The following is a 72,089-nucleotide window of genomic DNA, read 5'->3' as shown; positions in this document are numbered from 1 at the left end:
CCCCATCATTTTATCAAATTTTGTGCAGAAGCTTCCAGAGCCATAAAAGGTTTTGTTCAACTTTTTCCAAATGCAGTAGTACTCCCCAAGAACTGTAAATAGTCTTTGATGTGAAAAACCAGTAGTGTAGTGTAGTTCTTTTCCTGAATAACATGTATCATTTCTTCAAGTTCAATCAGCGACATCTGAGATATTTTGCATCATAAATGGACAGGTTTGACCCACATCCTCCAAGAAAAGTACTAGTACTAGTAAGTCCCATGTTAGGACCCAGCTGTCATGTAGGTTAGTTTCTGATGATTCAGTTCTTATAGAATAATCTATGCATTCTCTCCATCAGAGCTTTGAGGATTTTGATCCCGATCACCACTAGACGGGCCCTGCGGCTGTCTGGCCACAGCCCGGTCCACTCCGCTGCTGACGGAGGCCATGTCCACTGCCTGGAGCTCTTGCTGCAGAAAGGTTTCGATGTCAACGCGCTGTTAGCTCCTTACATCTCAGAAAATTATGGAGACATGAGGAGAAGCCCTCTGTACTTTGCTGTCTCCAACGGGGACGCAACCTCCACTGAGATTCTGCTGAAGTGGGGAGCCAAACCAGACCTGGACTCACTGCGCTGCCTCCTAGTGGCGGTCAGGTCTGGCCGCTACGAGATCGTGAAGCAGCTGCTGGCGGCCAAGGCAGACGTGAACTGTTACTTTACGGTGGTGAACGACACAGTGTTTCCCACGGCGCTGCAGTACTGTCTGAAGGACGAGGTGATGATGAGGCTGCTGCTCAACAATGGCTATAATGCTGAGAAGTGTTTCTGTTGTAACCATGACGACGACTGGGAGGAACTGAGTGAGTCTGATTACTCGCAGCATCAGGAGGAAAAAGTTGCAGTGAGTTTTTCTCTTCTCTGTACAAGTAATTATTAAAATAATGTTTCAAAGTACAAAACTTTACCTTACAGAATGCAGTTTCTATTATTACCATGAATCTATTCAAGTTGCAAACAAAGACTACACAGTGAAAATGCATTTAATCATATAAATTAATAATCAGAGTTGAAATAATACCGATCAGCAGACAATCTGCAAGTATTTTGATAATCTATTAATTTCTGAGTCATCTATCAAGCAAAACTGCCAAACATTTGTTGGTTCCAGCTTCTTAGATACAAGGATTTGTTACATTTCTTTATCTTATATCAAACTAAATTTAAGTTTAAGTTAAGCTCAGTTGGTCAGACAAAACAAAGCATCTAAATATGTCACAAAATTATGAACTTTACTTTAGCAGCCACTAAAACTGTGGTGTTTCTGCCTTCTCAGCGAACAAAAGGTGATCATACATCTTTGAGTTATAACTATTGAAAATGTTGAAATATTTGTTATTGGGTAATAAGGGGATTTGATTCTGGATTTGAAGTTCTATAAAACTCCAGTCCTAACCTGATCTTACAAGGAATTCTTACATCAGCAAATGTGCATGAAAGCTCATTTTTGTTTTTGGGAACAGTCGTTGTACAAAATACTCTTAACTCAAGGTCCTCTTAGCTTTTTTTTTTAGATTTCCACTGCATTGTACATTGAAATTGAATCATCAAAATAATGTCTGATATGTACAAAACAGAGCAAACCACATGTCTCCACCTGTTTTTAAGGGCTATCTATCTATGGGGTTTGGGGATGTATTTGTCAAATACGTGTAAATTTTGACATGTTTTTACAAAACTTGTTAAATTGCTCTAATTTTAAATCTTTTCATTATTACTTTATTGCAGATATCTCCTATACAGTTGTGTCTAAACAGTATAACTACCTCTGTGTCTGTGTTCAATGTCATTACTTTGTCCAGTTTTGTGATTTCGTCAGCGTCTCTTGGCTGGCCAACCTGGTGGGCAGGGTCGTGTCGATCCTCCTCGACTATGTCGGCCCGGTTTCTCTCTGTGGCAAACTAACAAAGATCCTGAAAAAACACAAGGAATGGCCTCACATTCACGGGACCACAAGTGAGTTAACTGTGTGGTGAAAAGAATGAGATTAAAGAGGTGCACATTAGAACCAGGAGGCGTACCTGCTCTTCCTGCTTTATTGGTACAACATGTCCTCAAAACCTCTCTGTGATCCAGGTAACCCTCGCTCCCTGTGTCACCTGAGCAGAGTGGTCATCAGAAAACACCTAAGCTGCAGTGGTCTGATGTCCGTCCAGCTGCCCAACAGACTAAAGGACTACCTGTTGTTCAAAGAGAACGACCTGTACGCCAAAATCATCTGCAGGGAGGACTGAGAGGACGATGATTTCTATCTTATCTACTGAGTCTTAAATGACAGTAATGACTTTGTGTTTGTTTCTTTTTTTCCTTTTGTGGGTAATGTAACTGGGCCTGTATTTGTCAAACATCTAAGAATTACACTTAAGAATGCCCTAAAGAGCCAACATTGGAGTAAAGGAGACTGAGCAATAATTTTACATTTGGGTGTAAAAATAACCTTTAAGAGCAACTTTAAAGCTATCACATGGTGCATCACATGTGTGCTTTGAGCAGTAACAGCCAAACAGAGACAAGTGGCGTGTCCTATGTGACAGACTCAGTCTAAGCTGGTTTTTAGTGTGTTCACACTGGAAAAGTAACACATTTAATTAAGCATTCTCAAACCAAACATAGTGCAAACTAAATATAGTGGATTTTTGAGTATGCTGTTAATGGACACCATTCTCCTACAATGCATTGCCGGGCGGCTGTGGCTCAGAGGCAGAGCGGGTCTAACCTAACACTAAAACTAACCCACTAATCGAAAGGTTGTTAGTTCGATCCTCGGCTCCTCCTGCCACATGTCGAGGTATCCTTGAGCAAGATACTGAACCCCAGATTGCTCCCTATGCTGTGGATTGGTGTGTGAATGTGTATGAATGAGTTAGTTTCTGTTCGATGGGCTTTGTGTGTGAAAGGGTGAATGTGGCACGTAGTGTAGAGGTGTTTTACAAGAAAGATGCTATACAAGTACAGGTCCATTTACCATTTACCATTACCACAAAGCAAATGGAGGATCTGCTGACAGCAGAAAAAAAAAAAAAATGGTGGTTGAGGATAAAACAGCTTCTGGAGAGTCAGTGTTAGCATAACTGTTCTTAGCACACCTGATAAATGCAAAAACAAAACAAAACAAGTTGTTTAACATCCCAAAAAATCTTTGAATCAAATCAATTAAATAATGGACTACCCTATTCTGAAATATTCATATTGCCTCAGGTCATGTATTATTCTCTGTGACCAATGATATTTTATACATTTAAGCTTCTCAGACTGCAGCCGACCAACTTCAGACACATCTGGTGCTCTCTCAAATTTAAGATTTTATTTCTTAAATAGGTGAGGATTTAGTTGCATCTTTCATCTTTTCAGAAGTTTGAGATTGCAACTAACTGAACACTGCTCATGTTTGTATTTGACAACCTGGGAATGAGAACGGGCAGTGAAGTGTGTAGGAGAAACTATGGTGGCTGTGAAACTCGCAAAAAATGTGAAAGTCCCTATTTACAGTCAGTGTTTGGTTTGTCCCTTCTGGGCTGCTGTAGAAAGATGGCGGTTCAACATGGGGGACTCCATGGAAGGCAACCCATGGCTCATTCTAAGGTAATGAAAACACAATGATATATTCAGGTAATTATACACTAATGGAAACATACCTATGAATATAAGATTCCATTTCTGCCAACAGATCCTCCTAAATGTTACACACTGGACTTTTAGGTTTGCGAGCAATAGTAAAAGATTTGTAGTTAAAGCTTCTTTTAAATTTATGAGTTTGATGAATACAGGCCCAGATCTGTAACTGTGACTGTAAATGTTTTTTTTAACCCTGTTTCAAAGGGGCATTAACTAAGATTCTTTTTGTCCTGGCTGTTGTACAAAATAACCATAAAATATCTGCAGTTAGTTACTGATCAATCATTCATCACTGAGTGATGCACTCTAGTATCCTGGTTATGAACAGGTTTTTAGAGTATTCTAGTAAAGTTTTGTGCATTTAAACAGCTTATTCTGGTTTCAGAAACCTGGATACTGTGGCATGCAAACACCAGGTTTCTGAAAATTCTCTGTTGGTACAGATAGTGAGACATCAAAACACAGCTGCAGGCAGACAATCAAAAACCTGGATACTTTTATGACCATGTTTACAGGGATATAAATAACCAACACCATATCCCCAATACGATCAAAAACAGCATGAGACTCAAAACCAGGACGCTTGCATGCATGTGAACACAATGACTGTGTCAGATCACTCAGATTTCTGGGACTCAAGTGTTGGAGGAAGGAGCCTCTTTGCTGTAACTTTGTGAAAATATAACAGACCAGGTGATGTTTAGACTGTAAGCAGATTGGGCTCTTACATACTGTAAATGATCAAATAAAAACCAGAATGTAAATAATGTTCAGGATAAAAGTAAAACTTACTCTGTGCACAGAGGTTTCACATTAAAAGCCTTCCAGTGGCTCAAAGGGCATACTTCCTACTGTCCCTGGTAGACCTTTAAAAGAGTGCACCACTGATTCAGCATTACACATAAAATTGTCGTACTCACAATGGACAGTAAAAAAAACTAAAAATGTAGCCTTGGTCGCCAGCCTGAAGCAGAGAAGGGGCGGCCACAGAGATGTGGTTAGCTAACTTCTTTCTGGCTTCACACACTCAAATTTGTTCAATTTTAAACTTTAAACTGATGCTGACACAAATAACATCACTTGAATTTTTCACATATGCAGTAATACTCCCCAAGAGATGTAGGCCTACTTAGACTCTAATGTGTAGAATTGTTGAGTTTCATTAACAGTGACTGAAAAATCAGCAAAGGAGAAGGGATGAATCAGAGAATGAAAATAGAAAAGTGTTAAACAGAGAAAGTGTTTTTAGCAGAGTGGGGAGAATGAAATGACTTTGTTGTAATGATGGAATTAGTGCTCAGTAAATGTACAATATACCAAATTTATCGAGATACACACAGGGAACTGTTATGTTTGTATCAAATTAGAAATAAAGACCTGTTTCTAATAAGCCTGTTTCAAATAAAGGCCTGGTTCTCCTGCAGTGGAGGTAAATAAAGTCCTGGCTACTATTTGAGAATTATCAGTATTGAGCAATAGGTTTCTACTGCCACATATCCTACAGTTGGAAATACATTTGTACTGTAATTTATTAAACTTTTGTGTTATTATGATTATGACATTGCCTGGGAATCATGAATGTCTGTACACAATTTTGGGCCAGTTCATTTGTTCAGTGTGGAAAGACCTGGCTGCGCAGCTTCGACTCGTCTGTCGCAGGAAACAATGACGGCTTGTCAGGTCACACACAATCTTGCATTCGTCTAAACAGTACACTAAAATATGTTTCTGAAACGATTTTAGATGAGAAATAAGCAAAACAGTAACAGAATCTTGCTTCATATCTGATCAGAACTGCCTAGTTTGACATTGAGAATGACCTGTCAATCACAAGGTAGCCACGCCCAAAAGCATACGCTGCTTTACTCTAAATTGGACCAAAATTTACTAAATGAACAGAAAAAATGTTTACTGAGCTAATAAATCAAGTGAGAAGCGTGGTATCAGTGTTTTATTGCAGCTGATGGTGCTCCACCTGCTGGCCATTACATAGAATGAAGGTTTAAGACACTTCCACGTTGGCTTCACTTCACAGACTCGGAAGCTCTCTCCATTATATAAACTGACAACCTAGCGGCCATTAGAAGAGCTGCAACTGAACAAACTTCAGCCGTTTCCGACTGCATTGAACTAAAAGCATACACCGACTGTGAACACAGTGAAGAGGTGTGCTTCCTCTGGTAGACAGACAGTGAAAACAGATCGACTCTAAATTTAACCTTCTGACCTGCAGAACAAATAACAACAACAACATGGCTCCACATTCTGGCAGGTCACCCGAGAACCTGATAACAGGAGGAGGTCACGTTGTTTTGAACGACCTCCAAACTGTTGACACCAGCTGGAAATGTGAGGTGTCTGTGACCAACAGGTGTGTTAATGTGCTAAAACAAAGCAAACCACATACAGATTGAAGTGAGACAATTAAACAAGCTGTATTTATCATATCACAGGATATGGTGACATAACACCCCATCCAGCAGCCATATTGGAGGACTTCTGCTCTGTGAACTGCTGATTGTGTTTATGTGTTTAAATAAACTGAACAAAAGTTAAAGCAGCAATAATTTCAAATTTTCACTCTCCTTTCAGCTCTAGTTTGGTCTCCTGAGAAATATACCTTTCTCTTTAGCAGCTAGATGTTCCACTTTCTTCACCAGCTGGTCTCTTAGTCTGTCTGCTGTTTGGTGCTGAGCAGGTAGTGTGCAATGGGTTTATAAGAGCTTGAAAATAGCTGCCTGCTGCTGGAGACTGAACCATATTGTAAATGTAAGACTAGGAGATAAAAGAGGCTAAAAAGGAGCTGAAAAGTTGATGGCAATTCTCTGTGCAATCATCATGAGCGATACCTTTTACATAACACATCGTCCTTTGATCCATTGTTAAAATACAAATATTGTTTAATGCAGATTTAAATCTTTTCAGTGATTATTTCATCTCTCATCCATCAAACTGGTATTGTCTTGTTTCCATTAGGTACAAAAAAATACCCAAACCATACAAGATCTCTGTTCACACATCTGGGACTATGAAGCTCTAGAAATTATGAAGCTCAAGAGTGTCAAGTGTCTCATTGGAGAGTAGAAATAAACTGAAAACAACGGCTTCCTGGAAATTAATCTTAAAGCTGATATATGATTAGGAAAAAGTCAGAAAATGATATCCCGTGTTATATTTTGGATTAAACACGCAGCAATCACCAGTTTGTGCATTTGTTTTGTAACTGAACCTGTTTCTATTCTCAGTCTGGAGTGCACAGCTGGATGACAGCAACAATCCAGTCAAAGGTCACATTTACAGCAGATTTAGGAGAGTGGTGTTATGTCACGGAGTCTTTTCACTTCATGTAATGTGATCTGATTGCCAAGCAGCTTGTTAAACGTGCTCAGTGATGGAGCTCTGATAGTTGTCTTGGCAACCAAACAACAAACCTTAAGACTGAGCGTTATTCCTACACATCCGTACAAATGTTACGTATGTGACAAGTACAGGGTATACACAATACTGAAAACATCTATGCAATATGATCGGATTCAACAGCCCAGTTAAATACAAATTGGGTGTAAATTTATATCAGCCATAATAACATTGTTCTCACCAAGTTAATATTTGAAATTAACAAACAAGTAGTCAGATGGAGCGGGTCAAGAAACACGAGCAGTCAAACAATCACACAGTTTAGAGACAAACTTCAGACATTCAAAACGTGGTGTGAACCTGGAACTTGTCTTTACCCAAATTGGCTCACATTTGCGTCCCCAAAATCTGGCTGGAGTCCTGTGCTGCCTCTGTCCAATCTCATTGTGGTGAGTTCATTCTTGACCTTGGACACAGCAGTTGATAAATCTCAACTAAAGGTCCATTTAGTAGCTGTTTTGGAGCTCTCAATCATATCACACAATCTTCAATAGGACTTCTTTGGAGTAGTTGAAGGACTTATCATTCATGTTGGCTTGAAAGCTTACTGTCAAAGTTTTTTTTTACTAAATAGATTTTAAGGTGCTTTCTGTCTTGTTCTTTAGTTTTTTTTATATTATATATAATTATATAATTATTTTATCTCTTTAGTTATATTAATAAGTTTTGGACTTGATATAACTTGATATGATTGTGGAGATAAAAACCAGTCACAGTTTTGTTTTCATTCCACCAAATGTCCATACGAAAGTCTTACAAATCAATCTGTCCTGTCTTGGCGTTGTTGTGTTCTGGTGTAAACACCATCAGTCCTCCTCAGTGCCAGCCTGAGCTGTACTGTACATAATCCTACCATCCTCAGGGAGAGCAAGTGTTTCCCTGACAACACCACAACCATGGCGTGTTTCTGTGTCCTGGCTCGTTGCAAGGCTGTAGAGCTTTATCTCTGATGTCTCCCCACATCGTTTTGTTCCCCTCGTTTCTTTTGAGGCACGAATCGCTGATGAGCTCTCAGCACAGGCCACTCAGAGGGCTCACATTCCTGCAGTAAGCCTATCTCATTGACCCCCCCACCCAACACCCTAAAAAAAGACAGGACGATCAGCGGTATGGAGGCCCACCCCCTTTCTCTCTGTCAGGCTCCTCTGGCAGCTGGGACCAGTAGGTGAATGAGGACTCTGATTTGCCACCAGTCATCCACGGCATCCCTGATCTGAAGGAATCTGATGGAGAACAAGTCAACAGGCAAAAGGAGATTCAAGCAGGGAAGTTAGGGAAGATTTCTTCAAGTACACAAGGAGATAAAAGTGCAAGAAGAAGAGTTAAAGATAGAGATTTAAGTGTGCATAGAGTCCTAAAACGAGCAGAGAATCATGAGTACCTTTGGGTACAGCAGGGAGCTAAAGAAGTACGAGGAAGTGGACGAAGACGAGCTGCTGGCAACTCTGTCCTCTGAGGAACTCCAGGAGCTGGAGAGGGAGCTGGCCGACCTTGATGACAACATCCCCATCGGCCTGAGACAGAAAGACCAGACTGCCAAAACTCCAACGGGGACCTTCGACAGGGACTCTTTGCTGAAATACTGGGAGGACGAGAACAAGAAGCTGGTGCAGGACGAGAGGATGGAGTCCAATGGCAGACAGGTGAGAGTGGACATCAATACTCGGCCTGCAAGTTTTCTATAACACACCTAAAAGACCATAACACCATGTTTTAACTACAGAGCAAGTATACCTTTTGGTTCCATAAAGGACCTTAGATTTTAGAAACTACCAAATTGAAATGATCCTTTTCACAACATCCATGTTTGTCTATTATCCTTGATTTTCCAAAAATAATATCTAAAAAAATAAACCTCTTCTACAGCTGACTTTCAGTTCATTGGTTTTACAGCCCCAAGAAGAGTTGCACCTGTGTCCCCATGATTTGCAACTTTGACAGAAAAAAAAAGTTGACTAAACATTGAATGTGATGGATTATCTGCTTGCAGGGAAGTCACTGCTGATTTTAATAGAAATTAACTAAAACTTAAAAGGAAGGATTTCACTCAAGATCTCTGAAAAGGTTACTGACAATAATGCAAAGAGATAGAAGTACCTTTGATAATTAACACCAGCACCAGAGTACACTTGAGCAATTTTAACCATTGGCACTGTTTAAATCAATTATTGTATTAAGAGGAACACTGTATGAAACTACAGTACAGTACACGGTAGTTCCTCGTACACACTTCCCAGCCCGCTCTCATTCCCAAGTCGTCTAATACGGATGTGAGCGGTGTTCAGTGTGTTGCAATCTGCAACTTCACCGCTAGATGTCACTAAATCCTACACACTGTTCCTTTAAGAAATGAACCAATGTGAGTGACAAGACTAAGCGGTCTCACTCTGACAAAATAAGACTAATCTGGATCAACGCCCTGACAGCACTTTTGGAAATATCCGAAAACAGATTCAGTTTCAGTTTGGGATTAAAGGAACATTACAACAATTTTTCACATGAAGATCAGTTTACTCGTAATGATTAGTCCTATTCAGCCTTTAAAAACAGTTGTTTGTCTTCTGTGGCTCTGAAGGAGAAAATAACCCTAATGATGAGCCAAGCCTATTACTTAAGCTACTGCGATGTCTAACCCAGGAGTGATATGATTGATGCACTTCGCTTTTACTTGATGTTACCTGTGTGTTGTGTTCTGTACAGAATTCACAGGCTGTTCTTTGGTTGCAGAATAACAATCACTTCCGCCGTGCATAAATGGGAACAAAGTAAATTTTCCAGTTTCCATAGAAAACCAAACTATCAGCTTATAGCATAACAAACAAACTTTAGCGCCACAGCGGTCAAAAACCCTTTGCCCTTCCGGGATCAAAACAGTTGAGAACAGTGACTTCCTACCTTTGTTCCTGAGCCCTTGACTGTAGCACGGCGAGACCCAGAGTACACACAGTAAATAACAGTTGTGCTTTGGTTATTTCAACAACAGATTTGGCTCTTACAGTGATGTCACTGGGGTCATCTCAGTTTTGGCTTACAAATTCATAACAGAAAGTTTTAAACTGGAGGTATGGAGTCTGAAAGACCTTCTAATAGGAGAGGCTATCCAGTTACACTGAGCTCAATACATACTAGGGAATAAAAGTCAAGAGTCCCTAGATGTTTATGTTCTATAATCTATAATCTATCATTTTAGATGCTTGTTTATTATGTGTTTAAACATAAACCCATTGATATAATATATAAACAAAAATGTAAAAAGCATCACATGTATATACTTTACCTAAATGTGTTGCTGGAAAACAGTCTAAAAATAAAGACTGTCAGAGAAATGCCAGCTTTAATGACTGTCAGTGTTGGAGAGGGTTCTTAATTAAAAGTCAGAGGCTGGAGAATGTCAGGGTTCGACCTAATTTTCTCTCCTGTTATCGTGCGCAGGAGGGACGCTCAGATAAGAGCAGAGGGGAGCGAGTGACTGTGACCGCCAGTGACGCCAGCAAGACTCCGGACCATGACAGGAAGAGGATTTCACAAAAGGGGAAGAAAGTGCAGAGTGTCTTTAGCAAAAAGGATGCAAAGGAAGATGAGGTGGAAAAGAAAGATCAGTGTAAAAAAGAGGCTCAGAACAGATGTAAATTTCCTCAGAAGAACGGTCTGTCGAAATGTTCGAGGAGTGAATCGGGGAGGACTGAAACCATAAACCAAAATCTGAATGCAACCACTGACAGAGCAAGTGGAAACCCGACAGTCATCGACAAAACTCTGGAGCAGATTCTGTGTGATGATCCCACAATGAGTGAAGTCAACCTCAACAACATCGAAGACATTTCCCAGGAAACCTTACTTCGTTTCGCTGAGGCCCTGTGCACAAACACTCACGTCCACATTTTTAGCCTTGCCAACACCCATGCTGATGACCGGGTTGCTTTTGCCATCTCCAAGATGCTCCGTGAAAACCAGTTTATCAGAAACTTGAACATAGAGTCCAACTTCGTGTCTGGCCAGGGTATCCTGGCTCTTCTGGCGGCGCTGCAGCACAACAGAACCCTGGTGGAGCTTCGCTTTCACAACCAGAGGCACATCTGCGGGGGGAAGGTGGAGATGGAGATGGTCCAGCTGCTGAGGGAAAACACCACTCTCCTCAAGCTCGGTTACCAGTTCGACCTACCGGGCCCGAGGATGACAGCGACCAGCATCCTGACGCGCAACCAAGACCAACAACGACAGAGGAGGCTCCAAGAGAAGACAGAACAGAGTCCTCCAGAGGTGTCAGCACAAGGTTCTGGTTCATCTGCAGAAAAAAGACCACCAAAGAAGCCGTCTCAAACTTCTAAAACTGTTGAAAATCAGAACAGAAATCATCCTCCTCCGTCTCTAGACCCGCCGACAAGGAAGATTGCTGACATGGTCAAACAGCACGAAGGCTCGAACAGTGTAAAGACTCAGTCAAACCAAAGGAAACCCAAGTCAAAGAAGCTCAAGAACGGTGCCAATGAAAAGGAGAGCGCAGATATTCTCAAAGATCTGAAAAACTCCTTGAAGCCGTCTCTGCAGAAGAGACGAGATGAATCATCACATCTGCCACCGCCGCAAAGGTCAAGCCGCGATGACCTGATGGCGGCAATTCGTGGGAGCAGCATCACATCCTTAAAAAGGGTAAGACTCCCTGTGAGTCCTCTCTGTCACTGACGGATCTATGTTTGATTTGATGGAATTTTGTTTTGCTTGAGTGAAAGCATCACAGACATAATTTAGCCTCCAAAAGCCATTAGACCCCCTCAGTGAGGACGCCTGCTGTGATCAGACGACAGCCTCTGTCACTCTGTGAATTCCTTGAATCTCTGTCAGGTTATAAATAGTTTGACTTCTTCACTGCTGTTTGATAAGACTGATGGCTCAGAGAGCTGCTGGGAAGAGAGAAAGCGTGCTGAAAACAACACAGCGTGTTAAGAGACACCAGAGAGCTTTAAACACAACGTAGTTGGTCCAAAGTGCTTTACGGGAAAATGAGGGACATTTATCGATATAATAATATTGCAAACAAAATGAGTTTCATGAAATTAATTTTGACCAAAAACTGCTTTTTAAATTTAAATATCATACCATTACAATATGATTGAACAGAAACTTCATAAAAATGATGCCCTGGGTACAAAAAGGAAACACTGCATCCCCGAAAAACAAATGCAAATTATGAAGTCAGGCAGCTCAAACCAGATCAAATGTTTCTTAACTCATGAAAACCTTCAATAGAGACAGATAATCAAACAGAGTGAAAGTGACAATTCCATTAAGAAAAGAAACAATCTGATCTTTGATCTTGTCTTTGATGGAAGGACAGATAAAAGATAAAACATACATCTAACTGTGTTCTGAAGCATGATGTCTGAATAAAGTTATTTCATAAACATCCACCCAGTCTTACATCAGCTGTAACTTAACATGTGTGATGTTTGTCGTTTCAGGTGGATCTGTCACAGGCCTGAACTCACCTGCTGATCACACTTGAACTCTTCTCACTTTGTATTGAAATATTTTATTTTTATTTCACACCAAATGTCACTTTTTAACAGCATCTTATTTAACTTGTCACACAGCTTAGCAGCAGACGGCATTTCTGTGTATTTCAGATTGTATTGTTGTATTTTGTCTACTGTGAATACTGATGTGTAGAGGAATAAAGTTTAAGATTGACTTAGTCTACATGTTCGTTGAAACTAAATGCATAAATACTTTTCTGAGAGATGTTTCCTGACACAATAATGGACAATTGTTTACAAAAGTGTTTTTCAAAACTACTGGCTAAATTTTGGTAATACATTTAGTAATATTGTTGCGAAAAATGCTGCTTTCTTAGAATTCATTATTTTTTGGGATTATTCATTTATGTAAAACCTCCAGTTTGCAAAGCTGGACGTTGATTGATAAAGCAGCAGCTTCTTTAATTAAAATGAAGAAGACCTGCAGGTTAGAGGCGTTGTTTTTGCAACTTTTGTTTGAGTGGCATTTTTCCTTTATTCGACAATGAGAGCAGAGGCACAGACAGGAAATGATGTTCAGAGGCTTATGACATGCATTGTGTTGTACCCATTAAGCCATCTGGATCTGGATTAAGGTTTTTATGAAATTGTAAATCCCACATCAGTTGGTGGTTTAAACAGATTCTCTTGTTACACACATCACCTCTTAAAGACATAATTACAGTTCATAGAGCAGCTTCCCGTGTTGGTGACCTGAGAGGAGGATCAGCTCACATAAAGACCGCTCACAGAGGGATTAAACTCGACTACAAACGTACACAGAGAGCTGTTATGTGAGCTGACTGCAGCTGCCGGTTACTGTCCATCAACACATACAATTGAATAGGGGAGGCCAGGGGCAATGGTAACAAGTTTTGATGTCTTTACTCCAAACCTCTTTAATGTAAGTAACTGTATCCTCCTTGTTAACAGCCATCAAATGCTTTTCAGCAATGTTTGAGTCACAATATTGAATCCCAATAGATATAGATAAAACAATATCCACTGAACAATTGATACCAGTTTAACCGTATGAATAATCACAATCAATATTAATAACCGTAATCAATCATTTACATATTTTTTCTTGTCACGGCTAATTGTAACTTGTCCCCAAATATACCACCCATGCCACAAGCTACCCTGCTATCTACAAACAACGAAGCTAGTAAACAGTGGACAACGATTTCAAATTTTAGCCAACAACAACATTTTAAGAGCATTAGAACTTTGCTCTTGGTGAAAACTGAATCGGGGTCCCCAGATAGATAGTGGGTGCAGTGCAGGGAGAAGACAGATGTTTCATAGATATAGAATATAGATTGGACCAATACGTAAACATCAGCATTACTATTCCTAATCAAGTTTTCTGGGAGAAACAACCCAGAGATGACATTGGAATAGGGGAGAAACCCAGGAGTGTTCGGCAGGTACTGACAACCATTTGGAAGCCTTAAAGGTTGGTCATTCTGGCTGTCGCCATCTTGTTTTGAGCCAGAAGTGACCACATTTGGACGAGAGTGTGGAGCTGGTGGATGATACACTGCAAGTTATATGTTTAACGTGAGAAATGGGCAGTGCAGTAAGAGTCAGGATTCTGTTGCTGCATTGATCAACAATGATCTAGTTAGGCAGTGTGATCTGACATTTTTCAGCTCAGACAGATTAAAGTCCAACAAGCCTGAGATATCCTTAAATGGTACAGAGGATAAACCCTTCCGATTGAGGTGATATCAATCCGGACACAGGAGTATCAGTAAATAAATATTATCATTCACATTTATAACATACATCTTTATTCAGTTAGGTTTGATGTGCTCTAATATAAGCTGGCAGAGAAACAACAGCGCTTCAGATCCATCAAACTGTACATGAATCAGTTTCTAATCCAGTCTGCTTACACAATGTTACTGAAGTTCATTAAACAGCTGCTAAAAGTAAATATGGACTGCCCCTCAGGGAGAAAATGAAGGGGAGTTAAGTCTCTGTGTGTGACCCCTCATTACACCACTTAACATCTTTAATAAAATGCCACGTAAATGTCAGAAGAAGTTTAATTGGAGGAAAATGAAGTACTTCACTTACAGAGTGCTGAGAGACACTGCAGGATGTCTGTGTGAGGAGAACTTCCTGCTGCCCTTTCCCTAAAATGACTCATTATAGCCCTATTTACATACACACATTTATTCTGCTGTGTACTGTGTCAGCAGCGGGGGAACTCTTCTTTTAATACAGTGAGTGTTGGAATGTGAGTGGTCAGGATACTAGGTTGTTCTCTCAATCCTTGAAAAAGACTAAAGATCAAAGACTAAGGGCGGATTCACACCAAGCGTTAACCTCAATAGGAAACCAACACGGCAGTAACGAAAACTGTAGTTCCTCAAACAGCCACTTGAGGCCTGACTACAGAACCGAGTGATCTCCATAAGGCCACATATTAAAATGTTCAACTTTACAGCCTTGTACAAAAGAAGTTTTTTGTGTCTATAGCTCCCCGTTTAAATTATACATAATTAAGGATTGTCTTAAGGCGTACAAATTGGACGTATTGATGCGGACATCCAATGGTCAATCTGCGCTGCATAGCTGGCTCTGATGAGTAAACTAGTTCACCAGTCACCACAACAAGAGAAAACATTTTTAACCAATGAAATGACAGACAATGGTACACTTCCTGTGCTTGGTTCCAATGGCGTTCACACCAGTAATTATCTGCCCCAGAGTTTACTTGACAGCAGTCCAAGACCACCCCTTGAAGGTGGACCAGAGAGCAGTTGTTTGGGCTGCACTAGAGTTTGTGTTTTGAGTTCACCCCGACCCAAACAGACGCACCGAAGAGATAAATTATGTTTTTTAAAATCACAATATATTGCCCTAGTTGTGCTTTGAGCTAAATTACAACATGCTGATGTGTTAGGAGGTGTAAAGTTTACCATGTTTACCATCTTAGTTCAGCATGTTAGCACTGATACAAGTGCAGCTGAGGCTGATGAGAATGTCACTATAGTTTAACAGGTTTTTGGTCATACAGCAATAGTAGTAGGCTATTGAACAAACACAAATTTTGACCTGCTGGTGGCACAAAACTGACATACAAAACCTCACCAACGTCATTAGGATTCATCCTACGAGGATCATTTGTGTACTGACCATCCAGTCGACTGATTTTGTGTGCCTCCACAAATGGAACTGGAATCTTATACCAAACTTGTGTTCATAGAATAAAGGAAACCAAACGTGTACAGTGAAGCAGAAGCACGTTGACAAAAAACAAGAGAAAGATTTCTCTGTAAATATTAACATTTATTTAAGTATACAATTTAGTTTTCTCATTGCTCCCAACCCTGCCACCCCCCAACCCCTTTTCACAGGTTCTCTGTCAGTATCTCGGCTTCTCGATGCAGCATTAAGCCTCGCTGGAGGACGGTAAAAACTATAAGACGAACAGTTAAAACGAGCGTTGGTTATTTCTTTACACCGTTTACAGACGGAGGATTACAGGCATCGCAAAACCCACAAGCTGCTTGCAAATGCCACATTTGGTTCATTATTTGCTTTTTTTTTATAATTCTCCGTAAGGAGGCATTTACAGTCGCATTGCATAAAATTATAGTTCGTTAACTGAAGGACGGAAGTGGATGAATTAATTTTTAATCTTTTAGTTTCTTTGCGTGATGTGTTATATGTGTGAAATACTGACCAGAGCGCTGCTGATGTTTCCTCCAGCAGGAAATAACAGAATGATGCCACAACAAAAACAACCAACCAGACATTAAGAACAAAACTTCCATAATTTCACAAATGCCACAGTGTTGTGTGAGTAGACGTGTTTTTGCATTAAGCCAAATGAAGTCACAAACTGAAACATCGTCAGTCATGTTTGTAGTCCCATTTAAAGGTCAAGATATTGCAAAACCTTTAGCTTCTAAAACTGTCCATCGTCACTGTAACCTGCTTGAAATAAAATACAAAATTATTTGACAAAACTCACATCTGAAAAACACAAAACTGAACTATCATATAAACTGTGTGCAAATAAACGGCTTTAATGTCATAAAAAATTAAAGTTGGAAATCCATGAGACGACCGAGCCGCCGCAATTTGGTCAAAGGATTTCTGAAAAAAATAACACGACTAAACTATTGTTTATTAGGAAACTCGGAGGTACGAAAAGAAGCACGGTAAGAAAATAGTGTTATCTCGCATTTAAACCGACCACTGTCTAACACAAAGAGGATCCTGCCTGTTTGGTCGCACGTCAGCTCCCTTTTCAGTTTCTTCAACAAGGAATGAAAACGCGAACAAACGAACACAGAAAAATATTTCCAAAGGAGCACACGAAAACTCCAATTCCGATTCTTCTCAGTGGAGCAGCTAGTGTTTTATATTATTGATTACTGATACTGACATGAAGCCGGCTGTGTCTCCACATTGTGCTGATGGCGGTGTTAAGTGCTTTCTAATGACAGGATGTCCCGGCGAAAGTGTATTCTTTTAACGATGAGGGTGTGTGACGCTACAGATTTAACGGATGAGGTATTGCACAGATTAATGATAATAGTCATAAAAAACAAAAAGCAGAAAGGCAAAAATAAATATACAGCCAATTCATACAACATTTACATTATAATTTTAGTCAGATGCTGGAAGATATTTTAGTGTCAGCGGTAGGTGCGGCGTGACCACGGTTGAAGAAAGACATATTCACTAGTCGTCCCACTCGTCATCGTCTTCGAAGTCCTCGTCTTCTTCGTCATCCTCGTCTTCGTCTGGGTAAAAAAAACAAACAAAACTCTTTCACATTAACACAGCGGGTCAGAAACCACAACAAAGTGAACTGGAAATGTAAGACTGAAGAACACGGAGCTCTGCCTTAAAGTAAAAGTTCGACATTTTGGGAGAGACGCTTGTTTGCTGTCCTGGCAAGAGTTATATAGTCCAGTAAATATGAAGCTACAGCAAACAGCCGGCTAACTTAGCTTAGCACAAACTCTCTAAACCTCACTAATCAACACGTTATATATTGTTTGTTTAATCCACACAAAAACCAAAGTGTAAAAACAACAAATTTCAATTCACAGGGGGGTTATATACAGTTACAAAACCCTCGGCAACCAGCGTAAGACTCCAGGACGTCACTGGTCCTAAACAATAAAACAATAGTAATGGAAATGTTGTTTATGCTTCAGTGTTTGTATGGATGTAATGACTTAACAGGAGAACTAATGTCTTCATTAGTGAGCTTTAGAGGTGCTGGTAGATGGATTTTGTTACTGTCGTAAAGAGCCAGGCTAGCCGTTTCCTCATTTCCAGTCTTTGTGCTAAGCTATGTTAGTCAGCTGCTGGTTGTGGTTTCATATTTATTGTACAGAATCAAGACTGGTATCCATCTTCACATTCAAGTCTCAGCAAGAAAGCAAATGAGAGCATTTCCCAAATTGTCAAACTATTCTTCAGTGTATCTTTGGAAAAGGACTCAGGCCACATGAGAACTCCAGATGTCGTGGTCACATGATAGAGTAGAATAGAATAAACTTTATTGTCCCAGAGGGAAATTTATCTTGGGCACAGTTCTACAGTGTGTTGCTTCACGGAAACAAGCATACCTCACCAACAGAGAGATGTGTGTCCCTCCACGTAATAGATTACAGATACATTTACCTGAGGAATGGATGGCTTTGCTCCTCTTCTGCATCACCTCCATAAGGGCGCCGACGATGCCTGCAGTGGGAGCTGGCGTTGAAGGGTTGGACTCTGGGTTATCTGACACCTGTTTGTATTTTGGCCAAATTAAACAAATAAAACCACTGGATTACTTTTAATACCAAAGAAAACCTCCAAATAGGATGATTGTGAGGCAAGGAGCATCTTTATTCTGTGATTTATAAGAGAGATATTATAGTATAGTAACTATATCAGAAATATTTATATCACAGAGTCATACTGACTCTAAAACCATGTGCATATTGTTGTTGTTATATTGTTATATAAGAAAGGAGTTTGATTCTTGACACAAACTGCATCAGTGAACAGTCACACATGTATAATGTGGGAATCAGACATCTTCTTACGGTCTTGAGCTGGATTCCCTGTCGGATCTGGTCCAGCAGGGCGTCTCTTCCCACGCCGGAGGCCGGCACTCGGTTGTTCTGCTCCACCTTCTTCAGCTGGGTTCCTCCTCTGATCTGGTCCAGCAGTGCCGACTTCCCACCAGGGGTTGGCGAATGAGGAGAGTCTCCGCCTCCTCCAACACCATCCAGCTCTGGAGGGGGAGGGGGGCCGGGAGGGGGAGGTGGAGGCGGAGGAGGAGGAGGAGGAGCGGAGCCGCCGCCACTGCTTACTGGCGACTGCTGGGCCATCGGCGGAGGTGGAGGGGGCGGGGCTTGGGGGGCCATAGAGGAGTGTGACGGAGGAGGAGGAGGTGGGGGAGGCTGGTGATGGTGATGGTGATGATGGGGAGGAGGAGGGGGCTGGTGACCTCCCCTGGTGGGAGGAGGTGGCGGAGGTGGGGCACCCAGAGTTCCTGGTCTGGAGGGAGGCGGAGGAGGAGGTGCTGAGGCGGGGGCTCTGGAAGGAGGCGGGGGAGGAGGGGCTCCCCTGCCACCTCTGGAGGGCGGAGGAGGAGGAGGGGGTGGAGCCGAGCTGTGGGGAGGCGGAGGGGGAGGAGGGGGACCGCCACGAGAAGGAGGTGGAGGGGGTGCTGCAGGAGGAAATGATAAACAGACATTTTATCAATACATCATCAGATGACGTCACACAAACTGTCACCTGTTAGTTCCAATAAAGTTTCCCACAGAGATCATAAACCTGGTTCTGGCCTTCTTCCTCAGACTTAGTGTAACTTTACTTTAGCCACATAAAATCTCTTTTTAAAAAGACCGTTCAGATCCATTCAGAGCTTTGTTTCATCTCTACGTCTGTTTGAAGCCTCTCTGATGAGGCAGCATCGGACATTTTCATTTTTTCCGAGTTTTATCAAAGGGCATTTTCATTTTTTCCGGGTTTTATCAAAGGGCATTTTCATTTTCTCATTAGTTCGCCTATTTTGATGATTGTTTAACTCATTTTTGAACACAAATGCCAGCTGACTTCTACTTCCAGCTTCTTAAAACGTGGTGCTTTTTCTCGTCTGAGTATCTTTGGCTTTTGAAATGTTGGTCAGACAAAACAAGCGTTTTAAATATGCTAACCTTGGCTTCATGAGATTGTGTTGGACATTTTTCACTGCTTTATGACGTATTATTGACAAATTAGTAAATTGAAATTATCTAGAAAATAATCAGCAAAGTAACAGATAATGAAATGAATTGTAAGTTGCAGACCCAGACTCCAGGTATGAAAATAAAGGCCTTCTGTATAATCACCTTTGTACTAGAAAAACATCCCAGAGTGCACTGACAACCATTGATGACCACCATTAATGTTCCAATACTGCTTATTGATTCATTTTTTTAAATCGCTGGCACAGCCTGAAAAGGTCCTTTATCTTTCTACACCTTGTCTAAATGCTAAAAGACGAGTGATGTCTGAGATTCACACTGACACACACACACACACACACACACACACACACACACACACACACACACACACACACACACACACACACACACGCACACACATCACACCCCCCCCCCCCCCCCCCCCCCCCCCCCCCCCCCCCCCCCCCCCCACACCCCTACATCACCCTAAATTGAGATTCAGATCACTCTACACTCTTCTCAGAGCAGTTTAACATGAATAAAACATGGTGAAAAGGACAGAAGAAGCAGTCTGTCACAAAGAATAAAAAAATCAGACACAGAATACCGTTTCATCTGCACACCGAAAATCTACCGTCTGATAGAAAAATACAGGAGAACCGAAGGAAATGATATTTCAAGATAAAACAGCATTTTAAATGAGTCCATAAGTTATTTTGTTTCTATTTAAAATGGTGAATACTCATTAAAGTACACAATTTATTGCATAAAACTGAGATAGACACCGGCAGTTATAATACCACTGTTATATTGCTGTATTTGTAATTTATTTTTCCAGGAGGTCAAACATTTTAGATTAGCAGTCGGGGCTTAAAAATTCCCAGACTTCTGACTCGATGACTTCACTGTCCAATAAATAGTCAAGAAAAATGGGTTCTAAATTGGTGGATTTAGTTACTGTTCAAACATACATCAAAACTGCAGAGCAGCAGTATATTTTTGTTTAAGGACCGGAGATGAGGCGGCTGACAGGTGTTTTTCGCTGATGCCAATTTCTCTTTGTACTTCACAATTTGGTCGTAATAACTGGGATGTTAGATCTTAAGATGGGTAATTAAATGGAAGGAGGAGACAGACGCTGACTAATCAATGCCAATAGCAACTATCCGTTTCGAAAACTTTAAAAAGACCTCCACACCGCAGACATACAGGTCACTTGTTTATGCTCACAGACGTTATAATGTCACCTTTGCCTCTGGGTGCCACAGCATCAAACATTTAACTTAGTTAACGGTAATTCAAAAATCATCTTATCTGCCTGTCAAATCAAGAGAAATTGCAGATGCACGTTTTATTTTAAAACCTTTATCGACCAAACCGATTATATCATCATACATACTCTTTTTTTTTTTTGTGCAGTAAAACCATTGAAAGTGAGGAGCTTCATTCTTCAACAAATGCTGCACTGCTTCATTATTTTTTAAGATCAGTTTGACACTTCAAAGCTTTGTGTGTGTGTGTGTGTATGGGTGCGCGTGCGGGCCCTCACCCTGCCTCCTCAGCTCGTTCTTGACGGCCTCCACGCCTCCCTTCTTCTCGATGAAGTCGTAGATGACCTTGGATGTCTCTCTGTCCTTCAGTTGAGCCTCAGAGATGCCACACATGTCGAACAGGTTCTTTAGTTCAGGGTCCAGGTTGTTCAGCTGCAACATCAACCACAGAGAACATTTTAAAAACACACACAGCCCACTGTTGAGGACTGATGACATCTATAGCTGTAAGACCTAAAGTTTGCATCAAGTTCACACTTACACCATTTACTGAAGACTACTTGTGATTAAACTTAATTTGATTATAAAATAGCCTCAACAAATTGTGTGCATGTAGGAAAGGCTGGGTGAGAAAAGGTGCATTATCAGGCCAAGAGTAAGGAACCCCATCACTTGTTGATTTTTGTTTGTAACAGAGGTCAGAGTCTACAGCAATCCTATTGACTATGTGAGGCTGTAGCATCACCATTTAAATAAATAAATAAATGAAAACACAAAAGTCAACTTCATGGTGGTGCTGCAAAAAAGTCAAATTCATCAGCAAAGTCATTAAGACACAGCACCTGGAAACCATGAATATAAAAAACTAATATTATTGAAATCGCAATATGGCATATAAGTGCATTATGGAAATCCCAAGAGCTGTAATGTTTTTATAAAGGGAAAATTTGTTTTTTTAATGAAAATTCAATTTGTAATGCAAAAATGATCATTTCCAGGTAATCGTGAATCGCAATCACAAAATCTGTCAAAATCATCGCAATACGTTGTTTTTACCATATCGAGCAGCCCTTATAAAATCACCCTAAATATGCTGCCAATCCATCACATAGATGTTGAGCTATTTTACAGAATAAGTGAAACTTAATGATTCTTCCACCAGCGGGTCAGAAGATCACCAAAATCATAAAAACGTATCCTCTAGGGAACTTTAATATCTATAGCAATCCATCTGGGAGCTGTCCAGATACTGACACTAATGTCAACTGAATGAAGAAAATGTCATGACAATCCCTCCAGTATTGTTGAGATATTTCAGTCTGGACCAAAGTGATGGACAGACAGACCAACACTGTATGGCTAAAAACAGAAGAAAGAAAACAAGTTTATATTCCTCAGAGCAAGGGAAGGTAAAGTACGGGGTTGATAAAAGTGTTGGTATGAAAATGGTCCACTGCTTAAAGAGCACCGTGGATGTTTGGTCAGATTCTTCTTTTATCAAATGTTTCTTGATTTCAATAAGAGCTTTTTTATTCTTGTTTATTTGGGCATGTTCTTGTTTGGCTGTTTTTATTCAGATATTAAACACTGATGCATTTAAAAAGCTTGACTTGCTATACTTAAAATTTAAACATGCTCAGTGCGTGATGTCCAGACTAATTTCATACATCTTAGTTTGTCTTCTTATAATATATTTGTTGGAATTTATTATTTACTCTCTGTTATTTTCTTTGTTCATTTTGTGTTCAACTGATCCGGGATTTTGTTTTGGATACCTTTCCCCTTCAACTAATAACAAACACACTCAGAAAATACAGAAATGTGAGATGTATGAATTGAGGCTTATTAAGTAAAAAAAATAAATAAACAAGAGTTTCCTGCTCCTCTTTGATTAGCTCGGTTTAAAGTCATTTAGTCAAAGTACAGTCACAGTACAAAGCAGTAAGATTCTGATAGCAGTCAGTCTTAGTCTGACATCTGGTGGCCAACAGGCAGAATTAAAAGCTGCTGGAACCCACAATATATAAAACAAACCACTCAGCTGACATGTTTTCAGGATCGTTCAGTATGCTCGCTCAGTCGGGTAAAAGGAGACAATTGGGAACCAGTGAATGGAAAGCAATCGGCTTCCTGCTTGTTAAGCCTGTCAGTCTGCACACAACATTTGTCAGTGAACAAACTCAAAGATGACTTGCATCAGCAACACTGGTTGCTATGAGAAACCAGTCAGGTTTTATAGACAGCCACCATTTTACAACATTTGTCAAACCTTAAATGAGAACACTGATCATACAACCTGTTTATTTTCTCCTGAATGCTGTAATTATATGTGAAAGACTCCACTTAGAAACATGTTTCCTTTCATGGTTCCTTCACTTGGAGGTTTGACTTTCACTGTACAGACTGATGTGTGTGCAGTTTGTCACTAGATGCTGTTGGCTCACATTTGTGTATTGCAAGCTTCTCTTTGTTTTTTTCTCAGTTGTTTTTCTTTTGCCAAAACGCGACATCACAGCTTTTAATTTAGAGTGCCAAAATTATTCATGAGGGCTTTTTGAGATTGTGAAGACACGAGTGCTTTGCATGTGTTGGCATTTATTAATTTCTTCAATATGCAGCTCTCTAATGAGTTAATGAGGCTGCAGCCTGGTTCTCTCAGGAACATTCTAACTGTTCGCAGCTTCTGAGACGTAGCGAGATGTTTGTGAATATGAGCAGGAAACAAAAAGAGCCTATTGTGTGATTTCATCATGCACCCACCACACAGGTCACTATTGTGCTCCTGTGTGTGTGTGTGTGTGTGTGTGTGTGTGTGTGTGTGTGTGTGTGTGTGTGTGTGTGTGTGAGAAAGAGAAAGGGGTACTCACATCAAAACCTGTGTTCGGATCCCAGCCCACGTGACCAATGTGCCTGAAGACGACGGGACAGATATGTGGTGAGATCACACATGTCCATACACACAAAGGCATAAATATGCAGAAGTACATCAACTATTTAGCATATGAATGTGGGCGACCATGTGCACATGCAAAATACTGAGCCCACACACACACACACTCTCATACATCAGTCACAGAGACAGTGTGGTCATTGAGCACTCTGAGACCATACAGAACAACTGTTGCCACAAAGCAGAGTGTTACTGCAGGCTGAGACAGGACGGTACAAGTCCATAACTGCACACACAGGTACACACAGTGGGGTACATTTCAAAAGGGCTTTATCATCTTACAAAACATCAAAGTAACTTATTTGTTACATAGACTGAAAATATCACACGGACAGTTCAGGAGGTTTCAGCACATTAACAGCAAGCTGTACAAATTACATTCCTAGTGACCATTTCCTAAGACATCCCATGACTTTTTGGTTTAAAAGGAGGAACATCATAAGTACCGAGTACTTCCATTACTCTGCCTGTAAAAACAGTTGCATAGAGTCTTCTGTGTCTCTGGAGGAACTGTGTCAAGTCTGAGTAATTCACTTCAGTGACACCACTTGAGTATCTCGTCTTCACCATGGAGAAAACAGAAAGCCTGTGTTACAAACTGGAGGTGTGGAGTCTGAAAGATGTGGTGAATGAAAGAAACTATTGAGTTGGAATGGTAATGTAGGATCCAGAGATTCTGGTGTTTGCCCCACACTGGGGACTATAAGTCAGCATATCTCACATACATTTTTAACCATCCTTTTTTTTTTATGTCTCACATGAGCCCCCCAAACTAGAGCTACAACTCCAAGTCAACAGACAGAAAAACGGCTTGAGTTAGATTACTGATTGCTTCATTTGCCTGGTATCTCATCTTCAGTGTGCTGCAGCACCGAAGCACTCAGTGATGTAAAATGTGTTACTCACTGGAAGTTGCTGGGCGTGCCAATGTCGGCCTTGGTCAGTTTCTTCTTCTTGCCTTTGGTCTTCTTGTCCTTCCGAGTTAGCCCGCTGTGGCTCAGCATGTTGTTGAGGTGGTACGGCTGCTGGTGACTGTGGGAGTTGTGGAATCGGACGTTGTTGATCTCCGGGTTCTTGATGTCCACTGTGGCCATGTGCAGAGCTGGACCTGCAGGCAGGGAGGGAAAGAGGGTGGTTGGGTAGAACTGTTCATGAGCTGTGGTTGATTTTGGACAACAGAATTTCCACCTATTACCCACAAATATTAATATGTAATAAGCAGAAATGTTTCAATGCCAATCCTGATCCCCAGGGGAAGAACACATTATATTTTAACAATCTCATGAACTTGTCTATCACCACCGTTGGTACAAACTTTACATTTTTAGCTCCGCTACTGGTAGGGTTCCAGTAGCTAAATCACTGGTATATTGTTTGTCATGTCCAACAATTTACTAGTCTGGATTTCTGCTGGAAACACCTTTTAAGATCTTTTAATATAACATTCAATACTTTGCAACAAGTTTTTCACTTTCATTCCAGCCAAAATATGACACATGAAGAAAACCCAGTAAAAAGGATAATATAGCATATTAAATTAAGTAATAAAAAATGCAGAGTTGTTGCAGAAAAAAGTTGAACCGGATTCAACTTTTGCAGCAACACAATTTGACAGCATCCGGCGAAATGCTGCATTGGCCAGTCAAATACATACAAATGCACATTTCTGGTACATGACTCTGTAACGTGAATGCTGTATTTAAGATGTCTTATTTATTCTCCTGTACAGCACTTTGGTCAACTTTGGTTGTTTTTAAAGTGCTTAACAAATAAAGTTGGATTGGATTACTGTTGACCTCACAGTTGTTGTGACAAAAGTGTTAAAACTGTTAAACTACTCTGTAGTGTTTGGGGGGCTGATAAGCATGGATTTATTACTCAAACTAAACTTCCTGCATTGCATCTCTCACTGGTGCCTGAACCAACTACACCCACCACCAATGCCCCCATACAGGGGGATGCTGACTTCAGACTTTTAGGTTTTACTGTAGTAAGCAATCGAACTGACCCGTTCTGACTCTCATAGTCATCAATACCTTTGGCAATCTTGGTACCTGAGGGATCTATATGGAAAAGTGCTTCTGTGAACTCTCTGCTGTATTTCATGTTCACCAATAGCAATCTCATCTCTCTCTCTCTCGTCTGCACCAAGCTTTCATGATCTATACTTTGTAATGTAAATGTCGGCCTGCTGTCCCTCCTCTCCCATGGGTCCGAACTGCTCAGTCCTCGAATTCCTCATAATCTCCACAAACCGCAGCAGCATCTGACATAATCACTAATCCACTGCTAATCCCAGTTCAAATCCATGGACTCCCCATGAATGCTGGTAGTCTATGTCCAGACCAACAGGCTCGCCTCAAATCTGCCGTCTCATGAGGACTAGGGCGGACATCGTGGCAGTTACCCACTTACATTAAGCATGAGAGGGTTCTGTGTAGGCCTGGGTGTCCAAGATGAATACTTCCATCGTACTGACTGATAGGCCTCTGTACAAAAAGTATTGAAAAATGCTGAATCATTTGGTACAAAGTTGGTCAGATCCATGATTGTTTAGAATTGTATTACAATACTTTGATTGACCCCCACTGTCCACTGTCGTAATGGTTACGCTCACTTAATCTAGCAAGCTACCCGGCTTAATTGCCAGTATCACTGGTACCACAGAGGAGAATTTTCTGCTAACCATAAAGAAAGTCGGCAAGTACTTTTTATGAGGTTTTATGGTAAGACCGGTTGAAAAATATTTTTGTCAGTAAATTTTTTTTTGTTTATTAGCTACTGGCAGGGAGATCAAAAAGAAAGATTTCCACCCTGGCTACATCATTTAACATTTGAGAACTTCTTCATAGGACTATTTTGTTCAGTAAAAAAAAGACCATTATATTTCATATTTCACACAGGTATCATTTTCAGTACTGAAACTCTGGTATATCAGCAAAACATGTAACTGATACCTAATCCCTTAATCCAATTATAGTTTTACAAAATGCTGTTCTCCTGATCTGTTTGCCAAGACAGACTTGGGTTTTTGCCACGAACACGAGAATGCAGAAAGCTGCTAAACCTGCTGCTAAAACTTTGGGTTCTTTTCTGAAATAGATCTGACCTGCAACTTATAACTTCCTTTTTGTTTGTCAATGGACAGCATCTATGAAGGGAGCTTCAGCTAGATTTCACATCAAAAAAGTGAAAAAGAGAGTCTAAGGTGAACTCTCAATATTCCCAAACAATGAGGGTTATCCTTGAAGTACCAATATGAACAGGGAGGACGGAGGCTAACTGAGACACAAACGCATCTCCCAAACAGAGAGGCATATCCAGAGCAACAATGTCCCACTGTTGGCCTCATGTTTCACAACTGAAATGTCAGAATGAATCCCTGTCACTGGAGGGAAACTCCAATGAAAGAACGATCTCGGGCACAAATCCATGGAGCTGATTGAAGGGACAGCTGATTTGTTCACTATCTGTTAATCCTGCTCTTTACGGCGTCAGTGTTTGCCAACAGTCAGAGGGCTGAATGAAAATAAACAGTCTTTCGGGAGGACATGCAGACACAGCTGCAGAAGAGAAGCTCTAAATTAAAGTTCTGATGCACTGGGACCATTACTCACAACTTTGTTCATGGTGGTGTTCACATGGAGGCCAAAAAACTCACTAAAATAGCATTTACATTTTAAAATATGTGCTGCTCAAAAGCCATTTTACCCACAGAACCCATCAGATTGTCACATTTACTTGTTACTGCTTTTATAATCTGCTTCTGCAACTCCACTCCAAAAAGTGAAAGTGGCACATGAAGCCAAGGAAGTCACTTCCTGCTGCAAAGAAATGACCCGGAGGAAAACATTACCACAACATTACAGACTTCCTCTGGCCGAGCCAGCTAACTTCTGCTGTAGCCCTCCATTAACTTGAATGTGGATGCATCATTAAATCTTGCGAATCTTCTCAACTTGTGAAAAATGCAATCGGACTGAATGGATCACATTCTGACAGTGAAACGAGTCATTTCGTGCAGGTTGTGACGCTTGAAAAAAAATGTATCCAACGTTTCCCATCTGCCTCTTTCACAATGCAACATTATGGGAAAAGGTGTTTTTGGGCCAGTGTGCATCATGGGACGGACACCATTGCTGTAATTACACAGTTTGGCCACTATATCAAATTGGCTTCAAAGCTTGGGTGATAAGCTAAAACAAATTTCTTGCTTCCTGGTTTGCTTCTGCACGTGCTCATTAATGTTTCTCTCCTTGGCTCCACCTGCACACAGCCCCCCTCCATATACTCTACATTAGGATTATGTAACAAACAAAAAAACTAAAATCTTTGTGGCTTATAAATTCATACTACAAAGAATAATAATTTAGCTAATTTTCAGTTTGAGGTGTCCTGTGAACATTTTTACTGAGGTCTGTACAATGGAGGTCTTCGGGCGAAATGCTTTTTAGGCTGCAGTGCTATTCTTTTTAATGCAGTACCGAGGTCACTGGGATACATTACCAGTGAGTGTGAGCGGCGGCGCTATATGCAGCTCTCAAGGTTGGAGACCTTTTATCTATGTTTAGTTTGTCAGACTTTGCACACAGTAAGTTGACCTCCATCTCAGTACTGATATTTTCAAAATGTTTCATGATTTCTTCTAATAAACTGAATGATAAAATGAAGTCTATACAAAACTAATGGTCAGCAGCAGTAACTGTGGGGATTACAGATTAGACCTAATGTGCATCACAACAGGGTTTAAAGGGAACAACAACAGAGACCATGTGGTCCACATATGGCACAGATGGGCTTCCTGCTGACCAGATTAACCTGCGGCAGACTCCACTGCACTCTGGCATTGTGAGTCACATTGTCTGTGAAACAACGCCGCCACCGTGTCAGAAAACACAGCACTCAAGTCTCCTGGCACTTGTCATCCAGCGAGAACACTGTTTAATCAGCTTCTACTGCTACATTCATACAACACGCTGCTTTGTGCACAGTCCGCCGTTGTTGGTCTGGTTTTTATGAACTCGAGGTGTGTATTTGCAGTAGTCATAAGTCTGCTACGGGGCCTTGTCTATAGGTGTGGTGGGTGTGAAACAAAAGCTGGCAAAGTGTCACTGGATTCATCACAGCAAAAGGGATTACAAATCATTTAAACCAAGAAACTATGGGCTCGGCTCTCATTTGCCATTTAAGCCAGATTTAAACTTGACACAAGGAGCTATAGTTGTCCTACACTAGATAAATAAGGCATTTGTAGTTTGTAGTTTAGCGTTAGATTTTATCCGCTGATCACTACTGCGACACTAGACTGATGAGACATTTACTATAAAGGCTATATGGTGCTTTAAATACTTTAGGCAAGCTAACCGTTTGTCACTGTATGCACAAACTGAACCTTTTCCACTGGTGGGTGAATATGGATACACACCATATTAGTTTGAAAGATTATTTGTTGAACTGAGAAAACTGATAGGTGTGTGTGTGTGTGTGTGCTTGAGTAACGCAGGAGCTTCCATGTTTAAAAGTACAGATTAAAATGTCCCTAGCCTTCCCACCAGTAACCATGAGTGTTGCCAAATTAACCATAATGAAAATAATTTGTCTCCATTTTGTTGTATTTTATTGTACTTTGTGTTTTTGTTGTTCGCTCTGAATAACAATTAAAAAAAAAAAAAACCACAGAGTTCAACATACCATTTCTAGGGTCACCTCTCTTCTCTGCAAAAAACAAATTAACACAATTATTGTTTAGAACAAAATCAGCAGAACTGGTCTAAATAAAGAAAACATGAAAAGGAAAATTAGAATATTTAGGAAACGAGAGAAGAGGGTGAGCGGTCAGAAAGTGTGTCGAAGTTCAGTTAATGTGATTCTGTGGCGGCTACAGAGAAGCAACACTTTTACAGCCCGCAGGTGTAAAAGCTGCTTGAGGAAATATGGAGCATGCCATGGGCAAAACAGCCAGACAGAGCGTTAAGGAAGTCTTTAACATGAGCAGAGGAGGAGAAGCAAAAGCTTTGGGAGATTAGTCTGTGTCTGATAAAAACTTCCCCCCTACAAACATTCTGTGCCCCAGCTCTGTGAGCCTTTGGACCTTTAGTCATCATCAGCTTGCACTGCAGTGGTGCACTTCAAAAGGCCGGCATGCTGGGAGCAGCTGGGAGGGAAACCAAAGAGGACCCTCACTGCACAGACGTTTACTACACAGACACAGGCTGACAGTTTTACTACAGCAGAGAGATGCACACTGAGCTCACAGGAGCAGAGAAAAGAAGGAAACTGTCCCAAACCAAGCCTTAACTTGTGTCCTCATCAAAAAAAACACCTTTACAGATTTCACATTTTGACTTATACCCTTCTCATACAGCAGACAGACACACATATGATGTTTGATGCTAATTTAGCCAGCTACACTGTAGAAAAATGCTTCCACACACTCTTACTGATGGGTCAAAAGGGCAGAAAATAGGTCAAGCTGAACAGAAAAACTACTAAAAGCTTCAAACGGGCTGTTGCACTTACAGAGTTCATAAAGGTCATTGCAGTTCAAATATGTAATTATTTCCCACTTCTCAAATAAAAAGTGATGGCCCTAGTCTGGTGAGGTGTGACATTAGACCCAATCACAGGAGACAGCTGTCACTCTGACTGACACTGTTGGCAGACAGTCCAGTCTGCAGTGCAGTTCATTCACCGATAAAGCAGATATTTACACTGAATTACATCCAAAAATAGATGCACACGTTTACCCCTCTCTTTTGTTTTGAAGAGTCTGTTAAATTATTATTAGATTTTATTAAATGAATTTCCATCACTAATATCTGGCTGTAATTGGCAAAGTGACCCACAGTACAGCCAATCAGGTTCCTGGATGGCAACCTGCATCGAGTATCCCATTCATGTGTCAACCAAAGTCAAATCTTAGTCAGGAAGAGGATCGGCAGTGCATTCACAGTGTAAATGGGGAGTTAAACTGCAGAGATGTAAATAGGACAAAGATCAGGAGTCAGTGGCTTCTGTGAACGACACTGTGGTCCTATATTTTGTACCTTGCCTTTTCCTGAAACGCTTTATTTTGGCGATTTCTATATCTTCAATCATTCGAGGCTTCAATCCTAAAGAGGAACTCCACAATAAATTATTGATGATAGACAGACAAGAGACCAAAGAACCCTGTACGCTGTCAATCACTTATGCTCACTTTCCAAACTGTTTAAAGAGCAATTACTGGGAATGTGGGATTGTTGGTATCCTTCTAAATCCTCCTTTTTATACACCTATTCTCAAAATCCATTCAAATATTGGCAGCAAAACCATGAATCTTCTGTGTTTACTATTGTTGCTAACTCTAGCTCATATTCACTTTTCTTGAGATGCAGATACATAAATTCATTTGAGAGTTTAGTTCCTGGGTTGATTGGATTTTATAAGCATCATCTCCCTAGTGCAGCTGGACAAGAGCAAGGCAGACAGGTTTGGGACTGTGGTTGAGGTCTTGTTAGCAGAAGAGTTGGTTAGTATTCTTCAGTCTGAGCCCAGGTGTGAAAGGTGAAAGGTCACACAGGTTAAGGAAGCAGAGAGAGAAGACAAACAGACAAACAGAGACAGTAAAACTTGCCGGTTTTACGTTGTCGTCGGTTGAGCAGGTCATTGATAGCAGCTCTGAATCTTTTGGCCTCTTCTTCACTGGCGAAGTTCAGACCGATCTGACAGGTCTGAGAGGAAGAAGAGGAAAAGTCACATGATGAGTACATCTTCATCTTTAAATAAAACTCATTCAACAGAAAGATTACAGAGCAATAGGACTGCACAGCTTGTATAAGGATGGGCGGATCAGAACGGATGCATTGTTAGCTTCTAAACCTGACATTTAATTATGAAAATCTGTCCTCAAACAAAAACACTGATAGCAGGTCATATCAGTGATCACCAGGTACTGCCTGCAGTTATTTATACTGTTGGTTCACTTACAGGAGCAGGATCAACTCAACATTCATAAGCAAAAATGTGCCATTTATTTCTGATTTAGATGTTTCCTCATGATTAACCAACACTCTGGTTTTATCTTTTTCTTAAGAAGATGACTTAATTATTATAAAGATGAACATCTGGTCCTCCAAAACATCCCTTAGCATAGGTCACTATGTATCACACAGAAAGAATGTACTACAGGCTAAACAAGCTTTAATCTAAGATGATCACAGTCAGTCCAGCGCTTCCAACAGGATCACATTTCTACTGCTGATTTCTTAATTACAAATCATATCCCTGAGATTCAGGACAGAGAAAAAGAAAAATCTAAAATGGCTTAATTAAAATGAATTAATTATTGATTTATTTTATGCAAATAAAATTGAGTAATGTTTGGAAGAGGAAATAAGTGGGTTTGCAACCAACACACAGCTACCTTGTTGTATTTCTGCACCTTTTACAAAATCTGATCCTTTCATAACTTTCAGAAGCCGTTCAGAAACAGCAGCAACGTTTTACAGAGCAGAAACATCCTGAAGGCCTGCTGCTTCACACCCCCGTCTGTATGTAAAACAGGCAAAGCCAAGAGCGAGCAGACCCTGATGTGAATATTCGCCTGTGTGTAAAAACATGCAGTGATTATCACACCTTATTAAACAGAATAGGACCCGATCAGTGAGGCCAGCTGCTTTTGATTTTGAAGTAATCACAAAGAGACACACACTTACATCTCCTGCAAATGAGATAAAGTAAGATCTGGAGCTGCTGATGGAGAAGTTGTGGTACAGTTCCTGTTCAAACATGGTTTTCCCTTCCTGCGAAAACACAAGACAGAGAAAGAAACATCAAGTACAAGTACATTCTCTTTGAAGTTTAGAAGGACCACATCTGGGACTACAGAGTTTCATCCACAGAATACAAAACACCTCCACATTAAAACCTTGCTGTTCATTTAAAAAGCAAGTTTTTAGACTGATTTCCTTCAGTCACAGCTCATTTCTATGAAAATCAATGTGAGATGTAAGAGTCGGCTGTTTTATTAATGCAAGAAACAACCATATTCACATGAATCAAATTTTCACAAAATCCATGCTTTCAAATTGTGGATTTTAACAACAGAGCTTATTAAAAGCAAAAAATTCAGTATAAGATTCAAACTTATTGGATGCCAAGTGTGCTTGAAAGAACCACCAAGAGTGTTTTCAAAATTATCCCTGCTCTCCACTGCATTATCAACCACAAAACAAAATGATGGATCTGCAGCATGTTTAAGGTTTGCTTTTAACAGAACTGAACTTAAAACAAAGGCATATTTTGTCCACAGATGGATGTCAGAGCCTGTACGAGCGTCAGACAGTAAATGCACATCAGTGGCTGGTTATATTCACGTTAATGCATTAGGGTTGCACAATTGATTGCACATCATCTTTAAAGCACATGTTAATTTGTTCACTGACTACCAACAGTGAATGGATGCAGTCTGGCCACAATCCACATACCGTAGAGGCAGTGTACAAGACCAAAGAGAGAAGAGAAAAACGTGAACAGATTTGAAGGAAAAGTTTGCCGTTTTCACCCAAGACAGACATTTAAATGTTTCCATTAAACACAATCATGTTGTACACCAACCTCACTGACAGTTAGTTTGGCGATTTGAGAAACATTCAGGTGCCGCATTTTACCGAGTTTTAACAAAGTGAAGTCTACAATCCTTATGTATTATAATGCAATATAACTGCAGTTTGGTAAAAAGGAGATCAGTTTAACCATTTTTCTCCCCAATAGGTCACACAGGTGACAAATGAGAAGAAAAACTATAATTGTTGCTGGCCTATACTGGATGTGAGGCTACCACAGATATTAATATTTTAAAGTTTTAAACAAATCCCAAATCACAATATATTGGCTGATATTCATTTTATAACAAACAATTTCAATTCAATTCAATTGAAGAACTGTGGCAAATACATGCCAAACGATATGATTGGATTACTACCAGTGTTGGAAATTAGCACCTGAGAATTACCTAAACCTCCCAGCCATAATGGCATGTAAATAAAAGTCACAGAGCAATCTTTGATATTCCACAACGCAGATTGAATCGTGAGTCTGCTTGGAGATGCAGAAAAACAATGTGGCGTTACATCTACGGATGCACGATACTTTTCTCAGATAATTGGCCGATAATGGGAAATTATGAATTATTGGGGTAATTCAATTGTGGATAAATTATCGCTCCATAATAATAATTTATTTTGAATTCTTGCAAAACGATTGATTGGCTTTATGTTCTATGAGCTGACTTTTTGAACAGCACAGATCACATGGAATCTGATCTTTTCAATTCTGAAAATGTTTGACCTCAGTGTGGACAGTTATATCAGAGTTCATGTGACTTTTATGTTACTTCAGGACTGTGACCTGTTTACTCTGGAATCTGATGTGCCACATTTAACAAATAATGTAAACAGCCAAACAACAAATCAGAATTTAGCGCTAAGGCTTGCAGTGTGAACGTAGCCCAAGTCTCTGAACTCTACTGGCGGGGAACAATAGCATTCTTCCAAAAGCTATTCCCTCATTTGGTGTTAAAACTCAAAGGACGTAGTATTTATGATTCACTTCGTACTCATAGAACCATTCAGTCAGTCCTTGTGATTTATATGGAAGTATCTCTTTTCTTTGTCATCCGTTTCACCCAAACATACAGTTTTTGCTCAGGAAGTATATTTCTGCAGTGGTTTCAGAAATTGAAACCTCTCGTCAGGATATCTCCGGAGCAAAGGACTTGAAGTAATTTTGTGCGACTTAAGTTTCTCATAAGGAAATGCTGAGTACATTTTTCAGACAAATATTATCTTGAAGCAAACGTTTAGGAAATACGCTTTCTGGTGGAAGGTAAGCTCAGAAGATCAATACCTGTCTCATATCTGTGCATTCATAACCATCACAGACATTGGTCTTCTTATGCAACTCTCCACCAAAAAGCAACTAAGCTTATTTCCCAAAATGTCAAACTATTCCTCCAACTATCTACTGGTGTTCGTCTACAGGATGGTCTCACTCACCTTGATGTCAAACACTCTGATGAAGTAGGACCTCTGTGGGTTGTCTTTGACCAAACAGGCCACTCCACAGCACCTCTTCACCCAGCTGCAGCTCCGGTCTGTGCCATACACCTGGACCACCGCCGAACACAGAGTCTGAACACATAGAGGAAGCACAGTATGGTGAACATCGTCATCTGCACAGTTCATTAACAATTAAACATTGAATAAAAAATAGATTGAGTCCTGCAGTAAGTGAAGTTTTCAACTGTTTGGCGGTGATCTCCCTCCATTATGTGTCCAGATTTTATAGATCAAAACCTCAAACCTGCACATGTATCACAAAGCAGCAGCAGAGCAGCAAACGCGGAAGGGGAAATCTACTCCATGCAAAACATTGAAACAGCGATAAGGACTACATACAGCACACATCTGTTTCATCAGATGAAACAAAGAGCGGGTCAACGGGGCAACACTGAGACCTTTTGAAATCAGATTATGAATGACATATGCAAAATATATTCACAATGGATTCTCAGATGTGCAGAATAAAATGAATAAAGTCTGACATTCTGCCTGTACTTTCATTTGTTCAAATTTTGATTCATTTGTTTTCATGGCCTTGTACTTCAAAATGCACTTGATAAATTAAAAGGATATAGTAAATCACTTCCATTGAGTTGGCTGGCTGGTGAGAAACAGATAAAACAAGTGGTAAAATGCAAAGCCACAGAGGCCGAGCTATGCTGGCTTTTAAGGCCTCAGTATCCAATCAATATCTCAGATTTTTCACTGAATAAGTGAAAACTTTGATCTGCTGGTGGTGCTAAAAGTCAGGGGCTCACAAACGTCAGCAGGATTCGTTTTCTGGACATTATGAATGTATGTATGAAATGTCATCTCAATCCATCCAATAGCCGTTGAGATATTGGAGTCTGGACCAAAGTGCTGGACTGACATTTCCATCCCAAGCGCTGTGTCTCTAGCGTGGCTAAAGATGGCAGATTATTCAACAAGGTTTGAACTCTGCTATTATTAGTTGTGGATTATTGTTTTGAGGCAGCCCTTTTCTACACAAAGTATGCACAAAATATCATTGCATGCTTTAGAATTAAGATTTCCCTTCATTGGAACGAAGGGTTCAAACAAGGAAAAGCTGACCCTGACCAAAGGTATGTGTCCCTTCCCTGTTGACGTTCTATCAGGCCAGGACTGCAGACAACTGCACTTCCTACTTGTTTCGGGTGTTTCATTTCACATCTACTGTATCCTATTTCCACAGTGTTTAACCTTCATTTCTGCAGGACAGGAAGCACAGTCTAGCTGCCGTCCTCAGCACTGTGCTGTCCTCGGACTGCTTTGTGGTTTTGAGGTTTCAGCAGAAGTCACACTGTGTTAAATCCTCTGCCAGGATTTCTCCCTCTGGGGCAGAAAGTAACTCCCACCGCTGGAGGAGGAAAGAGGGAATGCCACTAGGCCAGTAACCCGACTGCACCAAACTGTTTGTTACACAGAATCATCTGGGAAGTCGCTGTAGAAAAGGGTAGGCACTTTCAAAAAACACTTAGTCATAGTCCATCTTTCTATCAGAGACTATCACAGACAAATTTCAACCAATCAGAATGTAGTTAAACTCTTACTGAAGACAGTCTGAAGAGAGAAAACATCCTTTCCATCAAGGAAAGCCTTCAGTGTCGTCCTTTGCTAGCAGCATCTACACTAACCTCTTTAGCTACCATCATTGGTTTTCCTCACACACTTCGTCACACACACACATAGCGTTAAATCATCTCCTGCTGTAGCTGCCAGTGGTTCTCCATAGGATGCTGATTGGTCTGTCACCACTATGTTCGGACACAAGCGCATAGCTTGAAGCCTGTCAAGCTGGATTATCACGTAATCTCAGCCCAGCTGCCTCACAAGTTTACTGGTTTCCTCCTCTGTGATTTATGAGCGCAGGTCAGAGGAGCAGCAGGAAACACTCTTCACCATGAAATCATTGCTCAGCATCACACAGGAAAGGCCAACGGTCAGCCGTTAAAAGCTTCATTTAGGTTCTATAAATTCTTACTGAGGGAAAGTATGCAGCGGTAAACACAGAGGGACTCTGCAGGTTACATCACTCAGAACTTTAGTATCTGAGAACTACAAACCCCAAAAAGATAATACCAATGTTTTAAACAGAGTCTGTGGCACTACTCACTCCGCATAACACACCAGGGCTACTTTACATCACTTCAACTTAACTTCGTGGAAACCGATAAGGGCAAAACAGCATGAGCAATCTAAATATTCAGCAAAAAACACAGAATCGGTCAGTTAGTAGGGACAAAATGTGTATCGCCTGATTCGATGCGATTTATTTGCTTTCCTAACACAAGACTATGGGAATAAGTTGAACAGAAACATAGATCATCATATTTCATAAGTCATTCTGAGTTTTATTTCAGCTGCGTCATTGTTAAACTGCAATTAATTCCTGAACTTATGCTTGTTTACAGAGCTGCATAATGAACTGACTAACAAGCATATGAAGAAAGCATGTTGCGGCTGAGCTTCTTTGATCATATCCTCAAAACAATATTCCCTGTAGACTGAGTATGGCCACATATCCACAGAGATAACCCTCCTTTATCATTCGTTATTACTTTGGTCTGAATCTGCAGTGAGAGGCTGCCTGAACTGTCACCTTCCCGTCTGTTTTTGTCTCCTTCCACCAGTTTTCACACACATTGGAGGTGACACTGACGTCGCGTTTGAAGTGCAGGGTTCAAGGTCAATGTGTTTTTGCATTTGCCCAGTTGGGCAACTGGGTCAGAAATCTCCTTGGGCCATGGACGTCTGTGTTGCGGTTTCAGAACCATTACACCCTTAATCCAAACTATTTAATTCACTGCTTCCACAAACTTTTCATGTAATCTACCTCGGCATAAATCCACCACAGAGCCGTTTGAGGAGCAGAGGGGCTCTCCACAAAGCCGGATTAGCAAATTAGTCACATAATTTAAGGAAGCTTATAAAATATTTTATTAAAAAAAACTCACCTTACATAACTTTAACTTACTATCACATATTTGATTTTCAGGTGTATATCTGTATCACAAGATTTTGCTTTACTGTCGTCACTTATGTCACAGATATCTGTCTAACTTTCTAATCCTACTTTGTAAAATAACCCCACCGGACAACCCTCCATCTGTGTGTTTGTGTGGAAAAGGAGAAGAAGGCTGATCACAAGTTATCCTGGATGGTGCTCTTTAACTGAGATCAGCTCTAGTCACAAAAACAGTTCAATTGCACTTCATTTTACTGGTAACACCTTTGTAACTTTAAAGTCCTGTTAGAATAAAATATTGAATTTATACTTTTTGTTGGATACCTCACTTTGACATAAATGTTTTTTTTCTACCAAAACCTTTATTTTCATTGAACAAAAGTAGCCACGTTAAACAGAAATCCATTCAAGGACCTGTCAAGATAAAATACAGTCTCAATCAATAAAGATTATGAATCTGAACCAAGAGAAGGGCTCAGGTTTCAAACCCAGCCCTACTAGTCGATGCGTCTTTGTTAGTTCAATTGACTGTTGACCTTTGAGCTCAGGTGTTTCACCCTTCATGAAGCTGCTTCTTGCAGCGACCCTGCAGATCCTGTTCAGCCTCTAAAACCAGCAGCAGCTGACATTAAAACCTGCAACGCTGTCCTGGCTGCAACCATCAGTTTGTTCTATTACAGCCAGACAGAGAGATATTTCATAGGGCTAACTGATCAGTTATTTCTAAAATGAATCAATGAATTGTTTAATCTACCGTATTTATCACGGCTGACAACTTCTGGTCAGTTGGTCAATTGCTTGGTCGATATGCTCAATGTGGTTCTGTTTTAATAATCGTATTGTTTAATAGAAGATAAGACCTATAAGTCAGGCAGTCAAAAACTATTTTAACTGGTCCCCCTGGAGACTGCAGGGCTTCACTTACTGAACATTTACTGAAATGCTGCTTTCTTAACAAGGGCTAATTGTTCAAGCTCAACGATGGATCGATAACGTTACAGGTCGTCTGTGAACCGACTTCAAACTTAGAAGCTGCACGTTTTGTTTTATGTTGTTTTAGTGTTCAGTTTGCTGCTGAACTTTGCCTGAGCATGTTGTGCAGCTAAGTGTCTACTGCCTCAGGCTGGGGGATTCTGGACTAACGCTGTAACATTGAGGGACAGTTGAGAGAAACTGTGTGAACATTAAGCCTCATTTGAACACAACTAAATAACCACAGTAGAAGGTTGGATGCCAGGAACTGTTTTTCATGCTGGTTTTTCTGGAGCTGCGTCACTTTATACTGTATTAGCTCTGTTGTTGTACAGAAGACCATTTTGCTCCACGATCCTTGCCGGTATGCATGTGTGTTGTTGCTGCATGTAAATTTACTTGCTAGACGTGCCCTGAAGGTAACGATATTGCTACATGTGAAAAAGCAATGGTCAGACTGCAGGAATTAATTGTCTTGCCAATGTTGGGTCACTTTAATTAACCAAGTCAACCTAGAAATAACATGGAGAATTTGTACCATCGGTAGGGAGAATTTCAGTCGACCAAGATTTTCTTGGGTTGTCTACGTCCCTACTATTTAATGCCCATCACAGTTTCACAGAGCACAAGGTGATGTCTTCAAATGACTGATGTTGTCAAAAAAAGATATTCCGTTTATAATGATATTAAACAAAATGTTCAAACAGTGACAGGCAGCAAATCCTCACACTGGAGACGCCCAACTAATTATTGCAATGTCAGCACTAATCAGAGATATAAAAATACTAGCTGCTGACTGTGATGTTTTTTAACCATTTAAATGATTTATAATCACTATCTATACCTGAGGATAGGGCTGCCACCAACATATATATATTTTTCACTGAAAATTAATCTGCCTGTTATTTTCTCAATCAATGGTTTAGTCTATAAAATGTCAGAAAATAGTGGAATATGACCATCACAGTTTCCTAACTGCCAAAACAAACCAGCAAATAATCACATTAAAATGTGTCTGTCAATTTAGCCATGTTTGCTTCAACAAATTACTTTAACAATTAACCAGTTGCATTTGTGATCACATTCATATGAACATATACAGCGGTACTCAGAAATACTGATACATATATACATACGTTACTTATATTATAACGGAAACATCAAATATTAACAAGATGTAGTTATTGGTGTGTGGATAATACTTTACATTACTACAGTGTTAATTATTAATGTTAGTAGTCTGAGTCTAGCTCTGCTGCCAGTATTTAAGACCCTGTCAATCTAATTGCATTAGCAGAGTGACAGCAGAGGTTCTGACGCACTGATTGGACTTCTGAACTAAAGTTTAACAGTAAAGACGTGAAGGGGTCTGAAGGGTCGCAGATTTCGATGCAACACCGGGCCCCCCGGTTTGAACGCCACAGTAGTCTCAAAGCAGGTTCCTACTGCTTCTTATCAACTCACAGAGATAGACTGGAAGGCGGTAATGTGGAACACGTTTTGAAGACGTGCGGGTGACTGTGCCTGCACCTTGTTTGCACCTGCAGGTGGTAAACAAACTGGAAACTTACGGCGCATTTCCTGCCCAGGTAGCCGAACAGGCACTCGTTCTCCTGCGGGGTCAGGAGGATGGAGCCGACGTTAACAGACCTGCGGGGCTGCGGGTGGCTGTTCATGGCTCCGTATTCTTCTAGTCTATCCCGAAACGATGCAGTTATCCCTGGACGGACTCAGCGAACACTACTAATTACAGAAAATCCATGCGGGCTCCGGTTGCTGTGGCCTGCAACCGGATCATCTCCGCTGAGTCCGACTCCCGGCTGGAGGGCGGAGGAGGACGGGGGTGTTTTCCAGGCTTGCTTCTGCTCGAGAAAGAACCGTAACTTCTCCGTTTAGTGTTAAATACAGAAATTAAGGGCTCGCGGTGTGTTTAAACTCGGAAAAATGCTCAACTTTCATTCGGAAACTCCTGCAGCTGCAGCGGCGATGCGTACATCCAACATGGCAGCAAGACAGAGCAGACCACTTTAAAGAGAGAGGAGAGGGGGGTGTCGGTTTGGGTAAACTCTCTTACTACCCACTGTAATATGGATAACACGGTGGCGTTGGCGCAAACACCGAAAGATATGATCTAATATTAACTTCCAGTTAAAATTGTGTGACATGTGTGTTTTCGGTCCATTGTGAAGCTTCACTGTCATTGCTGAGACACAATGGTTGAGTCCGATGTGGCAGCAGGAATGCAGCTCTGCGGAGGGACAGGGAGGGGCGGGTGTTCAGCGCGTGGAAAAGGGATGGAGTGTGACGTAGAGCGGGCGGGGAGGAGCCAGAGGGTGGACACGCGAATGTAAATAAGGTACCTTTCGTCATAAATAATTTATAAAATGTTTAATATTTTGTGTGTGAGGCCTTGTGTGGGGAAAATAATCAAATATTCTGCGTTTGCACCCCATAAATAATGATAACGATGCTACATTTCTCCAGAAAAAAAGTACATTGGAACATGACATAGCCTACATCATATGAAATACATACAAAAAAGAAAATACATGTTTTTTGAGCAATAAAGCATGTCTCCAAATACAAGCATGGAAATGACCATAAAATGAGCTCTCTTTAAGATGTGTAGTAGTGTAACAGACATTTTCTGCATTTGAGGTGCCCTGTCCCCTCTGAGTGGTCATCAGGCAGATTTTGTTGGCTGAATTCTGCTTTTAGCACATGTTACTGTCAGTCCTGTATGCTTTAATACTGCTGCATCCATCACTTTGGTTCTGAGCAAGATCAACAACTTCTGGCCAGATCAACAGCTTTTTGAACATTCCTGCATGTTCAGCGAAGGCCCTTCTCTCCCTAAATTAAATCCCCATCAGTTTACACTTTTGAGCAATTCCTTATGTTATGCCCCACCCCAACTTGGACCTACAAGACATGTAGTCATCCCTGCATTAAAGAAGCAACAAGCCATGACAGACTAACTGTATTTAACTAAAGTTTGGCAACCCCTTTATCGAAAAAAAAAAAAAAATCAGAAGGAGGGCTGTGAATGGGGCGGTGGCAGATGTATATATGTTGGCGGAGGTTGGCGTCCCGTAGGTCCTGCTTGCCTTCTGCCGGTTTAGAGCCAGTAGCATTAAGACCAAAACTAATCTGCTGACCAGCTGCTTCTACTCTCTGCTGTATAAAACACTGAGCAGAGGCCAAATAAGAGGAGTTAAAGGACCATTCACAACTATCACAGAACCCGCATTGTAACAAGAGTGACATCCTGCTAGTGTTCCATAGAGGCTGTGTGTGTCTGCAGATACAGTCTGAGAGTGTTGGACAGCAACAACATCCTGGTGATTTATCTATTCTTAGAGCCTTACCAGTAGTGAAGATAAGATTGTACAGTTGTCTCCAGGGTGACTCTAACAGGAAAGGTCAATGTCAAAATCGCCTGGAGAGCAGGAATAAAATCAGGACTTGTCATTTTAGCCATGTTAGCAGCATGGTTCTATGGATGGTAAAGTCAGTCGGTCGGTCCACTACTTTCTTCAGAATTAAATATCTGAACGACTAAAGGATGGATTGCCATGACAATTTTCCCCAGAGGATGAATTCTAATTTTGGCTTTTGGTTACTTTTTCTCTAGCGCCACCGTGAGGTCGACATTGGTGGTTTTAAGTCTCAACCACTATTGAACTGCCAATAAATTTGGTACACGCAGTCATGTTGCCTTCAGCATTAACTGTAGTCTAATAACTTCCATAATCCAGTCAAAATGTCAATTTGTCCAGTACTTTGCTTCTTTCCAAAACATATAGCCTACTTTCAAAGCTAATAACACTCCCATCAGTCTCAGCTGTACTTTAGTGCTAAGTAGCAAAAGTTATATGCTAACATGGCAAACATTATACCTTTTAAACATTTCATTGGGGGTCATTGAGCCTCACAGAGCAGCTAGTGTGGCTGAAAATAATATCTTTTGGTACTTTAGAATGAGCCGTTTTTATCCACAGATGGTCCTCTTCTGTGGAGTCTGCCATGTTGAACCACCATGTAGTTACAGTAGCCTAGAACGGACAAACCAAACACAGGCTGTAGGTAGAGCCTTTCATGTTTCACAGTTTCTCCTTGGTGTCACTTGATGTGTTGGAGTTATAAACCAATAAAATGCCATTGTCAAGCTGAGGCCCCACACTGTAGCTAAAACAGACCACCCGAGCACCTTCTTATCTCACCATCTTATTTCATACACACCTGTGGAGAGACTACAGGGATGATCTTAATTTAAACAGATGGTGAGGGGTGGTGGGGGAGGGATTGGCTGTTTTCTGAGACAGCAGAGATTTCCAGCAGTACAGACATTGCAAGACTGAGATGGCTTTGATGATAGTCAGCTCTTTTTCTCTTCTCTTGTTCAGGTGTTTCTCAGGTTTGCTGTCTAGAATCTCTCGCTCAAACTCACATGGTTGCATAACATTCTGGTCTATTTTCTGCTCCTGTGGGCGTAGACAAGGTAATGAAAGATACTGAACAAGTATCACATAATGTTGCAATATTTTTGTTTTTGTGATTTGTTTGCAATTAAAAGATTTTGGTTATTTCAAAAACTGAAATGGACTAAAATAATTTGTAAAGCCGTTCAAGGAGCAATTTGTGGTTCAATGTCTCTGTATATTCATGTATTTCACTGATTGCAACACTAGATGGCGGCAGACACATGATTGTCCAACCTCACCTCTCCGCCTCCTCCTCCTCTCTGAATATACAAGTAATTAAGAGGAATCATGGTTTAAAGAAACCCTCAGTATTTAACTCATCCCACTAATTCAGCTTCACTTCTCTATTCACAGGTGAATTTTATTTCTATGAATTTCTTTCCACCTAAGAAGTTGTTCATCTGATGACCCTAAAGTGCTCTCTGCTGCCTTATCAACCACCGTCTGTGTCCTCTTGAGCAGGGCTGTCCCTCATTACAGCTTAAAAGGATTTGTAGTCAATGAGGAGCCATGATATTTATACTTTGTCAAAATGTTGGTAACAGCCTGTTCCTTTCTTTGAAAAATGACTATCAGCAGGGTTAAATGATGCATTTGACCAATAAGATCACACTCAATCACACACAATCCTGAATACAATATTTTAAAAAAATCTATATTTTAAGAAAATATTTCAAAATATTTATAAACGAAAAATAAAAAAGAGAAGCAGTTGCATATTCAGCTGCAGATCAGAATACAATACTATTTTATTTTCCAGGATTTATGTTACTTTTTCATCATGTTGACATTTTTAGTTCAATAAAGGATCCAAAATGGACTGAAATTCATCCATCATTTAAACAAAAAGGTTCAGACAAATGCGAACAGCATCTGAAATAAAGCCCTCTTCCCAGCACTCTCCTCTGTGGCCCAGACGTAACCTGGGCTCTTTTCTCTCAGTCTGCCCGTGTAATTGAATCAAAACAGCTGCAGAACAGCATGATGGGAGTCATCATGTCTGTCTGTGTTGTTTCCTGTCCACAAGTACATTCACAGATCAATCCGACAATCACGGCCACTTTACACAGTGATTGGCCAGGCATGTGGTGGTGAGAAAATGAGCATGGTTTGAACTCCTTTCTTAAGTTTTCTGTTTTATTCTTCACACAACTAATTCTGTCACTTTCGGTGGGTACAAATAAGTGCAACACTATAAATATCATCAAGGAGGGACAGTTTACCAACGATTACGATTCCCACCCTGCCTCTGGCTCATGGGTCTTCATGTCTTCAGATTTCTGCAGCTCATTCTTTAGCTCCGCTATTTCCAGGAGCATGGCCTCTTGGTCCTTTTTTTCAGTTGAAATCAGAACTTGACCTCAAAGAATTCTGCTACCACACACGCACATACAGACTCCAGTAAAACAGTCACAGACAAAAGCAGATCATTACATACACAATGTTCCATTAGTGTAGCTCCAATGTGTATATTTCAGGCAGATTTACACTGCTTTATTGTGACAAAACTCCTCCAGAGTGTGTTTGGATCAGATTCTCTGACCAATCTATCTTTCCATCTAAAGTTTTTCTTTGTCTAAGTGCTGATCACCTCAAATGCACCACCTTAATGCAGGTGTGAACGAGGTATGAAAGCTTGCATGCTAGCTCTTTCTATGTAAATACTCTGGACTGATGTCAAACCTTTATGGAAACCACCCTTCCTCCTGCAGCTCTGTGTGTGCATTGCAGTTTTTCTCATGAAAGTGAATGTCAAAAGCATCAAAACCTTACAGGAACGTCCACCCGCCCTGCTCAGCATTTCCAGTATTTCACTGCAGCTGACAGGAACTGCTTCTCCTGCACAGCTCTTATGAAACCCAGCTTCTGCTGCAGTTTGTCTCTGTGTGGTAGAGTTGTCTGCTGTGCTACCTACAAAGGAGCATCACTCAGGAGGCCCAGTCTAATCCATGAATGTATGAAGACAAACCATTGGCTGTTTATTAGAAGGAAAAAACAAGTTAGAAAGTCCTGCCAGAGTCCCTTAAGTAACGGTTTCTAACATCTGAGCCATGGGCAAATGCCAGGCCACTGATACTTTGCTACCAGGCTGCACACATTATTTGTGAGGTACTTACCTTGGAGTTAGTTGTTTTTCTGTGCTGGATTTTTCTTCATCATTCTTTGTCACACCCACAACAGGATACTGATTTCCAACTAAAGTAGCGTCACGCTATCATCACCCACTTACTTAATCTGCACATGTGCTGTGTTCCTATTGCTGCACTAGCTAGAACATAAACTATGGGCCTAATGCAACTTGTACGCACAGTCATTCTAAAGTGGTAGGTACGAGTTATTTAACTTGTGGTATACACCAATTTTAACATTTACATTTAACAATGTATGCCAAAAAATGTACAAAAATACAATTTTTTACTATTTTTATGTCAAAATCCAATATTTTGTCTTCCTGTAAAACAAAATGTGACGCATGCTTAGGTAGCATGAACAAACTAATTTCAACCAATAACATCTTGACATTCACCCATCAACCAATCTTCAACTTTTACCAATACGGTGCAAAGATCCATTAGATAGCTAGCTATTACTGTGAAAAGACACAGCACTCTCACATGTACAAAACTTTATACACAACTTTATCTGTAATTTGGGTGAAACTGGATCATATTCAATGGAGGAAATATTGTCTGGTTTCCCTCTGACTTTCTCTGGCTGTTAATGCTAATGTAGCTGCAGTTAGCATGCAAGTGAATGGGGCCCAGCAGCCCCAGTGATCACACCCTCTGAGGCAGACAGGCAGTGTAAACCACCTGGCACATTTAGGTTAGAACTTTTCTGCATGTTGCTGTGGGTTTACTCTTACTAAGGGGAAAAAGAAAGTGGAAAAGTCTGAACAGATTTCTTTACCATCTGCAGTTTGTGTTGAGTTGTTTCTTCAGGAAGGTCTTGAGTTGAAGGAATGTACTTTGATTGTATCTGCAGTTTATGTAAGTTACTCCGCAGTTCACTTCAGGTGTGGCTGTGTGATGACTTTTAGAGTGTGATACAAAGTCAACTTTGGTTGTGGAGTCCCTCTGTTTGTGCAGCCGTAAACTGTTGATTCTGGACATTTCTACAGTGCTGATGCAGAGGACAGACAGTCTGAATAATAATAATGTTTTTTCAGCTGGAAATATACAGATGTGTAAGAAAAAATTGGAGAAGAAGAGGAGGAAGAAGAAAGACTGGAGCACACCACCTTTCCCAGGGTCACTACACTGTCGGGAATTGGATCTGTAGCTAGAACTGCAGACATGTCCTCTGCAGTTTCCCTGGGAATTTAGGGAGTATAGCAACCTGTGGGTGGAATATTCAGAAATTAAAAAGTAACATTTTGTTGATTGTTTTAAGAAAAGGAGAAAAAGAAAGAGGCTGCCAGACAAGGTTAAATTTCGGATTGGCTTTTAGTTGTTAAGAGTGAAATAAAAGGGTGCCAGACACCAAGCTGGCCTTCTAAGTGTTGAACTAGTAAGTCATATTAGCTGGTTTGTCTTGTTTTGTCACACTTGATGTTTGGCTGTGGTAACAAAGTTGTCGACTCACTAGTTTTTGATCACAAGTCATGTAATCAAATGCATGTGTACAGCTGTCCACCAACAGTGCTGTATAAGTATAGTATATATATAGTATATTATAAGTATATAATATATATATAAGTAAGTAGCTGTATAATTGCAATTGCAAAAAAAACAACCAATTCTTACACAAGGTTTCTTTAAAAGAGTAAAACCGCTTTTAAAAATTGTTTTTCCTGGCAATGTAGGGAAGGCTTTGACACTTTGATCTTCAGACTAAAAATTAAATGTATATACAAACAGTTAAAATCCAGATAATTTAACATTTTCAGCTACTATTTTTGGTATTTAGTCAGGACTTTCTTATCTATTAAAATTTCTGGGAAGAATTTTGTAGTAGTTCCCAGAGGATGAATCCTGAAGACTTTAGTGATCTCCTGACCTTTCTTGTTGCATCACCATAAGTGTCACATTTGTGGTTTTGGGTAAAATGTCTCAACATCTACTGGATGCATTATCATGAAATGTGTAACATTCATGTCCTCTTCATAATGAATTCTAGTAACTTTGGCGATCCCTTAACCTTCCCCGTAGTAAATTTTAATTTGTCCAATACTTTGGTTTATGATCAAACAACTGTACTTTGTTTTTAGTGCTAAGTGGCAAATGTTAGCATTCTTATTTTCATAGATGTTTTTATTCATTTTGACAGGCAAAAGTAAATACAATGGGAAATAATGACTTTTTCCTTTACCAAAAACAACAACAACCACTAATCTACCCCCCACCCCCCTCCCAGTCCTACATAGTCTTGTTGCAGATTAGTAAAAGTGAGAAATAATATACATCCTTCCTTCTTACCGTAAGCAGATGCAAATATGTGTGTCATGTTTGCTGGTGTCATGTGACATCTATTGCATGTATCTGCGATATTGGAATACATTTTGGAGAGTTTGGAATTGGTAATATAAATACGGTGGACCACCTTAAATTGTATCAAATTAAGCCTGGAGCAAGATGTACTGTTATACACTCTAGATAATACAGAGTCCCAGTCATTGTCATCTATAACTCTGCCAAGTTCTTCTTCCCAATCTTTTCTGATTTTATCAAGAGATATCTGACTAATATGGGAGATTAAGGTGTAGATTTTTTAAATAAGGCCTTTCTGGTTTGTGGGAAGGTCCAAAATTGAGTAAATTACTGAGTTAGGTGGAGTATTGGGGAAAAAGGTGCTATGTGATTTAACAAAGTTACGGACCTGGAAATATCAAAATAGGTGAGATTTTGGAAGGTCAAATTGTTCACATAGTTCACTGAAGTTAAATAAAGCCATAAAGAAAAGGCTATATCTGTGCTAGGAGGGAGGAAGAGATGGTTATTATGGATGGGGCTATGATTAGACAATCCCTGGAGTCAAAAATTTATCTAAATTGAGACCAAGTTTAAAGGGTAGAGACGACAATTGGGTTACATGTAAATTGGGATGATCGAAAGGGCAATTTTGATGTAAGCAATGCTAAAAGTGAGGTAGAACAGGATTTAGCTTCGAGTTTACTCCAGTTTAATTCAGGTTCTTGGATCCAGAGAGTCATTTTGGGTATGTTGGCTGCCCAATAGTAGAGTCTTAAGTTAGGGAGAGACAATCCACCTACGGACCTATGCCCTTGTAAAAACTCTCTCCTTGTCCTGGGGGGTTTGCCTTTCCATATAAAAGATGAGATTAGTTTGTTTATAACACGAAAAAAGGAATTGGGTAAAAAGATCGGCAAACATTGAAAAAGATACAGAAAGCGTGGAAGCACGTTCATTTTGATGCAATTTATCCTGCCTGCTATAGTTATATGCAAATTATTCCACCTTTCCAGGTCTGATTTAAGCTTGTCGATTAGGGGTGGAAAGTTGCTCTCGTAGAGATCTGATATCTTACGGCAGATATGCACACCCAAGTACTTAAAGCTGTTTTTAGATATTTTAAATGGGAGATACACATCAGGGACCCCAAGGGCCAAGTTATTTACAGGAAAGCATTCACTCTTTGAAAAGTTCAATTTATAACCCGAAAATGTTCCAAAGCTATTTAGCAATTAAATTATCTTAGGGATGGTAGTTATTGAATCAGAAATAAACAATAATAGATCATCTGCACATAAGGAAAGTGTATGTTCTAAACCTAATCTGTGGATTCCTTTACTAAAACTGGCCGATTTAAGTGCAAGAGATAAAGGTTCTATTGCCACGGCGAACAACAATGGGCTCGCAGGACACCCTTGGCGGGTTCCTCTGCTAAGTGTGAAATATTGGGATTTCATACCATAAGTGCTTACGGACGCTTTAGGAGAAGAGTATAAAAGAGCAATCCAAGATACATACTTAGACCCAATGCAGAACCTCGTGAAGACCTCCAACAGATAACTCCACTCCACCCTATCGAAAGCTTTCTCCGCATCCAAGGAGACCACCACTTCTGGTGTCACCCCGGATGCTGGAGAAAAAAGAATATTGAGGAGGTGGCGAATGTTGGAGAAAGAGTGTCGGTTTTTCATAAACCCAGTTTGGTCGAGTGAAATAATGCTCGGCATAATCGATTCAAGTCGTAAGGCCAGTGCTTTAGCTAAAATCTTATAATCAGCATTTAAAAGAGAAATGGGACAGTAAGAACTACAATCAGAATCATCTTTACCCAGTTTTAGTAATAGGGTTATTGACGCTTTGGTGAGAGTTTGAGGCAGGGCTCCCTGGTCCATAGAGTCATTGAACATGTTTAAAAGGAGAGGGATTCATTTATCAGCTAATTTTTTGAAGAACTCTATAGGATAGCCGTCTGGGCTAGGGGCCCTTGCCACTTTGCATTAGTTTAATTGAATCTGCAATTTCACAAATTTCTAAGGCTCAATCCATTTCCCTCTTCTGAGCAGAAGATATACAGTAGATGGGAATTCCAGGTTATCCAGGAAACCCATCATGTTTGTTTTGTCGGTTGGGGATTGTGAAGTATGTAGAATATTTAATAAAAGAATAAAATGTTTTAAAGGTTTCATTTATGACAGATGGCATTACTATAAGTGCACCTGAGTGGGTTCTGATCTGTTTAATTTGCTGGGATACTGATTGGCATTTAATTTGGCGTGACAGATGACATCCTGCCTTCACCTGCTTCATAAAGAAATGAAGCATGTATTTTTCAGTTTCTTGTGTTGACAGTGTTGTAGTTCATTTAAAGGTTTTGTCTCTCCTTATCTAATTCAGGGGATGAAGATACTGATAACTTTCTGTCCAATTATCCATTTAATAGCTGTTCCTGTTTTTGTTTCTCCCAGTAACTAGTCTCGCAGATGGGGATATAATCTCTCCTCGGATTACCACCTTTAGTTTCTACCAAAGTAGAGATGGGGATATGAGATCAGACTTGTTAGTAACAAGAAAATCGTCAATTACTTTTGAGATTGTTTTGCAGAATCCCTCATTGTTCAGCAATGTGCAATTCAACCTCCACAGGCGGCGTGTTTTTTGTAAAAGTATAAACGAAAGGTCGAGTAACAATGGACCGTGGTCAGATATCACTATCGTTGAGTATTCTATATTCTCAACAGCAGGAAGAAAATAATTATCAATGTTAAAATAATCAATTCTTGAAAATGTTTTATGGACCTATAGAGTAAAAAGAAAATTGTTTTTTTATCAGGATATAGAAAGCGCCAAGGGTGCACAACTCCCATTTGATTCATAAATGATGAAATAGCTTTGGCCATTTTAGAAGGAGAATCCTGCCTTAGGCGGGATTTGTCTAACAAAGGGTCTATTGCACAATTAAGATCACCCCCTAAGATCAAATGGTGGGAACTTAGATCTGGTAAAAGTGAGATTACTTTCCTAATGAATGCCTCATCATCCCAGTTGGGTGTATAGAGATTGACAAGAACAACAGGTACATTATTAAGGGAGCCTGAGACTATAACAAACCGACCTTGGTGGTCAGCTATAACGTTTGTTGGGCTAAACTGTATTTTTTTATGTATTAAAATCACTGTACCCCTTGCTTTGCTACTAAAATTTTAGTGGAAAATTTGGTTGACCCATGAAGCCTTTAACCTATGGTGATCCTTAGTGATCAAATGCGTCTCCTGTAAGAAAGCAATTTCCGTTTTAAGATGCTTTAAGTGAGAAAATATGCAGCAGGGGCTAGCTCAAATAGTGGCATCGGCAGCTTGCAGTGGCATTTCCGGTGGCAGGTTGAGATGCCAACGATTTTTCCTGAAATGCCACGGCATCTTTCACCGTTTATATGGTATTTCCGGTGGCAATCTAGGATGCCGCGGCACCTGCCGCTGTTTGTGTGGGTTGCCACCGGTTCACCGTAAGATGCCACGGCATCTTTCGCCGTTTATGGGGTATAACGGTGGCAAACAAGGGCTGTGTCCGAAATCACCCACTACTCATAAGGCCTACTAGCAAACCATATACAACCAAAACAGTAGCCTGTCGTACTGTAGAGAAAAGAGGATATCCGACTGCAACTGCAGGTGTTTGTAGCATCTGCTAGTTAGACTGCCTAGACCGATTCTCGAGATCATCCACTCGTTCCAGGAGCACCGTGGCTTGGGACTGTAAGGACTTGACAACGGCTTCTATTTCTGTGATTTTCACAAAGTTTTCACCCACTGAGACGGTTGTTAAATGATGTCACCTGCTGTCCTAATGCATCGACCGACTGCTTCAGGGATTCAGTTGACTGTTGTATCAGGATAGCCATGTCAGCTTTGAAGCTATCACGCTGTTGACGCAGGTCAATCTTGGTGACTGGGTCGGAGAGGTTCCCGGTCTCGGCTCCACTGCCCCCCGGGTCTGAACGCTCTGAAGCGGCGGCAGCGGTCATGCTAGCTAGCTTAGCCGAGATGCACGTTGCTCGAGTTGTTTTTATCGGTTGGTATTTAGACTTTGAGCTGCTCATACACTTTCCCATATAAAAGTTCAATAATACGCGAGTCGGCTGGAAGAAAAGCACTGCTAATTTGGTAGACTTTGAAGAGTAAATGAAAAGTTTGTCCGGAGCTCCCCCCTCGCACGTCTGCACTCTACCTCATCAAACCGGAAGTCCAAATGTTAGCATTCAAACAAGCTAAACTAAGATGGTTAATATTGTAAACAGTATTTCTGCTAAACATTACCATGTTAGCATTGACATTGTGACCATGCTACCATTTGCATTCAACTCAAAGCACTGCTGTGCATAAGAACAGCCCTAGTAGCCGCTAGCATGGCTGTAGACTCTTTGCCATGTTTTTTTGTTCGCGGCATATAGGCTAAACTAGAGTAGTGTTACTTTGAATGTGTGCTTTATGTAGGCCTACTCTGATTTGCTAGTAAAGTGCATGGCACATCCCCGTTGCTGTGAAAGTCCATCAGAGGCAGTGTGTTTAGGAATGCATTAGAGTTATTTTAGCTTGCAATTATAGTTTCAGAAAGATAACTTGTTTTTCCTTTATCAAATAGCGAATGTTTTTTGTTGTTGTTGTTGCTATTATATTAAGTCCCCAAGTAACTGTAGTTCATAGGTCTTAACACCAATATGTGCTCCAGTCTGTTTACTGTCCAGGACTTCTGCTGTTTGGTCCAGTAAATAAAAGTCTTGTTGGGCACAGATGAGGAGGGGCCAAACCAACAATAGTGGGGCATCTCTCCCTGAGAGCAGCCAGGGACCTGAAAGAGAGGGTACAGAGACAGAGAGATAATTCAGTGGCTTATCAGATGGACAACTTCTGTATCTGAAGTTTAAAACACAAGAGACACGGAAATTATCCTACCTCAGGCTGTGATCTTCAGCACAGTCAGCAGGGACTGGAAGGTATGTTATCGTTATCTTAAAAACAGTTTTTATTTCCTTTTATTGAAAAAATAAAATGTGTTTGTGCCATTTCCTGGCTGGATTGTCAGTTGCTAATGTCCTTGTAACACTGGTGATATTTGAGTGAAATGAAGCTAGGTTGTAATGAAAGATTTGAACACAGATTCCACAAACTGGTGGATATTACTTTAAACTCTGATAATATTAGCATCTTGGCTCCGAAAGGGGGGATGCTTTAAGTCCTCAGCCAGAAATAGCCTAACATTTGCAGGAGAAGTAAACACTAATTGTCTTACACTTTTGCCCTTGTACTCCAGATACAGAGTTTTGGTCTGCGAGCCACACCACTTTGGCATGTAAAGAAATCCAAAGCTTGACAGACCTGGAAGCTATGATGGACAACTGCTGTTTATAGGAGGGGTTTGTGGTGTATTAATTGATTTCTAAAATGAACAACAATATGTACATTAGAAAAGATTAAATTAGCTGTTGAGAACCAAACAATGATTTTAATATATATATATATATGTTATAATTTTTTAAAATTGCAATTAAATCTTGTGGCCATACTGCAGCTATACACACACTTAAGTTCTACTGAATTCAACACTCAGCTGTGAAGGCTACTGATTACTTGAGATAGACCAAGGTGCCCCGTTAGCTCACCTGGTAGAGCGTACTATGTACTAAGTAAGAGTCCAGCAGCCTGGGTTTAATTTTAGTCCAAGACCCTTTGCTGCATGTCATCCTCTCTTTCACCCCCTTTCCTGTCTCTCTTCAGCTGTTCCTATCTGGACAAAAGTCAAAGTAAATTAAGTAGAATGAGTGACAACATGTACATTAAACATGAGTAAATTAGGTAAAACACAAATAATAGTTGGCCAAAGCTGTCACAATTGTACATTTGTTATCAACATGATAGCATCACCCTTTAGCCAACAAGTGAAACTGAACAGAGTACACAAGTACTATACAGTTTTGAGGTCCTGGTATTTTGCCTGAGAAATTCCATTTTCTGCTACTTCATATTAAATACAATATATTTGTTCTTCTAAAGTGAGCCATTCTGCATAATGAGTACTTTGATACTTGATGCTGATACTTTTGTACTTTTAAATTGTAAACGGACCATGAATATAGTATATGTAGTGGTTTTCTAGTACTGACCACTCAAAGCACTACAAGAAATGTCAACATTCACACACTGATGGTGGAGGCTGCCATGCAAGATACCACCCTGGTCATTAGGAGAGGTTAAGGATTCAGTATCTTGCTCGAGGACACACTCTCTCTGCAGGAGTTGGGGATCAAACCAGTAACCTTCCGATTACTAGACAACCGATCTACTAACTGAACCATGGCTCCCCAATTTACTTATACATAAGTAAAATGGGTGAAAAATGTAGGACTTTTAGTAGTAAAAGTTCTGAGTACTTCTTCCACCGCTGCATAAAACATAGAGAGGAGGACAGATGGGTGGACACACGTGCTTAATGATTAAACTGTGAAAGTAAAATGTAAAACACAGCTTGTTGCAGTGAAATGTCTGAGCACTGGTGTTTAATAAAACCATAAAATCACATCTGCAAACTGCAGCAGAGAAACCGCAGCCTGAAAACCTCACGTGAACATAATCAAGACTCCACTGAAACCTGGAAATGATCCAGATATAATCAGTGCATGTGAGAGTGATGGAGTATAGAGGCCTCAGTAGTCTTCAAATGAACTAGTTTGTTCAGTGTGTCGATGATCCAACAAGCACTTCGTTTGAAGCAGACTGACGCCTAAACTTACCTGTATCTGTATCTGTGTGTTTGTATCCATGTAAGTGACACAAACTCTCATACATACAATATGTAAGTGATGGACAGACAACATCCTGATAATTTAGCTAAAACTTTGTCTTAAGGGTGACGCTAGGAGGAAGGTCATTGGGTCAGTTACATCTAAAGAGGCAGATTCTCTGGAGGAACGTGAAAATCCAAAGTACATTTCCTAAAAAATCTGGCCAATAGATATCTTGTTCTGTTGGATGTGCAAATATATTTTTGTCTCAATTCTGTAATGGGATCTTTTGAACCCTAAAATAGTTGTTTGTATGCACATACGTTGTATTTAAAATGTCAGATAAAATAATTCAGTAATTTAATTTTAGCAAACAAAAATATATTTTGTCCTCTACACATTTTTTTATTTTTATTTTTTAAGTACACAATGATTTCTAGTTAACCTCTAGTGGCGTGATCAGTCACTGGGGAGGTGGGAGAATGGTACAAGATGTCTCATCATACACTCAAAAATAACACCAAATGTTATGTTATCCACAGATTCTCAGTTAGTATTTATATTTTGGACTAAAGGTTTTAAAGCTGATACCCCACAGGGGAGACGAGTCGGGGTGTGTCCAAATGAAATTCAGTATAATCAGTCCTACTATAGGTCTCAGGTTTGTGCCAATATGTTTAATACCAAAATGGATCCAAGCAGACTCTCTATTAGCTCTGATTACATCATCGTCACAGGAGAAACATTTGTTTTTTGAGGCAGATGGAGAGCATAAACTGTGAAGTGAACTAACTGGCACTGATCATCATGCCAGTTCTTCAGACCAGTTCTGACTGTCAATGAAAACCTATAGTCTGAATAATATGTTGAATCAGGATTTAATGCACAAACACACACAGGCTTACTTGTTTTGTAACTCTACACATGCATATGTACATGTTGGGAGTCAAATCAGCAGTCTGACTCAGACTTTGTGGTTTTAAAGGCCCCCAAACACACACAAACACAAAGACACACACACACCCCATGATGTGTGGTGTTGCTGAATAACGACAGTCACTCTGTCTCTGGTTCTTGGACATTAACGCTGGATCATTAACTGCTAATTCAAGGCTGGCTTCATATTTTCCAGATTACACTGCAACAGTCATGAATCAAACACACTCGCTCAGACCCATCCAGACAAGCCTGAGACCCACGAATACAACATGACCACATCTGCACACACCACTGCCACAATGCAGATAAAATCCAGCCAACGCAAGCTTGATAGCTTGCAGAGCTTTTTTCCCTCTTCTGTGACTCTACTAAGTGGAAAATTATGTACCATCCTCAGATAAGACAAAATAGAGAGAAGGCCAGAAAGTTACTGTGATTGAATAGTACTAGCATGCGAGTGGCTCAGGATCCCAGCAAGCTTGCTCAGTGTAAGAAACCTCATTAGCTTGGTTACTAATGGGTCAATAAGTTCACACAGTTTATTCAAAGGACATATTTGTACCACTGACTGTTGTCTCATATGAGGTTAAATCAAGTGGTGCAACACAGCTGGACTCTCCACGCTTGCTATTGGTCAACAGTGTGAGTTCACGTCAAGGTTGAATGTGCAAGAAAAAGCCGGTCTGACCAGGCCTCAATACTTACCCACACTAGTAATTAGTATTACCAAAGTAATGAACAAATCAAAAATTTGACCTGATGATGGGGTTGAATGAAAGTTAAGGGATCACCAAAATTATTACAATTCACCCACTAAAGTCCATGGATGTCTGAGCTAAGTTTCATGGCATTCTATACAGTAGTTATAGTTGTTGAGATAGTTCAGTCTGGACCAAAGTGGTGCACCGACATTGCCATCCTTAGAGCCATGCCAGTAGCGTAGCTAAAAATCATGAGTTAGCTTACATTGACAGTTTACCCTATCCTCATCTGGATCCAATTAGTTAAGTTATAGCTTTTTACCGTTTCGTTGTGTCTGTCTGAGACAAAATATCAAATAGAGTCTCCTATGTGAGTTTGGACTCAGACTTTGTGTCTGGGGGGTCTTTCTTGTGGTCTGGAGTAGCGATGTTGCCAGAGGTTCTGGGCCTTTCGGTGGTTTGGAGGACAGCCTGAGTGGCTTCACCACACTCTGTTTGTCTTGGATCAGGATCATCAGAAAAACCATCCAGCTGGGAGGATTATGAAACTGGTGCGATGCACAAAGCCTGAATAAATGCTTTCCTAAGCTGAGGAGGACATGAGGAAACTTTTTGATAAATTACAGCCTTCTTAAAATGTTTTAAAGGAAACATTTTGACAATTTATTTGTGACGATAACTTTGAGTCCTCTTTCTTCCCGTCTTCTCCTCCAGCTCTCCACTCACAGATCCACTTCCAAGATTACTACAGTCATAAAGTTCTCGTGCGCTTAAAGTAATCAGAGAACATCAGCTCCAGGCCAGCCCTCCTCAGATTAATGAAAAGTTGAAATGATCGGAGAAGCCTCAGCCCACCGGCGGTTTCCTGCTCCCTACTCTGGTTACAATCCCGCAAAGAAAATGATGGGAGATTTTCCGTGGTGTTCTTGGAGGCAACCTCAGTGGCCATGTTTCCCAAGAGCTGGGTCACAATGTCTTTCCCCCGACTTTGGAAAAACTGAAATATGAATTACTTGCATATGAGGGGGCGCCAAGAGCAATTATATGAGGATGGTGTGGGGGGCTCTTACATAAAGAGCTGGAGGGAACAGTTTCAGAAGAATGACAGAGAAGAAAATAAAAGGCAGAGCAACAAAGAAAACATTAAACAGTAAACGTGAATGTGTAACTGAATATATAAAGATCAGGCTTTTAACCTTTGTAGTTGTAGTTCCTAAATAAAGGTACTGATTTAATTTAAGCAAATTTCACTTAAAAATAACTGTTTCATTCTGACACTATTAAAAAACACATGGTTCCTGTGTCACCTAGTTTAATTTTGTAAACAGATATATAACTGTTTTTAAGAGTGCTCCAAAGAACGGCAATCACCAACTGCTGACAACATTTGCCCTCATAATCTGCGAGAATGTCCATTCAATTTGTATCCATGCTGTTATTGTTATTTTCAGTTAACAGATAAGCTGTGGTTGTGGTTGTTAGCAGTAAATGTTTGTAGAATCACATATGGATTATAATTAGTAATGTATTATGTGTACATCACTTTAATGGTATAGGTGGTAAAGGTGGCAAATGGTAAAAATTGCAAAACATGCAAAAAATATGAAAGGTCCTTTCTAGAGCCAGTGTTTGGTTTCTCTGTTCTGGGCTACTGTAGAAATATAGCATTAAATGGGTTTCTCACAAAATCAGACTCCAGTCCAGCAGTAGAGGCCACAACCTTCTGACTGTGGAAAAAAGTATCTCTCGATTACTGGTTACAGTTTTAATGGGTAAGAGGGTAAGTAAGAGGAGGGAGGACTCATCCTGATTACTCCACACCATCTCTGCTGCTTCGGGATTTAAACCAGCATCCTTTTTATCACAGTCCTTCTCCACATAAGAACAAGGGAGCTTTGTTTTATGCTGTGTTGTGGAATTTGGAGCATTCACTTCAGTGATCATCACTCATGTGTCCTCTCACAGGCCTGCCCGATTATCTTTGCTCACTGAAGCTCATAATGTGTTTGTTTTCACTCCAAACATGTCAATTCTGTCCTCTGCCTTTGTAGGACCACTAATTGCTCCATGTGGAGTCAGGGACCATGGCGCTGATGGAGCTACGTCTCCTGGTACTGGCCTTGTGGGTTGGCATCAGAGTAAAGCTCCAAGTTCGGGCGACCAGATGAATCCGGCCCGGGCACCTCTGATCCCTCACCGGCCTTTTGTTGTTGTGTGGAATGCTCCCACTGAGTCCTGCCGCCTTCGATTCAAGGTGGACCTTGACCTCAGCGTTTTCGACATTGTAGCAAACCTCAATGAAACCCTAAGTGGACCAAATGTTACCATATTTTACCACAGCCACTTGGGATACTACCCATACTACTCCAACTCTGGGATCCCTATCAACGGTGGACTGCCACAAAACCAGAGCATTTCCAAACACTTGAGCAAGGCCCGGGCCGACATTGACAAGCTAATCCCCCACAAGGATTTTCGAGGTCTGGGTGTCATCGACTGGGAGAACTGGAGGCCTCAGTGGGTCCGAAACTGGGGATCCAAGGACATCTATCGCAACAAGTCCAAGGAACAGATCCGGAAACTTCACCCGAACTGGCCGGAGAGCAAGGTTGAGAAGGAAGCAAAGGAAAGTTTTGAGAAGGCTGGGCAGACCTTCATGAACCTGACCTTGGCCCTGGCTGAAGGACGCAGGCCTGACGGGCTGTGGGGATTTTACCTGTTCCCAGACTGCTACAACTATGGATATAAGCAGCACCCGCAACGGTACACCGGTGAATGTCCCAATGTTGAGCATGTACGCAATGACCATCTGATGTGGCTTTGGAAGGAGAGCACCGCCCTCTACCCGTCCATCTATCTGGACTATGAGCTCAAGTCCTCCCCCAACACCGTCAAGTTTGTCCACTATCGAGTCAAGGAAGCCATGAGAATTGCATCCATCGCCCGTACAGACTTCACATTGCCTGTGTTTGTCTACTCCAGACCTTTCTACGCCTATACCTTTGTGGTTCTTTCAGAGGCAAGTTTGGGTGAATATTGTAATTAAACTTTGAACCATTGTCTTCATGGTAATGTATACAGTAGTTAAGTATGTATGTAGAAGGACACTTGTCAGTATGTTTGTAGCGACAAGAGCATTTGTAGGTTATGAAAAAGTGGAAGAGAAGGAATAAAGCCTTTGGATTTCTGCATGTGTCATATAAAAGGCAATGGAAAGGTTGTGTGTCAAGTGTTTGCTAAGCTAAAAATACCTCTGGAATTCTGTTTCAGAGTGATCTGGTTCACACCATCGGGGAGAGCGCTGCATTAGGAGTGTCAGGCGTCGTCCTCTGGGGATCATCAGAGTACGCTCGATCACAGGTAATGGTAAAAAGTACAACCAAAACCTATTGTTCAAACTGGTGACTTAGAACTGAATACAGTGTTGCAAGCTTTATGCTTATTTGCCAACATGCACTACAAAGGTTTTAAAATAAGTTTCAATACTAAATTCAATAAAGAGACACCCCCCTGGCTCTCCTTCCAGCTTTAAATTCACTTAAATCAGTTCAAAGGAACAGCCTTAAATGGAATGCTTACTGTGTTGCATTACCCCTACATTATAGCATACATTATATAAAACAAGCCACAAAGCAGTAGGGATCAATAAAAGCCATAAACTGCATGCAGTCACGGTGCATAAAAAGAGGTATCATAATTTCTGACTGTGAAAAATATGAACAGACATCCTTCTTCTCTCCTCGGGAATCTAATGTTTCCAAAAATAGTGAGTTTTTAGATTTTTATTTCTGACTAAACTCTGACACTCAAAAATCATGAGAAAGCATCAGATTTATGTGTGAAAAGGGTCTCTGTTGGTGTGAATTGTCTTACATGCTGTTTACAGCACTCAGCTATGTATCTGTCATATATTTATCACTAAAAAGACATTTTCAAACATACTATGACACAACAGAAAAGGTGGAAAATTGCTTATTCTCACATGAAAATTTCCACAGTCATAAGACCATTATTTGAAGTTGAGTTTAGTTCAGTTGAGTTCTTAACATGCTGAAGTGGTGTGCATTTAGCAAAGGAGATATTTTTTCTATAGGTGAAGTATCTGAACATGTTATGTAAGAATGAAATATATTTTTCCCTATCATAATGTAATCTAGGCTAAGGTTTTAGGTAAAACCTGATGGTATGGTGTGGGAAATGCGCAGCAGAGATGTAAAGAGGAGATGATTTCTAATTAATGATTAGAAAAATGAAAAACTACAAGATTTTTACAGACTAATGACAGTGTATTTTGTATCCTGCGTCCTCCAGAGGAACTGCCTGACAGTAAAGAAGTACATCGACGGTCCACTGGGACATTATGTCATCAACGTCACCTCTGCTGCCAAGCTGTGCAGCAAAGCGCTTTGCAAGAAGAATGGCAGGTGCGTTCGCAAGAGCCTGGACTCAGGCGCTTACCTGCACCTGAACCCACGATTCTTCCACATCCACCGCAACCCGACACCCAGGGGCCCTCGCTTCCATGTCAGTGGTCACCTCAACAACCATGACATCCTGGACATGAAGCACAAGTTCACCTGCCAGTGCTACCAAGGCTGGACAGGTGTTTACTGTGAGATGCCTCAGGCTCCACCCCATCCTCCTCCTCCCCCACTTCAGCCTGTGATCCCTGTGCCTGACCCCAGGGAGAACAGCCTGCTGGGAGATATCTTGCTCCTCCTATCCCTCCATTTCTCCTGTCTGTGTATCATCATGTTCCTTGGACTCTGTCTGATTATTAAGTGTCTGATACTTTAGACATCAGGACTTAATTTTAGGACCACAGCTATAGAGAGGACAAAACATAGGTCTATAGACTAAGCAGCTACACCTTAGTGCTAGCCTGACCTCGAGTGTGATCGGCTGCAGTTCCTCTCATGTCCACTAGATGATGCTCCAAGAAAACTGTATTGAAATGAATGGGAAAACCTCCAACTTCTCTTTGCTTTTAAGACTACAACAACAGCAGTACATTCCTTCCACTAAAAACAAAGTAGGACACTGTTTATCAATTACATAGTCTAGTCGTGCAATCCAGGAGGTACATTTGCATGTAAGAGTCATTTTTTTTAGTATTAACATAAAATGCTGTCCTAAAGCATACGTCCAGGGTTGCTGTAAAAACACAGCACATTTTGGATGCCACAGTGGTAGTTAAAACATGATAAAGTGCTCTCTAGGGTGCTAATCCTTACCCTAATTAAGCTGTTTTACCACAGATGCATCAAAATGTTATGGTGCCCTTTTAATTTTTTGCCCTTGTCCCTCAAACTGCCTGAGTCTGCCACTGCAACTGACTCCTTATTACACAATGAATCAGCTGTGAGCTGCTTCCACTCCAAGGGTGAGCCCAGACACCCTGTGAAGTAAACATTGCATTTCTCCACTGCTGATCTGTACGCTCAGTATACTCAAACACATTTTTGACAAGATATGTCTAAATACACAGCCTCTGTTTGTTGCAAGTGAAAACTGTATGAAACATATGGGTCAACAGTGAATTGTTTGTGTGGTGGAAAGTTTTGATGGATGTTTTTTTTTTTTTTTGTGAAACTGGGTCTCTTACTGGGAATCCAGTAACTGTAAGCTACAACCTTTCCAGAGACTAAAATTGGTGAGTACACTCAAAAGATACAATTTTGGTGACATAAAATTATGCTAATTATGCTTTTGTGTTCTTACAGCAAGATAACTTGAATAATTACCACTCATTTGCCTTAGAGAGACAAACTTTCAGTTTATTTTCCCCCACAGTAGCACAGAATAAATACTCTTCTATAAAAAAAACTCTTAAAGCAATCAATAAATCAACAAAGGCAGTTCTGTCAGTTTACAGTCACAGTCATTTGTTTAGTTTGGGATAATGACTGTAATGAGGCTGACATCACAGCCAGCTCTTCATTATCCTGCTGAGTGAATCTGCAGTTTTGTGGTGCTGGAGCCGTCAGTCAAATGAGTTATACAGCGAGGAGACAGGGCAAATGACCAAACAGTTTAACAATAGTCCCTGTTTGTCCCACGGGAAAGGGAGGGACAGCCGAGCATCAAACACTGTTCTGGGTGATGAGAGGATGGAGGAGAAGCTTATGTTAAATGAAGAACTGCCAAAATAGAGTAAACTGTGGATTACAGAAAGTATTGTTGAAGTCAGTTGATTATAGATGAAGGTCTCTACCAACTCTTTAACAGAAGCTTTAGGATTCATCAGTAATCAGCTGCTGCTGGAGGATTGGAAAGCTGCACAATATTAAGGTTTTTAAGTGAGGGTTAACTGATGAAGTTGTAGGCGATTTTTTATTTTATTGTTTTGTAACCCACTCCTGGATAAGTACACCATACTCTAGGTCCGAGAGGAGCTTTGAGTTTTGAGTGTAATAATCATTAACACAACGCAAGTGCTTTTAGTGAGGCTTTAGTTTGCTTATGAATGGCAAAACAGTGTAACCTACACCCCTTTCACATTATGAAAAATTAAACCTAAATTGTCCTTAGGTGGGATTTTCCAGACAGTTTCAAATAACTTTCCAAGTCAGTGTCCAATAAAAAATTTGGTCAAAGTCAGTTTTAACGAAGGTCTGATTTGATAAGTTTAATAAGTCAGAATGCACTCTTTAAGGGTTTGTGTGTTCGATGTAGCTGGTACCAGTCAGAATGACTGTCACATACCACAAGGAAGACAGTTCATCCAGCTGTTTCAGTGGCAATGTAAATCCAGGAAATCAAGCTCAGTGGCTCGCCAGCTACTGGGATCTTTTCACTGGATCTTCTCACTCACACAAAAGACCTGACTGAGGCATGTAAATTGCAGCTAATTAGGATAAGGCCACTTTCAGCTGGCAACTGCTCAACCTCAATAATTTTTATGAAGCTCAACATTGTTAGACAGAGCATCTACTTCATGTTTAATATGGAGGCTTTCACATGCTCTCTCTCTGTGTCACGTACACCTTGCTAAATGCACCCCAAAACTTCCTGTTAATCGTAGCGAGAGGCGGAACTTGGTGAAACAAAACTTGACTAGGTTATTACAACCATAGTATGTAGCTATTACTGAGTCCATTAGGTCTGTGATAGATCATCAAGTTTTGTAATCCCTGACCTTCATTTTGTTGGATGAATTCCTATAAATTCACAGCTTTGAAACAACAGTTCAACTTTTTTCGGATATTCACTTTTTGGAGTTGGAGTTAAGTAAAGAGCTGGAGTCAGGATGTGGTTAGTCTAGCTTAACGTAATAAATGGAAATTTGGAAAAATCTAGCCTGGGTTTGTCCGAGGTTTAAAAATACACCTAACAACACAGCTAAAGCTCACAAATGAACACGCTGTGTCTTCTTTGTTTAATCTGTACACAAACAGTGATGTAAAAAAAAAGTTTTAGGAGGAGTTACGTGCTGGAACTGTTTCTTGGCAAACACCAGTGTATCCATCTGCCCAGTGTGTCTCTTGTGGCTGTACCCGACTCAAAAATTTGACTTTTTTGTCAGTTCAGTGCCACACTAAACCCCGACATATATTAGCCTACAAGAGCATGTTATAGTCTACCTCATGTTTTAATGCCTTTCTTCATCATCTGTGATGTAAAAACTCAAAGCGCACCATAGAGCGCCTCTCCTGCCGGGCTGCTGCTGACAGCCAATCACAGTGGATAGAACCCAGTAGAGGAGGTTATGCTACAGTCTGGTTCAAAAGGGGACTTCAGTCACAGTTCATCTAGAGAGCGTCGGAGCAGATGCTGCCCCGCTGTCAAGTGTCATGCTCCCATTGTTATCACTATCACTATCACTATCACTCTTCTCTGCGTCCATCACAGTTAGCTTTTATGGTTTGTGATCATGTTGAGACTCGGTTTGTACAGCCTAACAAGCTGTTGCTCTGTAAGTTGACTCAGGGTCTTCCCGGCAGATGATTCGAATCATCAAATTTTCAGGGCAGCCTTACCAGATACAGTTATTTTGCACAGGTTTTGTTTTCGGTCTCTGTATTGGCACAGTGGTACCAAACCTGGCAACCTCATGGTGACCAAAAGACTTCGGGAAGCTGCGCACAGTGATAGCACCTGACTGTTGTTCATGTGAAATGTTATGATGTCTTGATGTCCATGAAGAAACACACCACTATATAAGCTGTGTCAGTGGAGACTCAGGAGTATTTGAGGACTGGGACCGAACTGCTTGTTGAAAAGGCAGTTGCTCTTTTCTACTGTTGTATGGAGACTGGACCACCCACAGTTGGCATAGCACTAAGGATACACTGATCTGATTTGCCTAATTGTTATCGCTTGCTTATGGGATTATTGACCTGTACATAAAATCATGGCAGCTTACCACAGGCAAAATTACAAAGCTCTTGCTGTAATTTTTGGCATTTTGCTCTTTAAACACTGACTATCTTTGTTCACCTTGGAATAAATTTTACTACTACTACTTTACTACTCCAACAAGCAAAGGGCTGCCTTTACTTTGCTGTTCTGTAAATCACCTTCTGATGAACCTGTTCCTTAAACATGTTTTGGATATGAGTTGCCAGGCAAAACACAGTGACTCAGAATATTTTATAACGTATAAAAAAATTGAGAGTTTGTCCAGCAAAAACACAATTAAGCAGCTTTTAGTGGTTTTCAGCTCCTCAAAGACGGACAGATGAACCATGAAACACTTGGCCGCAAGTGGAAACTGTCAGATCCACTTGGGAGGAACATTCATTCACTCCTGTCCTGGATTTGTTGTTTTTGAAATAATGAATTACATCCACACCTCCCTCCTCCTCCCTTCATCTTTGTCTGAAGCGAGAAAATCCTAATTTGCAAGAGGAATGGAGATTAGGTGGAGCTGAAATGGGCACTAAAAAGCACAGCTGAGTGAAACAATCATTTATAAAAAGTGAAATCATTTGAGAGCCAAACTCTGACTTCAGCACTCAGTGGTGGTGGTTTCTGCTATTTGAAGCTATTTGTACCATAATCATGAAAATCCATCACTTTGAAGCTGTGTGTATTCTGTATTATGCATTTTATTCATTGTAGCTGGTGGACAAAACGATTATTTAAGGTATAATGCCTGACAAGGGAGGCTGCGTGTTGGATGGTTCTGCCCTCCACTGCGTCCTTTAATTCCTGATAATGGACACCTCTAAGGGCAATTCCACTTGGTCACTTGCCAAAGAAAAAATAAAAGACCATTATTTTATATTTTCATGCATTTTGCAATAAAAAAAATATTTTTAACAAGCCACAACTCTGTTTCCCTGGCAACATCTGAGGTCCTTCCTAATACCTGAAAGAATCATTAACATCCCATAAGGTTCTAACGCAATGGAAACGTTATTCACTACTCGAGTAAATAGGACGACCATAGATACGACTTGGCAACGGGAGATATTTCTGGTTCCCTCTGCTCACAGAACGTTTTGATCCAGCTATGAGACACAGAGCTAACGTTATGCTAGCAAGATTCAAAGTCAGTAACGCAATAAGCGGCAGTGTGTTTGTTACAGTCGCCATCCTGTGGCATTCAGAGGATGAGCCACTGACGTACTACACTTAGTGTTTTCAGATATATTTATGAAACATTCAGATTTAAATTTATTTCAGCATTAATTGAGGGTATAAATGGACACCCAGCAGCCAATCAGAATCGACTATTCACCCAGACCATGGTATAATTGTTACTATTTGTGTTCTTCATTATGGGCTTTTAACTACTTGCTGGTTGTTTTTGATGTTAGTGATTTTAGTGATTACTTGTTGCAGCCTGTCGGCCGTCTGTCTGGTTGATTAGCAGAGACGCTTGGTTGGATGTCGGCCTTTAGTCTGTAGCTGTGCTCAGTGATCACACATCAGCTGACAGGAGAGAGCCAGACAGCTGGGACACCCCTGTGATCCTAAAGTTCTTCTATAACAGATCAATAACTGACTATAAATCATAACAGTTTTGTCCTCAGTAAAAACAGTTGCTGTGAGTGGATAGTGTTTGTATTATCCTCCCACTGCAGATTGTCATCAGTGAGTCAGTCTCAGCTGCACTTTGTGTTTCATGCAAATGTTATCATGCTAACATGCTAAGAAGGTGAACATCCTTCCTGTTACATATACATATGTGACAGCAACGTGTTTTTGTTGAGATTTTTCTTATCTGAATCAACAGTCTTGTACGTGAAACTCAGGTTCTGATTTTAGAGGACATAACATTGCATGCACTTGTCATGAAAATTTCAGTAAGCTTATATTTTGACCTTTTGGTGGTGCTAGATTAAAAGTCAGAGGATCACCAAAGTCATTAAGCTCAATCGTCTGCGGACAATGAATGTCTGAACTAGATTTCACAGTCTTCAAAGCTCTTCGTGAGTAAATGTGACTTTGGCAGAGCTGAAGCTGACTCGGCCGAATAATTCTGACAGCGTGACTGTCGGTGTTATTATAGGATTATGATGATTGACAACAGAGGAAGTAAACATCCTCAGCATCAGCAATTCACAGTCCTCTCAGTTTCATGTCAGGGTTCATCATCTTTTAGACACAAACCTGAGAATGTGAGAACAGAGGATGTTGTCGGTGAAAGTTAGATCAGAAAATAGTAAAGACAACTTTGTTTCAGTCAGCTGTTTTTACATGACCACATTTAAAGAGTTCACCTTCTAAAAGACTGTATCCTATAGCCGCTTTATAAAATAAACTCTTGAGGTGCATCATTCAACATGTCTTAAATACAGTACACAGAAACCAAACACCTGTAATTGTACAACCCACAGACATCAGTTAGCTCCTGTACTTTAACTAATAACCATAATCAGCTTTAGTTCAATGTCAGCAGTCACTCTGAATGTTGGCATTGACTAAACATGAGTTTTATGTTTTCCCTCAGACTGACAGTGACAGTCTGTCAGTGGACAATTACACTAGGGAATCAAACCAGTGCTCCACAAGTTTAAAAGGACCCCAATACTGTATTTTCATATTACATCTCTTTAAAAGATCCAACAATCCGTCTATCATTTGTTCTCTTCATATTCAATTAAGATTCCAAAATCGGAAAATGAAAAAACGGTTTGTTATTTCCTTATTCGTTTATGAATCTGATACCAAAAAAAAAATAACGGTTAATTTTTTGTACTTATTGCTCAGATCAAAAATAGGAAATTAAATAATGGGCCACGGATCGATTTCTATTTTGATATTTAATTTGTCTGATTTGTGTGAACCGGAACATCGGGACAGAAGGCAAATTAGTACAGTACTTAAGATTTCAAGTAAAATGATTTTATTAATTTAAATTGTATTAATAATTATCTAGCATACAGTTTATGGTTTGTGTTAAGCCAATATTAGCTTACTTTGAACATCTCTGTGAGTGAGCTGCAAGACAAATCTGAAACCAAACTATAGCACTAACATTAAAACAAACATAACCATGCTAAGCTGCTTGGCAGGACCAATGGCCTCTGTGTAGTTTTAGGCCCGATGACTGAAAAGCAGTGTGGTGCAACCTGCGTTTTGCAAGCGCTCTGCCTGATTAGACTCTTAAACTGTCACTGGCTTTAGACTACAGCTCTGATTGGCTGTTTATCAGCTGTTCATCACCTCTCTGCTGCCTCTCCATCAGATTACAGGCTGGGAGAGAAAGCAGCTAAACAGTTACGACCTTCATACACAAACAATTATTGAGCTCTAAACACTGGCGAATGATGATCAAGATAAAATGTCTCACCTCCAAAGCTGCCCCAGATGGAAAAAAACATCTAAACGAGCGCCACTTCCGGCTCTCTGTAAGCAAAGAAGGTTAGGCTTATGACTAACCCTCTTTAAAACACATAATTTCCTCCTTTCAAAATTGAAGTATGTATAGGAGAAGGATAACTGTTATTGTTAGACGTGATCTCATATTGTTGCATGCGTTTGAATCTTATTAGAGCAGTAAGAGAGAGAGAAACTCAGTATTTTATTCTTTCATTTTTCAGATTTCTTATATATAAATTGAGTTTTGAGAATTATCTTAATAACTTATTACTTAACAAGTCCTGTGCACAAAGTCAGTGGCTAATTTGTTTTTTCATTTCATCATTCCTTTTACAATCAAAAGCATTTTCTGAGCTGTGCTTACTACAAGAGGACTGTGGTAAACATTGCTCTAGCAACCAAAAAGGGGGCACACAAACTGTGTGAACTGGTTTATAACTGTCTACAGCCATGCTACAAGTAGTTAAGTGTTAGGTACTTAGGAGCGGCACAGCGTTGTCTCATTACACATCACAAATATAAATATCATGGTGGCACTACAGAAAAGGTCAGGGGATCACCAAATTCAAGGAATTCATTCCCTAGGAACCATGGATATCTGTACAATCCTATGGCTATCCATCCAATAGTTTTTAAGACAGTCTGGACATTTCAGTCAGTCAAACTGGTGGACTGACCAACCGACCATTTACATGCCTCACTGCATATCTGGCCAGTAGCAGGTGTTAGTCAAGGCAAAATGGCCTGGTGGTGGTGTGAGAAAAAGTAATCAAAATCATTCAGACTCATCCTGTGTGAATCAGGAACATGCCCAGAAAGGTTTGTTGAATTCAGTCAGGATATTACTAATCTTTAGATGTGGGACACAAAGTGAAAAATAGCATTTTAACCTGGTTTATAAAACTTTAAGAACTAAAAAAAAAGGCTCAATCACTCTGTGGCATAGTATAGTAAGAAGAGAAACATTTCATCAGAGTGAGCAGACGTCATCTCTTCCAGTCCAAGTAGCCTGGCGTCAAGCTGTTGATTCTGAATCAAGTCAACCTCTCAGATCCTGATCCTACAACAACTCTGTGAAGGTCATAAAATGCAGAATTAGGTTGGTGGGCGAAGATGGCATCAGAAACAATAATATGATTGTGGGGGAAAACTGGCAACCCTGCAATAAAACACACTGTGAAATTCACTGACTGTTTGAAAGAAACTGCAGCACTGTAGAGGTCACTGACTCCTGCAGATCACTGGACTCTCATTTCTGTTTAACATGTTAATACCTGCAGACAGTAGACTGAGCTTCAGTTTCTGGAGGTCAAAGATGAAGAGTCACAGCAGACTGACTGTGACGAAAGAAATTATGTCCATTTCCCTATGTGTGATGGACTGATAAAAAGATCAGAGAGAAGAGGTATGATGTTATTTCACACAGGAAATAATAATTCTACTTTACTGTAAACTTTGTTACGTCTTCAGATAAGATAACAGTTCTTTTATTCTGTATGGGTGGTCAACAGTGAGGAAGTGCTACATTACTAGAAGCACTGGAATCTTATCCTGCCTGAACCCTGTACTGACAGTCACAGTCAAGCAAAGCTTGTTCATTTATAACTATTTTTCAGACCATCAAATAAGTCCAATCTGACACCCAAACCAAAGGGATGACATCATTTCTCATTGTCTTCCAAGCAATGATTTAGATTTCAATTACACTTGGTTACCTAATGTGTCTCGGATGGACTGGATAGAAGGTAAATGGGAAATGGACTGCGCTTACCAAGTACTTTTCTACTTCAAATGACCAGTGTGTAGGCCGTGGAGGCTGCCAGGCTGAACTGCATTGTTTCTGCAGTAGCAAAGAAAGGACCAACCAAACACTAGCTCTAAATAGGGACTTTAGCCTTTTTAGCCTGTTCTCATTCCCAGGTTGTCAAATATAGACGTGGGCAGTGTACAGCATCTAGCAGTTCACTGCTACTAAATCCTTTAAGAAGTGATTTGAAAAATCAGCAGGAGTAAATAAAATAAGAAAATATAGATGTATGGGTTAAAACATGCAAAACTACATGTATGATTCTTTCTAACTAAAGGAGATGGGAGTGACAGGGAACCAATAGCGCAGAGTCAATATGATGAAGGGATGAAGACCTTCACTGGCAGCAACCACCAACATCAGTTTTCAGTTTTCTGTTCTTTCCAGAATTAATTAAATTTCTGTCAAACCATCATCCTGCAGGAGCGGGCACCATGCATGTTTTAAAGATGGAAATCTGCTCATTTTCTCCTGAAACCCTCCATATTATACAGTATGTATTGAACACAGACTGACCCTGAACCATCACTTCCTCCCCGGGCAACTCAATGCCTCATTACAGGCCATTAAAGCAGCAGGAGGATCCGCACAGTCTGAGCCCAAACATTTTCATAACACAATCCATATGTTCGTGAGGAGGCTTTGACGGCCACAGCATGGGACGGCGAGGTTTCCGTGCAGGGTTGAGTGAGGGAGTGGGTTGGTGAGGGGGGTTGGTTGTGAGAGGGTTGTATGGGTTCAGGGTTGGCCTTTCATCCACGGAGGTGGTGGAAACGAATCTGCAGTCAGGATCACAACGCCAGGCCAGAGGAATCCAAATACACCCCCCCACCACCAACCACCCCTCCACCCACTGTGGGAATGTGGTTTCCTCCTTGCACACTCACACACTGGCGTAAAAGGTATTATGAAATCAGTGAGGTTTGTTTTCCTGTGAGTTTGTATTTATTTAAACATTCATATAAGGACAGAGTTTACAGTTTAGTATTTCCATCAGTGTCCAGATGTACTTGAATTGTTAAAAATTGAGAGTGTGGACACCTTTGGTAAGTGCAAAAAGAAAAAAAGAAAAAAGTTAACTTGCATCAAGTTAACTTGCATCAAGAATGCAGATACCTCCATTTCCCCAAATAAAGAACTCTTCAGATCCACATGAATCTTGAGGATGTTCATTCAAAATGGCGAATTTCGTCTGAACTTTTTTGATAGTAAGGACAGTTTTGGAAAGTGAGGACATTTCAATAAAATTAATAACGTTTTAATCATTTCTCTAATATTAATGGGCTTTTGTTGTGGTCATCCATTAATATATTAATCAATAAACCTGAAGGTCTATATGTTGTGATGTTTTCAGACCATGACCCAAATGATTTAATGCATAAAGGAAAATAAAATTTCATCCTATTGAGGAATTTTAACCCCAGTGTTTGTTCGGTTATTTCCGCTGTCGTCAATATAACATTCATGCAACAAATATAACAAAGAAACAAACTCTAACTCCAACTCCATGAAGGTCTATACTGTGCTGTTGTCTCATTGCGTGTCAAACCAAACTTTTTTATTGACCTCATCATTAGTCTAATGTAACGGCTGAGGAACATTTGTAGTCCCTAAAATCTCTGGCTCCTGTGACTCTCTTGATGGAAAACAGCTTTAGTTATTCATGGAAAGTTAGCTAGAGGGTAGTTTTCCCTGAATGAAAAATGTGCATTTTTCCAAACAAAACACATAGCTCTGTTTAAAGCAACGTATCATTGAAGAGTGTATTTGAGCTGCTGCTGACGAGCATCAGAAAACACAACTGACTTCACCAAACAGAGTTCCTCAGATTTCTACTCACCCTCACCAAACTGCTCTCTCATGTCCCTCCTACGCAGAAATGCAGAGCATCTAATTACCACCCACAGTCCGTCACAACTGATGGGGCATCCCATTGGCTGTCAAAATGTCCTTCGCTGCAGCTTCAACCTTCGGCCTGCCGTGGCAATGAAACAAACACTGTATGCATGTGCTTTTGTTTTAAAGAAGACTAAATTGGAAGGTGAACTCAGAGAGCAAATTAGAGAAAATTGCACCTGATGAGTTCAGAGAGAAGATCTGAGGAAGTCACTGATCACTGATTATCCGGGAGAGAAGAAAAAACAGCTGA

General features: G+C 40.5%; 4 protein-coding genes and 1 long non-coding RNA gene across 9 annotated transcripts in view; 3 read left to right on the top strand and 2 right to left on the bottom strand.

Moving 5' to 3' along the window:
* asb15a (ankyrin repeat and SOCS box containing 15a) overlaps positions 1-5,211 on the top strand; it is a 10,692-nt gene extending 5,481 nt beyond the window's left edge. For 3 of the 4 annotated variants that reach the window (XM_051382501.1, XM_051382502.1, XM_051382499.1), the window contains exons 8-10: positions 341-884; positions 1,843-1,996; positions 2,117-5,211. In XM_051382501.1, the coding sequence (XP_051238461.1) occupies positions 341-884; positions 1,843-1,996; positions 2,117-2,274 (856 nt within the window). In that variant the 3' untranslated portion in view covers positions 2,275-5,211. The remainder of the gene's footprint in view (positions 1-340; positions 885-1,842; positions 1,997-2,116) is intronic. The other variant, XR_007881274.1, reaches the window with a different exon arrangement.
* A 3,026-nt stretch (positions 5,212-8,237) lies between these two features.
* On the top strand, positions 8,238-12,809 carry lmod2a (leiomodin 2 (cardiac) a). Its single transcript, XM_051382507.1, has 3 exons — positions 8,238-8,715; positions 10,505-11,722; positions 12,532-12,809. The coding sequence occupies exons 1-3, from the start codon at positions 8,446-8,448 to the stop codon at positions 12,550-12,552; spliced, it is 1,509 nt and encodes a 502-aa protein (XP_051238467.1). The 5' UTR covers positions 8,238-8,445; the 3' UTR covers positions 12,553-12,809.
* A 3,058-nt stretch (positions 12,810-15,867) lies between these two features.
* Positions 15,868-41,211, bottom strand: wasla (WASP like actin nucleation promoting factor a). 2 transcript variants are annotated; one of them, XM_051382503.1, is made up of 11 exons: positions 40,622-41,210; positions 35,045-35,179; positions 32,705-32,791; positions 31,624-31,720; positions 29,700-29,723; positions 24,915-25,116; positions 23,926-23,968; positions 21,337-21,490; positions 18,657-19,285; positions 18,247-18,355; positions 15,868-17,354 (listed from the first exon to the last, which is right to left on the bottom strand). In XM_051382503.1, exons 1-11 carry the CDS (start codon positions 40,724-40,726, stop codon positions 17,293-17,295), a joined length of 1,647 nt encoding a protein of 548 aa, XP_051238463.1. In that variant the 5' UTR covers positions 40,727-41,210; the 3' UTR covers positions 15,868-17,292. The 2 variants fall into 2 exon arrangements, with proteins under 2 accessions (XP_051238463.1, XP_051238464.1); XM_051382504.1 differs by lacking the exon at positions 29,700-29,723 and having other exon boundaries at positions 40,622-41,211.
* A 10,531-nt stretch (positions 41,212-51,742) lies between these two features.
* LOC127353347 (uncharacterized) lies at positions 51,743-60,910 on the bottom strand. The gene is made up of 2 exons (XR_007881275.1): positions 60,820-60,910; positions 51,743-53,727 (listed from the first exon to the last, which is right to left on the bottom strand). It is a non-coding gene; the product is annotated as an uncharacterized LOC127353347 (long non-coding RNA).
* hyal6 (hyaluronoglucosaminidase 6) lies at positions 52,857-65,325 on the top strand. The gene is given in 5 exon segments (XM_051382508.1): positions 52,857-52,936; positions 58,413-58,502; positions 58,505-59,380; positions 59,632-59,721; positions 60,673-65,325. Coding segments are annotated over 4 exon segments (1,509 nt in total). The 5' UTR covers positions 52,857-52,936; positions 58,413-58,445; the 3' UTR covers positions 61,159-65,325.
* Positions 65,326-72,089: the final 6,764 nt, after the last annotated feature.

This window comes from Dicentrarchus labrax, unplaced genomic scaffold (assembly GCF_905237075.1).
Source record: "Dicentrarchus labrax unplaced genomic scaffold, dlabrax2021, whole genome shotgun sequence".
NCBI classification, from domain to species: Eukaryota; Metazoa; Chordata; class Actinopteri; family Moronidae; genus Dicentrarchus; species Dicentrarchus labrax.
The sequence above is the reverse complement of the archived record's forward strand: the minus strand, read 5'-3'. Positions and strand labels throughout refer to the sequence as shown.

Excerpts from the sequence above, each read along its gene's own strand:
- wasla (XM_051382503.1), bottom strand. The coding sequence starts at position 40,726 with ATGAACAGCCACCCGCAGCCCCGCAGGTCTGTTAACGTCGGCTCCATC. Across the intron at positions 31,721-32,704 it reads TTATCTCATTTGCAGGAGAT|ACCTGTCAGATCGGTCTGAA; the intron begins GTAAGTGTGTGT and ends TCTTCCTCTCAG. Across the intron at positions 25,117-29,699 it reads GAGAGGTGACCCTAGAAATG|GTCCAGCTCTGCACATGGCC; the intron begins GTATGTTGAACT and ends CCCTGCCTGCAG.
- lmod2a (XM_051382507.1), top strand. The coding sequence starts at position 8,446 with ATGAGTACCTTTGGGTACAGCAGGGAGCTAAAGAAGTACGAGGAAGTG. Across the intron at positions 8,716-10,504 it reads TGGAGTCCAATGGCAGACAG|GAGGGACGCTCAGATAAGAG; the intron begins GTGAGAGTGGAC and ends TATCGTGCGCAG. Across the intron at positions 11,723-12,531 it reads GCATCACATCCTTAAAAAGG|GTGGATCTGTCACAGGCCTG; the intron begins GTAAGACTCCCT and ends TTGTCGTTTCAG.